The 72,089-nt window shown below is 36.4% G+C and overlaps 1 pseudogene; it reads right to left on the reverse strand.

The window, feature by feature from the left end:
• Positions 1-11,880: 11,880 nt before the first annotated feature.
• On the reverse strand, positions 11,881-51,666 carry Hdac1-ps7 (Histone deacetylase 1, pseudogene 7; annotated as a pseudogene).
• Positions 51,667-72,089: the final 20,423 nt, after the last annotated feature.

Consider the following 72,089-nt stretch of genomic DNA (forward strand, 5'->3'; position numbering starts at 1 on the left):
ATCGACGCAAAAATACTCAATAAAATTCTGGCAAACCGAATTCAAGAGCACATCAAAACAATCATCCACCATGATCAAGTAGGCTTCATCCTAGGCATGCAGGGATGGTTTAATATACGGAAAACCATCAACGTGATCCATTATATAAACAAACTGAAAGAACAGAACCACATGATCATTTCATTAGATGCTGAGAAAGCATTTGACAAAATTCAACACCCCTTCATGATAAAAGTCCTGGAAAGAATAGTAATTCAAGGCCCATACCTAAACATAGTAAAAGCCATATACAGCAAACCAGTTGCTAACATTAAACTAAATGGAGAGAAACTTGAAGCAATCCCACTAAAATCAGGGACTAGACAAGGCTGCCCACTCTCTCCCTACTTATTCAATATAGTTCTTGAAGTTCTAGCCAGAGCAATCAGACAACAAAAGGAGATCAAAGGGATACAGATCGGAAAAGAAGAGGTCAAAATATCACTATTTGCAGATGACATGATAGTATATTTAAGTGATCCCAAAAGTTCCACCAGAGAACTACTAAAGCTGATAAACAACTTAGGCAAAGTGGCTGGGTATAAAATTAACTCAAATAAATCAGTTGCCTTCCTCTATACAAAAGAGAAACAAGCCGAGAAAGAAATTAGGGAAACGACACCCTTCATAATAGACCCAAATAATGTAAAGTACCTTGGCGTGACTTTAACCAAGCAAGTAAAAGATCTGCACAATAAGAACTTCAAGACACTGAGGAAAGAAATTGAAGAAGACCTCAGAAGATGGAAAGATCTCCCATGCTCATGGATTGGCAGGATTAATATAGTAAAAATGGCCATTTTACCAAAAGCAATCTACAGATTCAATGCAATCCCCATCAAAATACCAATCCAATTCTTCAAAGAGTTAGACAGAACAATTTGCAAATTCATCTGGAATAACAAAAAACCCAGGATAGCTAAAGCTATCCTCAACAATAAAAGGACTTCAGGGGGAATCAGTATCCCTGAACTCAAGCAGTACTACAGAGCAATAGTGACAAAAACTGCATGGTATTGGTACAGAGACAGACAGATAGACCAATGGAATAGAATTGAAGACCCAGAAATGAACCCACACACCTATGGTCACTTGATTTTTGACAAAGGAGCCAAAACCATCCAATGGAAAAAAGATAGCATTTTCAGCAAATGGTGCTGGTTAAACTGGAGGGCAACATGTAGAAGAATGCAGATCGATCCATGCTTATCACCCTGTACAAAGCTTGAGTCCAAGTGGATCAAGGACCTCCACATCAAACCAGACACACTCAAACTAATAGAAGAAAAACTAGGGAAGCATCTGGAACACATGGGCACTGGAAAAAATTTCCTGAACAAAACACCAATGGCTTATGCTCTAAGATCAAGAATCGACAAATGGGATCTCATAAAACTGCAAAGCTTCTGTAAGGCAAAGGACACTGTGGTTAGGACAAAACGGCAACCAACAGATTGGGAAAAGATCTTTACCAATTCTACAACAGATAGAGGCCTTATATCCAAAATATACAAAGAACTCAAGAAGTTAGACCGCAGGGAAACAAATAACCCTATTAAAAAATGGGGTTCAGAGCTAAACAAAGAATTCACAGCTGAGGAATGCCGAATGGCTGAGAAACACCTAAAGAAATGTTCAACATCTTTAGTCATAAGGGAAATGCAAATCAAAACAACCCTGAGATTTCACCTCACACCAGTGCGATTGGCTAAGATCAAAAACTCAGATGACAGCAGATGGTGGCGAGGATGTGGAGAAAGAGGAACACTCCTCCATTGTTGGTGGGATTGCAGACTGGTAAAACCATTCTGGAAATCAGTCTGGAGGTTCCTCAGAAAATTGGACATTGAACTGCCTGAGGATCCAGCTATACCTCTCTTGGGCATATACCCAAAAGATGCCTCAACATATAAAAGAGACACGTGCTCCACTATGTTCATAGCAGCCTTATTTATAATAGCCAGAAAATGGAAAGAACCCAGATGCCCTTCAACAGAGGAATGGATACAGAAAATGTGGTACATCTACACAATGGAATATTACTCAGCTATCAATAACAACGAGTTTATGAAATTCGTAGGCAAATGGTTGGAACTGGAAAATATCATCCTGAGTGAGCTAACCCAATCACAGAAAGACATACATGGTATGCACTCATTGATAAGTGGCTATTAGCCCAAATGCTTGAATTACCCTAGATCCCTAGAACAAACGAAACTCAAGACGGATGATCAAAATGTGAATGCTTCACTCCTTCTTTAAATGAGGAAAAAGAATACCCTTGGCAGGGAAGGGAGAGGCAAAGATTAAAACAGAGACTGAAGGAACACCCATTCAGAGCCTGCCCCACATGTGGCCCATACATATACAGCCACCCAATTAGACAAGATGGATGAAGCAAAGAAGTGCAGACCGACAGGAGCCGGATGTAGATCGCTCCTGAGAGACACAGCCAGAATACAGCAAATACAGAGGCGAGTGCCAGCAGCAAACCACTGAACTGAGAATAGGTCCCCTATTGAAGGAATCAGAGAAAGAACTGAAAGAGCTTGAAGGGGCTCGAGACCCCAAAAGTACAACAATGCCAAGCAACCAGAGCTTCCAGGGACTAAGCCACTACCTAAAGACTATACATGGACTGACCCTGGACTCTGACCCCATAGGTAGCAATGAATATCCTAGTGAGAGCACCAGTGGAAGGGGAAGCCCTGGGTCCTGCTAAGACTGAACCCCCAGTGAACTAGTCTATGGGGGGAGGGCGGCAATGGGGGGAGGGTTGGGAGGGGAACACCCATAAGGAAGGGGAGGGGGAGGGGGATGTTTGCCCGGAAACCGGGAAAGGGAATAACACTCGAAATGTATATAAGAAATACTCAAGTTAATAAAAAAAAATAAATAAATAAGTAAATAGAAAATGCTTAACAAGTCTAAGTTTTAGTGTTGTTTGCAATAACTATATAATTTTATAGGGAAATGAATTGTTTATTACATGCTTATAGTATTACCACACCAAATTTAAACCAAATATTAATTAATATCTATTATTTTTTTAGAAATAAAATGTTTTTCAACTTTCTATTATTTATAACTAAAGCACAAACTAAATGTATTTATGCAAGTTTTCAAATATTTGAAGATAATCACTCACTTATCATAGCATGAAATTATGATTAAACTGTCTTAACTGCATTTTATGAATCAATTTCAATGATGTTTAAACATTCATGAAAAGTTTATCTTAGATTTTCCGTTTCAATTTTAATTATACATACAGAGTACTAGTAACAATTATAATCCTTTGATTATTACAACCTGTTACTGATCGGTTACTGTTAATTTTATTTTTTATTTGCTGCTTATGTATATGTGGGGGCATATATTGGGGGCATATATGCACCCAAATGAATTTTATTTGCTTTAATTTTTGTATACACACACACACACACACACGCGTGCGCGCGCGCGCATGTGTGTGTGTGTGTGTGTGTGTGTGTGTGTGTGTATACTTGTTAAAAGGTCATAGGACTGTTTAAAATCTTTTGCCTTTGATGTCCTTAGTATGTGCTCCATCCAGTTGTTTTGTTCAAGGAAACTTCTATGATTGTAGACTTATAACCTAATATGAGTTATTGACGTCTTCTGTGGCTACCTTCCCCTTCCCACAACCCCCCAAAAATCAGGACAATAAGAAAGAGACCAAGAAAAAGGGAACAAAGAAAAAAAGAGACAATGAGACAAAGAAAAAAGAAAAGATTCCAGGCAAGAAATTATTGATAAATGTCTTTAAAAAGAATAAAAAAGAAACAGACAAACAAAGAAAATGCAAAAAAATATCTGTTTCACCCAGTGCCAATGAGTGTATGAGCCATACATGTTAACCTTGATTTTTTGATTTGTTTTATTTTGTTTTTGTTTGTTTAGTTTTGTTTGGAGTGGGGCAAGGTTAGGATGCTGAACCTAGAAGGAATGCAAAATGAGTGTGTTCAAGATGCTCTTTGTGATGTTCCCAAATAACTTATAGGAATACTATGTAGGGAATAATAATCCTCTGCCTTGAATAGACAATATGCTTTGCTCTATTTGAGGCCTAGAGGATGTTAGACAATTACTAAAGACCTTGTAACAATTCACTGACAGACCTCAAGTAGAATTTTGCAACTTAATTTTTATTTCTTCTATTTTTCATCTAAAAGTAATAATTGAGAAATATTTCTCCTGTTTCCTAGAACATGCTGTACAGATTTGTTTCAGATCATCCATTTGAATCTCTTGCTCCATTTATTACATTGTAATATTAGCTCCTAACATATGGACTATGTCCTCAAATTCTACTAGACATTGTTTTTTTTTCCTATGCCAAAAGTTGTTTATGATACATTTTTTTTTATAAAGAAAAACATTTAATGGGATCTGGCTTACAGTCTCCGAGACTAAATCCGTTAACATCACTGCAGGAAACATGGCCTTGTTGGAAGCTGACATAAAGCATTCTTACTCCTGTGTGGACATGCCTGGTTTTGCATTTGTAATGATTGTGGCAGGGACTCACTATATAGACCTGACAGACCCACAGCATACAATGAGTACCATTCTTAGGGAACTTTGAGGGTTTTTTTCCACCTTCATTAACTTGGGTATTTCTTATTTACATTTCGATTGTTACTCCCTTTCCCAGTTTTCGGGCCAAAATCCCCCTAACCCCTCCCCTTCTATATTGGTGTTTCCCTCCCCATCCTCCCCCCATTACAGCCCTCTGCCCAACAATCACGTTCACTGGGGTTCAGTCCTGGCAGGACCAAGGGCTTCCCTTTCCACTGATGCTCTTACTAGGCTATTCATTGCTACCTATGCAGTTGGAGCCCAGGGTCAGTCCAAAGATCCAACCTTTGCCTTCAGACTTCTAGAATTAATGGTCGATGCATACCATCATGCCCTGCTTTAAATGCCTATCTCTGTGCATCTCTAAAATCTTGAATGTCAACATTGCAAGTCTTAAATTTTTGTCATTTTTATTCAGTTTGTGTCGTTATAAATTAAGTGAGACTTTATATTTGAATCATGTTTATTTAAAATGCTTGCACTGTTAACAACTGAGGGTTTATCCTATTTTTACATCAGTTTTGTGAGATACGTCTTTGGATCCAAATGTTTAAATAAGTGATGTTTGTTTATACCCTGAGATGTAGGGGAAACTGGTATGTGTCTCATAGGCACATTCATGTGCCTTTTCTGTAAACTCTCAGAAAAGTCTGGTGGTACAAGTTCCTCTCACTTCTTTCTACTTTCTAATCAATGTCTGATCCTTTGCTCCATAGCAGATGATTTGTGAATCTATCCTTCACTTTTATTGCACTCACTTCATATCCTCCGGAGCTAGGTCTTTCATTATGGCACACACTAGTGTCTTGTTATGATTGGGAGAATAGATGGAGATATTTATTGGTCTGTTCGCACTGCCATTACTGAATACTTCAGAAGGGTGTCTTCAATGACACATATTTATTTCATCCGAGTTCTAGAATTTGAAAAAGTATTGGTGAAAAGATTTACAATGAGGACTCCTTTGACATTGGGTTCTACTTGTCTTATCATGGGATCACATGAACTTTATTTGTGTTACATAGGGGTGACAATTAAGGCTACATTGTTATGACCTTTCTAAACTATTCCTCCTGAAGTGCATCCTTTCTTCACAACAGTCACATTGGTAACTTGCACTGCAACATATGCATTTAAAGGGACTTAATTCAATGAATGGCAAGTGTTTTTATGACAGTCAAATGCTATCTATCGATTGCAGTAATTACTGTGTTTTACAGTGACTTTAATATTATACTTTAATAATTAACACTAATATTACTTCCTGAGCTCTCATAGTTTTAGTATTTTGTTATATACCTTCATAATGGACTCATGTTTTGAAGCCTTAACCTAGCTAGAAGTGTGTATGGCTGTATGTATGCTTAGTACTTCTGAGGATATAACTAGATATAAATAGTGACATCAATGTGAAAAAAAATTGCAAAATCCTGGCTTCATCTTTGGTGATGTCTTGGTTTTTAAATAAGAGCATTTCAAAACCTTGAGGCAACAGAATACAGAAACAAAAAGGCAGTCCTAAGATCAATCAGAAGAACTTGAACAACTAAAAACGGGATAAACTACTTAGAGTTCAAATTGATCCCGAGTGAACATGCTACAGTTATCTGTGGGGAGTGATGCCTGGAGCTGCCACTAGAAGCAGAGATAGATGTCCTGGGATGAGTAAGAAAGGAATAGAAACCTTCAGAACTCTAGTTTCTGTGAACTGATTCTCCCTAGGGCTCACCACTTACTTGTGCTTTTTGTGCTTATACTGTTGCTTTAATAAATCTTGCATACTGTATCATTGTTTAGGTGTGTGTATCTTATTGAAAGTCTTCTGACACTCAAGAACCAAGAGAGACTCATGACAGTACCAAAGAACTGATGTAGGAAGAGGTATTCCCATGTATTTCCAAGAGACCAAGTTATCAGAACTGTGAACTTAAATATGTAGTTCCAAAACTATGTAGAAGAAATTTCTATTGTTTAAGATATTAGTCTATGGTATATTGTCACAGCACCCTGAGCCAGCAGATAAACATGAACATTTAGTGCTTTTTATAAAGAATATATCTAATGCTCTTTTTAGTATCTGTCCTATAGAAATCTATTTTTATGACTTTTGTAGCAGTTCTTAAATAGTTTACCATCCTTATCTGTGTCTATCTTCCTTTACATTGTATATAGCTGAATATAATTTTAATTTTTTCCTCTGCTTACATTTAAAAACAAATATGAACTTTTTTTTAACTTCCAAACTAGAAATAATTAAAAAACCTAATCACAATAATGAAAATATTATATTTACCTGTATTTATAGGTAGTGTTTTCTTTCTATATTATGAAATATCCCCCATATGTGTGTGTATATGTGTGTGTGTGTGTGTGTGTGTGTGTGTGTGTGTGTGTGTTTATATACACGGGTGAACACAGCTTTAAGGAGCATTAAGTGGACCCAATACCTTAAGGCAAAAAACAAAAGACTGAAAGGACAACAAACAAACAAACAGAAACAAAAAAAAGTAATTAAAAGTCTAATAAGAACAAAAATGGCAAAACACAAATGCACAAGGAGATAGAGATCAGAGGCGAACCTCAGGTGTTGGTCTTTTTCCTCTATCTTTCTTGGGTGGAGTCTTTTGCTGTTGCTGCATAATCCAAGATGGCTACCAGAATTCTAAAGATTATCCTGCTACCTCAAAGTAAGAGTATTTGGACTGAAGACATATTACATATCATTAGTCTACCTCATGAGATATCTACATACCTACATGGTACATGTATATGTACATGGGTTCTGATAGTTCAATTCAAGGCCCAACATTTGTATAGCACTGCTTCTTTCTCTGTGTGAGACAGGGTCTGGCTAGCTATTTCCTTTTTGTCTCATTTTGCTTTGTTTTGGCATTTGGATTATTATTAAATTTTTACTTAGTTTTTGCTTGTTTGTTTGTTGCCCTTCAGTCTTTTGTTTTTTCCTTTAGAGACTGTGCCCAGTTAATGCTGTCTGCATATTCATGGGAGTAGAATAATCTACTGGATCTTAAGTAGCCTCTCAGGAGCTCCATGTTAAACAAAACTATAGTTCCTTTATCCAGCAGCCATTGACCACTAATTCCTTCTCAACCAGTGTTGGAAAATTCACTAGCTCTACTATATCCAAGAATTATGGGGACCCGTGATTGTCTTGTGCCTGTCAATAAAGCCATGGAACTTTCTGCCTAAATCTGCCCTCTCAGGTAGAGCAAATAATGATTTGCGACAAGGTCCTCTGTTCCTGCAGTTTGCTTCTTCTTCTTCTTCTGAAACTATTCCTAAGACTTAGAGAAAGGGATTATGAATACTTGAAGTTGTTAGGAAAAGTGGTGGTGGGTTAAAGAAAAAATGGAACAGACCAAATTGATGGAGCAGAACATTAAGATTATATGAAATTTCACTAAAAAGAACAAAACAATAATTTTTATTTTAGTAGCAATCATCTGTGATTTAATAATACTATTTCAGTTCTCTTTTCTCTTCTCATGTCCATGAGCTTTTCTGTATCACTTATGCCCAAAGCACTTGAGACCCTGTTACAGTGTTGCTGCTGCTGTTTATTGTCTTCTTCCATATACATGGATACAATATTACTTCAATTTCAAGTTTACCATATTTTAGTCTGCTCTACTGCTCAATTTACTATTCATCATCATTCTCATAAAATACATTCTATAGTTATGTCATTTGCATTACCTATAAAACAATCTCATCCACTAATAACTATATTTGCTCTACTTGTCAAGTGTCAAACATAGCTGTAATAGCTTTTACTGTTTCTATGATGGAAATTTTAAAATCATTTGTCTCTCACTTATAACTTGAAGTTTTTTCAATTAGTTTGATGTCTTAGAGATTCTTGGAATGACGGCCACATTTTTATTAAAATGTTGATTTTTTTTCTTCCTTTTTTTTTATTAACTTGAGTATTTCTTATATACATTTCGAGTGTTATTCCCTTTCCCGGTTTCCGGACAAACATCCCCCTCCCCCCTCCCCTTCCTTATGGGTGTTCCCCTCCCAACCCTCCCCCCATTGCCACCCTCCCCCCACCAGTCTAGTTCACTGGGGGTTCAGTCTTAGCAGGACCCAGGGCTTCCCCTTCCACTGGTGATGTTACTAAGATGTTCATTGCTACCTGTGAGGTCAGAGTCCAGGGTCAGTCCATGTATAGTCTTTAGGTAGTGGCTTAGTCCCTGGAAGCTCTGGTTGCTTGGCGTTGTTGTACATAAGGGGTCTCGAGCCCCTTCAAGCTCTTCCAGTTCTTTCTCTGATTCCTTCAACGGGGGTCCTATTCTCAGTTCAGTGGTTTGCTGCTGGCATACGCCTCTGTATTTGCTGTATTCTGGCTGTGTCTCTCAGGAGCAATCTACATCCGGCTCCTGTCGGCCTGCACTTCTTTGCTTCATACATCTTGTCTAATTGTCTAATTGGGTGGCTGTATATGTATGGGCCACATGTGGGGCAGGCTCTGAATGGGTGTTCCTTCAGTCTCTGTTTTAATCTTTGCCTCTCTCTTCCCTGCCAAGGGTATTCTTGTTCCCCTTTTAAAGAAGGAGTGAAGCATTCACATTTTGATCATCCGTCTTGAGTTTCATTTGTTCTAGGCATCTAGGGTAATTCAAGCATTTGGGCTAATAGCCACTTATCAATGAGTGCATACCATGTATGTCTTTCTGTGATTGGGTTAGCTCACTCAGGATGATATTTTCCAGTTCCAACCATTTGCCTACGAATTTCATAAAGCCGTTGTTTTTGATAGCTGAGTAATATTCCATTGTGTAGATGTACCACATTTTCTGTATCCATTTCTCTGTTGAAGGGCATCTGGATTCTTTCCAGCTTCTGGCTATTATAAATAAGGCTGCTATGAACATAGTGGAGCACGTGTCTTTTTTATATGTTGGGGCATCTTTTGGGTATATGCCCAAGAGAGGTATAGCTGGATCCTCAGGCAGTTCAATGTCCAATTTTCTGAGGAACCTCCAGACTGATTTCCAGAATGGTTGTACCAGTCTGGAATCCCACCAACAATGGAGTAGTGTTCTTCTTTCTCCGCATCCTCGCCAGCATCTGCTGTCACCTGAGTTTTTGATCTTAGCCAATCGCACTGGTGTGAGGTGAAATCTCAGGGTTGTTTTGATTTGCATTTCCCTTATGACTAAAGATATTGAACACTTCTTTAGGTGTTTCTCAGCCATTCGGCATTCCTCAGCTGTGAATTGTTTGTTTAGCTCAGAACCCCATTTTTTAATAGGGTTATTTGTCTCCCTGCGGTCTAACTTCTTGAGTTCTTTGTATATTTTGGATATAAGGCCTCTATCTGTTGTAGGATTGGTAAAGATCTTTTCCCAATCTGTTGGTTGCCGTTTTGTCCTAACCACAGTGTCCTTTGCCTTACAGAAGCTTTGCAGTTTTATGAGATCCCATTTGTCGATTCTTGATCTTAGAGCATAAGCCATTGGTGTTTTGTTCAGGAAATTTTTTTCCAGTGCCCATGTGTTCCAGATGCTTCCCTAGTTTTTCTTCTATTAGTTTGAGTGTGTCTGGTTTGATGTGGAGGTCCTTGATCCACTTGGACTTAAGCTTTGTACAGGGTAATAAGCATGGATCGATCTGCATTCTTCTACATGTTGACCTCCAGTTGAACCAGCACCATTTGCTGAAAATGCTATCTTTTTTCCATTGGATGGTTTTGGCTCCTTTGTCAAAAATCAAGTGAGCATAGGTGTGTGGGTTCATTTCTGGGTCTTCAATTCTATTCCATTGGTCTATCTGTCTGTCTCTGTACCAATACCATGCAGTTTTTATCACTATTGCTCTGTAATACTGCTTGAGTTCAGGGATAGCGATTCCCCCTGAAGTCCTTTTATTGTTCAGGATAGTTTTAGCTATCCTGGGTTTTTGTTATTCCAGATGAATTTGCAAATTGTTCTGTCTAACTCTTTGAAGAATTGGATTGGTATTGTGATGGGGATTGCATTGAATCTGTAGATCGCTTTTGGTAAAATGGCCATTTTTACTATATTAATCCTGCCAATCCATGAGCATGGGAGATCTTTCCATGTTCTGAGGTCTTCTTCAATTTCTTTCTTCAGTGTCTTGAAGTTCTTATTGTACAGATCTTTTACTTGCTTGGTTAAAGTCACACCGAGGTACTTTATATTATTTGGGTCTATTATGAAGGGTGTCGTTTCCCTAATTTCTTTCTCGGCTTGTTTCTCTTTTGTGTAGAGGAAGGCTACTGATTTATTTGAGTTAATTTTATACCCAGCCACTTCGCTGAAGTTGTTTATCAGCTTTAGTAGTTCTCTGGTTGAACTTTTGGGATCACTTAAATATACTATCATAACATCTGCAAATAGTGATATTTTGACTTCTTCTTTTCCGATCTGTATCCCCTTGACCTCCTTTTGTTGTCTGATTGCTCTGGCTAGAACTTCAAGAACTATATTGAATAAGTAGGGAGAGAGTGGGCAGCCTTGTCTAGTCCCTGATTTTAGTGGGATTGCTTCAAGTTTCTCTCCATTTAGTTTAATGTTAGCAACTGGTTTGATGTTTTAAGTATTTACTCTGAGGCTTCAGAGCCTGTGTAGGCCTTCTGTGTTTCTTTCTGGCAGGATATCATCCTAGAGAGTTGTGTGCCTTGCATGTGACATGTCTTAAATTATGCGGGAGAACATGATAGTTGGAGTTATTTCCCAAGCATTTCTTGTCATATCTCATTGACATTGCTCACGTGTCTGTTCCATTGACTACCTTAATAGCTATTCTAGAAAATCTATGTGGGATGTTTCCATTGGCCTCTTTCATCAGCTCCAAATCTGTGAGATAGAAGAAAAACAATGAAAAATGGGAAGTGTGCAATCATACTTTTACAACCTGAACTCCCTGTAGTACCTGCCTTTTTTTTTTTTCATTTTCAAACCTTCTTATGAAAGTTTAATAGGTTATGTCTATGATACTCATTTCTACTTATCAAATGTGCAGCAAAATAAGCATGTCTCTCTGCAGAGTGGAGCTGCTTTAACATCCATTTGACCAACAGTCCCACCATCATCTATCCTTACGTTGCCATGAATCTCTGCCATAGTGAATAAAGAAAGATCTTGAACCCTCTCTGTAATTTTTTTCAGCACCTGTGCATTATTTCCAGTAGCTCATAATAATATATGAATGTTGATAACCATATATGCATACCTCTTTTTCTCTTAATATCAACTATAAGTTTAATGCTTTGAAAAACTGAATGAAATTATTCCTAACTTTTTTTGAGGGGGATATAGAAGCTGCACTAGGCTGGAACATCTTCCTTATTTTGAACATGACTGGATTGAAGATGGCTTCATAGGACTCATCATCAATCTCGCAGTGGGTAGTTAAAGGGGTAGTACTTGTTTTTGACTGCCCCAATATCCTGTAGGTCCCCAGTACCTGTGAAGTACTCTCCGCATTTTTGGAAGGACACAGTTATGACCCAGTACAGAAGGCCTCTTCCTTGCCATCTCCATGGTAGATATCAATTTCAATATATGGCACTTTTAATGGCCAATATGGTACGTATCATTGACATAGCAAAATCCAGATGCTTCAGACTTCTTCGCATAGTACAGGTCATAGCCCAGATCACAGCATTGTACATCATATGCTGCCTATTAAGTTTCATAGCACTTGTGACAGAACCACCTGTGGACAACTGATAGAACTCAAACAAGGCATCAAGTACTGGACAGTCCTCATCACTGTTGAATCTCTGTTTCTGCTTGCTGTCTTCAGACATATTATCTGGGTGAATAGAATGCAAGGATTTAATGTAGTCATCGCTGTGGTACTTGGTCATCTCCTCAACATTGGCTTTATGAGGATGATAGATTTCCATTTTACAGAAGAGACCATAGTTGAGCAGCAAACTGTGAATCATGCAGATTTGGTGAGGTTTCATTGGATACCCTTGTCCATAATAGGAGTTTCCACAATCCGCATTGTAGTAGTAACAGGTTTTCTTCTTAGAGACCTGTCGGCATCATCTTGTTGTACTCCTGGTCCTCCTGTCAGTTTATCTGCCAGCGCTCCAGGGGCTCCTCACGGTGTCCCACCCAGAGATTTATATTACTTTGAAACAATGAATGACCAAACTAATAACTGAGTTATCATATGCAATATTTACCACACTTATCTCATACCAACCACTTTTCAGCTGCTTTTGAAATTATTTTCTAATAAGCATATTTTATCTGAATTTCAAATTTGAAAGCAAAAACTCAAATGTCAGAAACAAGTAAACAAGTCATATTAATCCTTCAAAAGTTTATATATCTATTTTACTGAGTAATAGAGATTGATACTCACATATTCAAAATGCATTTTAAGACTATGCTGTGTTTTCCATAAGTGCTACCATAGGAAGAAAAGTTATGAAGTATTCCTAAGACTGCATATGTGATTTTAACCTAGTTTTCACTATATCCTTCTTTAACAGTCTTCTGTTTACATAATAAATTCATAAATTTGAAAAATTAAGAAACAGACATTTCATTCCTGAAAACATAAATGTTAATATAGTAATTCTATAATAAACCTGGTCTCAACTTGAAGAACTATTGAAGAGCTATTGAAATGCATGGATTTCCCCCAAAACAGAAGGGCTCTCCAAATGTCAAAGGTGAGCATTTTAACACCATTTTTCACCTCAGGGAGATGAACAGTTTTCACATAATTACACTACATTGAACCTGTTGAACTGTGTAGAGGAATTTGAATCTAGCAACATGGCTGCTCTCTCAAGGGGAAACACCTACAGACCTTTCAGGTCTATGTGATCTGACTTGAATGCAGACATGCCTTTAATGAACAGCTTTAATCCCAAACAGTGGCATCTAATTGAGGGTCAAGGTAACAAATGAGAGATAGAATATAGCCAACTCTCAGGAGAAGCTATTAAAGAGAAGTGCAGGGGGAGAGAGTAACTTGGGAGTCAAGTCACTTGGGAGTCAGTTCAATTTAGTGGAGTTAATTTCAATGCAGTTGAGTGCATGTCAGCAAAGTTAGTTGAAGCCAGAGAATGAGAAGAAACCAGAAGATTAAAACAAGTTGACAGAGTTAGTCTGGTGCCAAGCAGAGCAATTCAGTGAGAAACAGAATGAATCAGAAAGCTTTGGGAGGAGTTTGATCCAAAAGAGTTGAGTTGAACCAGCCAGCCAGAGTTCACAAAGAGATAGAAGGGGTAAGACTGTACAGCAGTAAGTGTCCAAGATTACAATTACTTCTGGTGAATGAAAGTTAAATTTATATCTGGTGACCTAAGTCTCAGAGGTTGAAAAATTATAAACCTAGGTTAGCAGAAGGAGGTTGGAAGCTGAGTCCTTCAAGATCTAGGATTACGAAATATTAGATTGCATAGAGGCTAGACACTTCAGGACATAGGCCTAGGGATAATTACATAGAAATGCTCTGGGCTTAGCCCAAATGTTGTATTCATAAAACTTGAGTATGACTCATCCTGTCCTCTGAGAAAATAAGAATGATGCTTACAAATATATCTTATATTTCAGCCCAGTGTTGTGTCATATCAAACTGCAACCTCTTGATTACCTCATATTATTTTATCACTGTATAACAGCTTTTACTGTTATCATGGTGCACAGATATATGTTTATAGAAAAAGTCACATGATGTATGATATAGTGTCCAAAAGTTTAGAAATTTTATAAAACTTTAATCAATATCCTTTTGATATAATTTCTTCAAGATTGTCCTGATATTTCTTCAGAAAAGTTAAATACAAATTATATACTCTTTGCTATAGACATCATATTTAGAACTATTTTAAGCCTCTACTGGTGGCAAACTGCATTTAGGAGGGTTAATGTCCTCCTGTGAGAATATAACATTCTAACAAAGAAAACATTTGCACTGAAGGCCATAAATTTGTAGTAGAGATCAGCCTGGGGAGAGACTTTAGGCAGATCAGCCAAAATCACCCTGAAAAGTGGCTTTAAATTTACTGCTCTGTTGATTTGAGAATTGAGCTCACAATGTGCTATTTCATCTAGAATGGCTGACTTGGTTTTACCTTAAGCATTTCTGAAGTAAGGTATAAACTGATTCTTGTCTAAATCAGCACAGAAATCTTAATAAACTCTGCAGATAGTTCTAAGAGATAAAGGCCATTCATGACATGGCACTTCTGAAGTGGCCAAAAACTTATGAGAAGTCATTGCTATTATTCTGTTAAACAAATATAGCAATAAAATGATTCCTAAAAGTGTTTTTCAACACTCAGCAGGGAAGGTTCTCTTTACAGTAGTTGGGAATTAACCGAGACCTTCAAGTGGACTATGTACAAAGAAATAGAGAACTGTGCATTCACTCTTAATGAGAATATCTTTTTGTGAGCACTCTTTGCAGTGTTCAAGGTTGTATATGGAAGAGGAGGCAGAAAATTGAAAGAAACAGAAGTGGCAGATAACTCCAAGCAAGCAACATCTTCAAGATATTGCAGGGCTAATACAAAATAGGAACAGACAAAGACAGAACGCATATGCACACAGTATGCACAAGTTCTTCACAAGTTTAGAGCAGATAAAATCCAAACACCTGGAAAGGAATGTTGGCAGAAAGTCCATTGGTAAGAAGGAGCTATTTGTAAAGGAGTATGAAAATATATTTTTTTCCTCCCATAGGGTGTTGCAGGATATATCAACAACATTCCAAGATTTTTGTTTTCTTTTTGCTTATTTTGATATTTTTGTCTATTTATTATACCATTTCAGTTGACCCTTTATTGAAATTTGTACATTATATTCTGATTATGCTTTCTCCCTCCCATATCTCATCCTACATTCTCTTTACCTTCTGTCCCTTCAAAATCTATTTCATTTTTTTCTTCCATGAATGCTAACCACTCATGGCTAATTTTCAACTTTTTGATGAGTATAGAGGTGAGAATGATCTGGAATGAGCTGAGGAGAGCAAAGGCTATAACAAAAATATATTATATATTTTTTACAAAACTATAATTACAAAAGGAGAATATAACTTCACAGAAGTTCAGGATTATTTAAAATGTATACAGACACTTCTATTTCTAAAATATCAACATCTATTTGATTTTTTAAGATGTGTAATCAGAATGCAAATTTAGTTAGGGAGATATAGTTAATACTAAAATAATTTTGTATGTACACCCATAAATATACATGCAATTTCCTAGTATAGTATTGTACAGATAAGTCAGATAGAACCAAGGAATTATTTTCATGCTATATCAGTACTCAAATATTAAGTTATATTCCTATCCTGAAATATACTTATATCCAAAATCTCTACACACCCCTATTTTTCCTGTTTTTTGTTTTTTTTTTTTTTGACAAGATCTCTCTATTTCGGGATCACTTGAATTTCATGATCCTCTAGTCTTCTGTGTACTAAGATATGTGATTTCTATGACCCATGATTTTTATACTATGTTGGAGGCAATATTTGTGGATATAAGAAATCTAAATATAGTTTATATATACATATCAAACAATCCTTTAATGTTATTAGTAAAAACTAACATGGTTTCCACACACTCACCATTAATAAATACTTATTTAGCAAATAATAAGTCAAATGTCAATACTACATATTTGAAGTTTCAAGACATTTAGTATAACATATATTTTTAAAAAATTAAAGGATTTTATATAAATATGCATATATGTTCATAAATACATAAATACTACTGGCTCAATACAATGTTGGGCCATGTTGGGATTCAGAAATTATCACACAAACCAAACAGACTCTGGTCTCAGTTGAACAGGTCTTATTTTAAACTCAACTTATTGATTGTGCTTATACCCTAGACTTGGGAGGGAAGGGTGAACCTCAAACATTTCTCAGGCCCACATATAAAACAACAACAACAACAACAACAACAACAACAACAATAACAAAGCAGCTCATAATGAGTCCATATTCAACTGTGGCAGGATAGTTGGTCCTGACTCAAGGTATTATGCCTAGATAACAAAAACCACGGGATAGCTAAAACTATTTTCAAAACTAAAAGAACTTCTGGAGGAATCATTATCCCTGACCTCAAGATGTATTATAGAGCAATAGTGATAAAAACAGTATTGCTACAGAGACACACAGGTAGATCAATGGAATAGAATTGAAGACCCAGAAATGAACACACACACCTGTGGTCACTTGATCTTTTCAAAGGAACTAAAATCATCCAGTAGAAAAAGACAGCATTTTCAACAAATGGTGCTAATTCAACTGGAGGTCATCATGTAGAAGAATGCAAATCGATCCATTCTTATTACCTTGTACAAAGGTCAAATCCAAGCTGATCAAGGACTTCCACAGAAAACCAGATACATTCAAGGTATTAGAAGAAAAGTTGGGGAAGAGCCTGGAAAACATGGGCACTTGGGAAAATTTCCTGAACAAAACACCAATGGCTTATGCTCTAAGATCAAGAATCAACAAATGGGACCTCATAAAACTGCAAAGCTTATATACTGCAAAGGACACTGACCTTAGGACAAATGGCAACCAACAAATTAAGGAAAGATCCTATATCTAATGGAGGCCTAATATGCAATATATACAAAGAACTCAAGAAAGTAGACTCCAGAGAGTGAAATAACCATATTAAAAATGGTGTACACATGAAACTCAAAAAGGATGACCCAAATGAGGATGCTTTACTCCTTCTTTATACATGGACTGACCCTGGACTCTGACCCCATAGGTAGCAATGAATATCCTAGTAAGAGCACCAGTGGAAGGGGAAGCCCTGGGTCCTGCTAAGACTGAACCCCCAGTGAACTAGTCTATGGGGGGAGGGCGGCAATAGGGGGAGGGTTGGGAGGGGAACACCCATAAGGAAGGGGAGGGGGGAGGGGGATGTTTGCCCGGAAACCGGGAAAGGGAATAACACTCGAAATGTATATAAGAAATACTCAAGTTAATAATAAAAAAGGGGGGGGGGAACAAGAATACTCATAGGAGGGGATAGGGAGGCAAAGTTTAGAACAGAGACTGAAGGAACGGCCATTCAGAACCTGCCCCACATGTGGCCCATACATATACAGCCACCAAACTAGATAAGATGAATGAAGCTAAGAAATGCAGGCTGACAGGAACCGGATGTAGATCTCTCCTGAGAGACACAGCCAGAATACGGCAAATACATAGGCGAATGCCAGCAGCAAACCACTGAACTGAGAATGGAACCCCCATTGTAGGAATCAGAGAAAGGACTGAAAGAGCTGAAGGGGCTTGAGACCCCACATAAAAAACAATGCCAATCAACCAGAACTTCCTGGGACTAAGCCACTACCCAAAGACTATATACATGGAAAGACCCTGGGCTCCAAATTCATAGGTAGCAATGAATAGCCTAGTAGGGGCACCAGTGGAAGGGGAAGCCCTTGGTCCTGCCAAGGCTGGACCCCCCAGTGAACCTAATTGTAGGGAGAGGGTGGTAATGGGGTGGAGGAAGGGGAGGGGAACACCCATATAGAAGGGGAGAAGGAGGGGTTGGGGGATGTTGGCATGGAAACTGGGAAAGGGAATAACAATTGAAATGTAAATAAGAAATACCCAAGTTAATAAAGATGGAGAAAAAAAGAAATCAGCCTTTCTACTCTCTGGAACAAATTCAGTTTAAACAAAGCCACCACTTGAAAGTGGAAGTATGATCCTCCTACAGGGTTACCCTACTTTTCAGCTCCTTCCAATTTTTCCCTAATTCAACCAGAGGGGTCAGCAGCTTCTGTACATTGGTTGGGTGTAAATATCTACATCTGACTCTTTCAGCTCCTTGTTGGGTCTTTCGGAGAGCAGTCATATTAGGCTCCATTTTGTGAGCACATTGTAATCTCAGTAATAGTGTCAGTTCTTGAGGCCGGCAGTTTTGACTATCCTGGACCCCCAAGAAAATAGTATACAGAGCTAAATAAAGAATTCTCAACTGAGGAATATAGAATAACTGAGAAGGACCTAAAGAAATATTCAATATCCTTAGTCATCAGGGAAATACAAATCAAAACAACCCTGAGATTCCAACTCAAACCTGTCACAATGGCTACGATCAAAAACTCAGGAGACAACAGATGCTGGCTAGGATGTGGAGAAAGAGGAACACTCCTCCTGCTGGTGGGATTGCAAACTGGTACATCACTCTGGAAATCATTCTGGAAGTTCCTTAGAATATTGAGGACCCAGCTATACCTCTCCTGGGAATATACCCAAAAGATGCCCCAACATACAACAAAGACACTTCTTGCTCCACTGTGTTCATCGCAGCCTTATCTACAATAGCCAGAAGCTGGAAATAAACGAGGTGCCCTTCAACAGAGGAATGGATACAGAAAACGCAGTACATCTACACAATGGAGTACTACTCAGCTAACCAAAACATTGACTTCATTAAATTCATAGGCAAATGTATGGAACTAGAAAATATCATTTTGAGTGAAGTAACCCAATCACAAAAAACACATGCTTGGTATGCAATCACTGATAAGTAGATATTAGCCCCAAAGCTTGAATTAACCAAGATATAATCCACGACCACATGAAGCTCATGAAGAAGGATGACCAAAATGCAGAAACTTCAGTCTTTCTTAAAAGGAGAAGATATGGAGACTAAGTTTATATCAGAACCCGAAGGAAAGGCCATTCAGAGCCTACCTCATGTGAGGATCCAGCCTGTGTGTGTGTGTGTGTGTGTGTGTGTGTGTGTGTGTGTGTGTGTGTTTGTGTGTGTGTGTGTGTATACAGCCACCAAAACTAGACAATAGTGATGAAGACAAAAAGTGCATGCTGATAGGAACCTAATATAGCTGCCTCCTGACAGACTCATCCAGAGAATGACAAATGCAAAGGTGAATCCTAGCAGCAAAACATTGACCTGAGACTGAGATCCTCATTGGTGGAATTAGAGAAAGGATTCAAGGAGCTAAAGTAGCTAGCAACCCCATAAGAACAACAATACCAACCATCCAGAGCTCCCAGGGACTAAAGTACTACCCACTGAGTACACATGGACAGACTTATGGCTCCAGCTGTAAACGTAGCAGAAGATAGCCTTGTTGGGCACCAATGGGAGGAGAAGCCTTTGGTCCTGCCAAGGCTGGACCCTGCAGTGTAAGGGAATATCAGGGTGGGGAGGCAGGAAGAGGAGGTGGTTGGGGAGGGGGATAACACTTATAGAAGAAGGTTAGGATAATGGGATAGGGGGCTTATGGACAGAAAATTGGGAAAAAGAATATCATTTAAAATTTAAATAAAAATATCCAATTTAAAAAAGTGTTCCAAATGACCTTTATTCTGATTGGTCCTAAGTCAAGCTTATGGTTGTGAAATTTCTTATATTAACCAACCTCAGAATATCCAGAAAATAACAGGGTATATGGTCAGCATGACATTGTTCTGAGTCAAGCTATTTTCTGTATCATTAGGCAAAAATTTTATGTTAACAATATTAAATAGCTGTCAGGCATATTTAAACAATACGAAATGACTGTTAGGCATGGAAGAAAGGAGTTATAGTTATGCTAGAGTGGCATAGCTCTACAGGCAATAAGTTTGAGTAGAGAAAGAAAGGGTGTATAGTAGGTTTTTGGAGGGAAACTAAATCTTAAAATAGAAAAAATAGTTTAAAAAAATTTGAAATGTGGAGAACCTCACAATTTTTGTTTATTTAACACAGAAACAAATAGACTGCCATGTATATAATTATCTTGAATCATCTGAATTATCTTGATCATCTGTTTTTGAGAGAAAATAAAGAAGTAAAATTTGAGTTGCCAACAACACCAAAGCTGAGGCTTAAAAGTTAAAAGAAACCCCTAGATCCCAAACTAAAGGAAGCATTTTTCTTGGTTACAAATATAATTTGTTTTCAGAAAATATATTTTGATTACAGTTTATCCTCCCTCCAACCCCTTTAAATTTCTCCCCTCCTACCTATTGTATACATGCATTTTTGGGGCCAGTGCTGGAGTTAGGGTTCTCCAAGGAAGGCCTTCTCATAGGATTTTAGATTTGTAGTTCTTTTAGATGATAGTCAATGAAAAAGCTCTCTTGGGTGATCTTCAGTGAAACAGTTAGTGCAGTTTATGCAGGTTGACCATGGTTGATATATCAACTCTAAAGAGTAGGAACGAGTCTTTAGGATAAATATAAAATTATTGGCGGAAGCTTAATGTACTGTGAATCCTTCATCTGTGTGAAGAAGCATTCTAGGAATTCCAGATTCTTGATTGGCAGGTCCTTATCAGCAAGAGGAGGCAGCACTTGTAGTTTTGCCAAAGACTAAATGACCTTCCCCAGACAAATTCATAAAAGGGGAGGCCCTGTTGGAAAGGGGATTACTCCATTTTAGTAGGAAATTAGAGGATCTGTCTGGACATGGTAGACTGTGACCTCAAGTAGCTGAGTTTACTAATACTTACCCTCCCATACAGACTCATTCCTTTCTCTTTCTCATTAAAAGAAAGGAAAAAGAAAAGAAAGGAAGGAAGAAAGGAAGGAAGGAAAGAAGAAAGAGAGGAAGAAAACAAGTTCATAATTCATAATATATTAAAAATAAAGTGAAATACAATAACATGAACAGCAAACAAAACCTCATCAGAATAACATTAAAGAAACCAGGAAAAAAGAGAGAGACTCTAGAAAATACAAAAGAAATAGACCATTATACAGAGACATACTGGTCTGCACATTCAAGAAAACATTAAAAACACCAAAGTAAAAGCATGCACCAAGTAATATATATATATATATATATATATATATATATATATATTCATTCTACCTATGAAATTAAATATAATTAATTCAAATTTAAAATGACTATTTCTTTCTTTAAAAAAATCCTTATGACATTATGAGACAGAAATCTCCCAAAGATTATAATGAATTTTTGAGTTCATTTTGGAAAGGCTATCTACTTCAGGTGATACAGCCTATCCTCCAGAGGGGCTTTTTTCTCTTATGAGACATCCTTGAGGAAAACTAAATTTTAATTTGCAAGTGAATATCAATTGGGGATTGTCTCTGGCTTAGAAGAAGAAATGTGTTTCTACTATTCTTTCAAATCTAGAACCCTCTGTGGTATAAACCACATATGCTCTCTTGGAATTTCTGAGTTCAAATACATGCTGATTCTGTTGTAGATAGAAAGTTTGTTTATTTGGCTCCCTTAATATTCTCTCTCTCTTTTTCTCTGTACTAATCTCTTATCTTATTTTTAAGTGTCAGAATTTTATAGATATATCTTAATTATGAATGAATATTCCAAATCTATCATTGTTTATAAATGTGAGATGTGAGTCTCTGTCACTTTATTTTTTAAGAAGCAAGCTTCTCTGATGATGCCTGAGCAAGGTAATAATCTATTAGTAAGTCAGAGTGTGATAAGGACTCATTTTCTGGCTATATACTCTTAATTATAACAATAGAATTTGGTTTTCTCTTGGGTTATTAGGTTATTTAGTCTTGAGATAGGTCTTAAACTATTAACATCAGATTTGGGCTCCATCTCCTGGAGTTGTTTTGCCCAAATCTTGGGTGCTTAATTCCATAAGTTTTGTGTATTGTTAGTGTGTCTTTTAGGAAAAATAGGACTGTAGGTCAAAAGATTTGGGGCTGTGTTTTTTACATTTATTATCCGGTAGCATGCATAATACCTTCCTTACAACATTACTGACCCATACTGTGTGTAGTCTGTGTGTAGGCACTAGCTTAACTTCTCCATGATCAATGAGCTGTGTATACATGTTGTTTTCAACAATAGAACTTTGTTTGCTGTCAATATGTGGAGAGGAATTTGTAACCTTTTCAATAGAATAAATTATATACTATACAATGGGGACCTTTAGGTCATAACTCAATTAAAGTAATCCATTTTCAGTATAAAAATATTTGTTTAGTAACAAGAGATGACCTGTGTAGCCTTTATATTCCCTATTTTGAATGTTTAAATAAAATAGTCTTTATAAGTATATATTATAGGAAGATTCTACTGTATTAGGTTCCATACTAGTCCTCAGTGTCCTCAGTTGAGCTTTAAGCTCATCTGTTGCCTCCATGTTTCCTCCACTGGCCCTGTCTGCCTCCCATGGCAATCTTATCCTCCTGTTCTTCTACAGGTCACTCTTTGAGATCTTTGAGTCTCCTCTCCTCTCCTTTGGTCCTCTGAGTTTCTATGTTTAAGTTTGCTTGTAGTTGATTTAACAGATAATATCCCACATAAGTGAATACATACCATGCTTATCTTTCGGGATCTAGGCTACATCATTCAGAATTTTTTTTTGGTTTGTTTGTTTCCTAAGTTTATTTGTGAATTTCATGATTCATATTTTTAACAACCAAGTCATGCCTGATTATGTAAATTTGCCACATTTTCTTTCTTCATTTTGTAGATAAACATTTAATCTGTTTCTAATTTCTGGAAATCCACAGACCACATGAAGCTCAATAATGACAACCAAAGTGTGGATGCTTATTTCTTCTTAGAAGCGGGAACAAAATTGTTCATAGGAGGAAATATGGAAACAAAGTTTGGAGCAGAGACTGAAGGAAGGCCATCCAGAAACTTTCCAACCTACAAACCCAGCCCATATACATGCCAACCCCAGACAATATTGCTGATCCCAAGAAGTGCATGCTCACAGGAGCCTGACATAGCTGTCTCCTGAGAGGCTCTGCCAAAGTATGATACATACAGATATAGATACTCACAGCCAAGCATTGGACTGAGAATGGGATCCCCATTGGAAGAGTTAGAGAATGGATTGAAGGAGCTGAAGGGGTTATCAACCCCTTAAGAACAACAATACCAACAACCAGATCTCCCAGGGACTAAACTACCATCCAAAGTGCACATGGGCAGACTCATGGCTCCATCTGCATATGGAGGATGCCTTGTTGGGCACCAATGGGAGGAGAAGCCCTTGGTCCTGCCAAGGCTCAACCCCCATTGTAAGGGAATATTAACATTTTCTTTTACCGATATCTATATTTTCTATCATTTCTTCATTGCCTGAGGATGTGTCTACAATCCCTTGTATTCTGTTTGTGATACTTGCCTTTGAGGGTTCTCTGAATTTTGTGGTAGTTTGAGTATGTTTGGCCTAGGGAATGATACTATTAGGAGGTGCGGGCCTTTTGGAGGAAGTATGTCACTGTGAGTATGGGCTTTAAGTCCCTTGTCCTAGCTATCTAGAAGCCAGTCTTCTGTTTGCCTTTGGAACAAGTTATAGAACTCACAGCTCCTTCATGCCATGTCTGTCTGACTGGACACTGCCAACCTTCCTGCTATGATTATAATGGACTGAACCTCTGAACCTGGATGCTAGGCCCAATTAAATATTGTTCTTTGTAAGAGTTGCTTTGGTCATGGTAGCAATTTACTGCAATGAAAACCTTAAGACAAGTTTTTAATTTTTTTTTTCAGATTTCCTTCAGTTTGGATTTTCTTTATTGATTCTATTTTCATTTTCAGGTCTTGAACAATTTTTTCTTACATTGTTTCTTTTCATTGATTTTTTTTAAAAAAGGATTTATTGATTTCCTCTTTTAAAATCTCTATTATTTTCATAAAGGCCGTTGTAATGTCCTTGTCTTATACTTCAGCTGTGCCACATTTTTCAGGGCCTACTGTAATTGTTGCTGGGCTCTAGTGGATATATATTATCCTGTTTTTGTTTATTTATTTGTTGTTTTCATTTTTACTTTTCTCTTGTTTAGGCATGTGGATTTAGGGTATCTGCTCATGTCTTTGTAAGTTGCTTTGTTGGTTTCTATTTTGTTTTGGCTTTGGGTTTGTTTGTTTGTTTTAACTTTGTATCTGTTGTCCCATGGAGTCCTTTGGGGAGTGTAGTTGCTGTATGCCTAAGTATGATGTACTTATAGGTGTTGGGAACTGACACTTTGGGATGGCAAGATTGGCCTAGGTTTAGTGAGTTCAGAGGGCATAAGCTCAGGGAGCTCACAAAGGGATTACTTCAGGATCTGGGTAGACCTGTGGAAATAGGGGAAGAGTGAGGACAGCCCACAGAAGGCACTTGGCTACAGAGCTGGCAATGAGAATAGCAAATTGGAATGGAGGAGACTGGGGAGAGTGACGGTCTGAAGCTTGATTACCTACCTGGCTGACCTATTTGCTTCTCTTGCAAGCTTAGCCAGTGGGTTTTCTGGGTGAGCCTGATGGAGTTTGGTCCTAAGATAAAGGCATGAGTCCATAGAAGCATGGTGGGAGGAGAAAATATGTATGATTCAGGGACATGAATTAAGAGACAGGAGAAAGGTTGTAGCAGGCAGTCTATTACAAATCTGGCAATGAGGCTGAGGGATTGGATTTAGAGGAGAGTTTTTGAGGTAAAAATATGAAGTTAGTCTACCTGATTTTGGGGCTGGAGTGATGATTATGTTCCAAGGTAATCTTAACATGATGATATTAAGATTCTGTTGAATTTGATCATCCACAAATTATGTATTATTGAATATAATCCTTGGGAATCTGAACATTTTTCAGCCCAGCTCTTTCATTCTCTTTCTGCTTTTAGTCCCATGATAAATTTCTTTATTGGACTCAGTGACATTGAGGAATCTATTTAGGGCCATATGATTTGTACTCATTGACCTTTGTTTGAAGAGAATAAGATCTTAATTGGTTCAGTTATATCTAAATATGTAAATCCAAAACAAGTAAAATACACCAAAACAGTTAGGTATTCTAACAAAGTGTTGGGACATCTTTTTATTTTTTTATTTAAGTTTTGCTAATTTTATACAATATAGTTTCTTCATATTACTCCATCTTGTAACTCCTTGATGTTCCCAGATCTTGGTTAGTTAGAGGTTAGTTTATTCCCATTTCTTATCCATTTTCAGACATTGCTGTATGATCAGTTATACATCTGTGCACTCCTGTGATCTCTGTCTATATATTAGAAGAAGCATGCCTATTACTTTATCATATATTGGATTAAAACTTGTATCATCATATGTACTACATTTTTATTTTACACTTTTGTTTAGCACCTCAAAAATATAGAACTAGTGCTAGTTCAAATGTTAATGAAATGACTATTTAGAAGAAAGAAAGTCCAATTAGAATGATCTTCATAAAACTTAGATTTTTGTGCAGCTTATTTCAAAAAAGTTTTTACAAGACATGACAGCTTTCATAGTATAAATTCACTTTTAGATTTATGATTTGTAAAGAATCCAGACGTATTAGAATTTGTTTTCCTTATATGTTAGTGACAAATATTTAATATATATTTTAATAGCATACCAATTTGAAGAAATGAAAAATGACTATTGATGGGGTATAAAACATTACCTCCTTTGAGTATTCTATATCAACCATATTTTATAATAAGCCTCCACATAAGACAGTTTTGGAGCAGCTATTGAAATAGAATATAAATGGTATAAATTGTAATCCAAAATTAATAATAATTCTGTCAGAGCTAAGCTAATATATACTATTAATTTAAGTGTTGACAATAATCTTTTCAAAATATTATGATTATGAATGATATATGAATGAATCCCCTCTTTAAGATTTATTAAATCCATTGTAATAAATCAATCATGAAAAGGGTCTGTAATTATTATTTTCCATAACTGCTGATATCACAAAAACAACGACAACCCAAAGCATTTACCCTCTGAAGGAATTTTACTTGTGAATTAAAGTGGCTCTAAGAGAATTTGCAAAAATATTTAGATACCAGATTCCCAATTTTTATTGAACAATGTATTTGCTGCCTAAACCAATTTCAAGGAAGATAAAGAAGAAATTTATAAACACTAAGTGTATGTGTGTACATTTCCAATTATACTATGTATAACCACTATGAATTTGTATTCATATGTATGGACACAATTAAAATAAAAGTTTATAAATAATGTGAAAATATTAACTATAATCTTGTATTTTATTATATTAAATATTTTTAAATGTTTGCCAGAGGTACATCATTAGACACAAAAATGTTATGAAGTAAAAATTTAAAGTTACATAAATAGGTTTAAAATTCAACATGTAGAAAGATACAGTATCAATGATAGGTAAGACATAGATAATACTTCCGTTGACATGCTAGTGATTACTGAAGTTGTAGGATTACTATAGAAGGCAACCCATAAGAATTTTATTCATTTGACTTCTTTCATAATAAAACTTTCTTATTTTCCCTTTATAAACAATTTGTCATAAAAGTACTGCCAATGGTTTTTATCTCGTTTTAAAGAGTACATGGATTGACATTTATTATTCAAAACATATTAATTTTTGTTATAACTTTTCATAGGCATTTTAATGCTCTTTTTATGTTTTCTGACTTCCTCGATAAGCTAAATCTGTGTTAGAAGTGATTATATTCTATTACTCCAATCTCTGGTAGTATCAGTATTGGCCTTCTGATATGAGTGTTAAGAACTAAATGGATAAAAGAATAATTTATGCAATTGGACCTCAATTTTGCATGTTAATAATAATTATTTGTATTTATATTTGAATTAAAATGCACACTGTGATTTATTTCCATAACATGGAAATGTGAAGGTATTGAATGTGTATGAAATTGTCAACCCTAAGGATGTTCAAGAAGGTAATATCTGTGAAAACTGTAAGTGAAAATGCTGCAGATTTTCACGTAGATAGGAGAGCAGAGAAAGTAACTATGAGTAAAAGTGAAAATGCAACATTTAAGAAAATAAGATCAATTTTATTGATCTGAATTTGCATCTTAAAATTCTATGGTATGGACTCCAGAAAAAATGCATCCCATTATTTACATAAGTATATAAGCCAGCTGCATTATGTGTACTTATCCTGGAACAAGTTAAACACATCTACAAGCAATATCATGCATATATTTGAATGGTCATACCAGCTTTGTTCAAAGTGAAAGCCCTCATTTGAAATAATGTAAGCAATATACTTCTAATAAAATAAGGAAAAGGAAAAATCTAGAGAAAATGAGACATAATAAATTTAAATTGTACATATCATAAATGTTTTCAAGAATAGTGTGGAAAACTGAGAATGGAATGTATTAAATAATAAGACTTAGAAACAAATATGCCCTAAACACAAAAGTTTGAAAATTGTATATTAGTGACAAATGCCATAAGCACATATAAAATACTGTGACATCATTGAGATGATATTAAGAGTAATCATTGATTTACGGCCATAAGCCTCAGAAAGAGAGAAAGGAAGGCTTTTAAATATTATTTTCATTTAATAATTCAATAAAAATCTCATTATGTAGCTAATATGATCCATGATAGATAGATTATTATAGAAGATGTTTAATCTATCAGCTTGGCTGCTCTGGTAAGGGATCACATCCAAAGATATAGTCTGGTTTGAAAATACACCGTTAATCCCTCTGGCTGGAATATAGACACACTTTTAGTACATTCTTTTAATCCATCTGGCTGGAATAAAGACAGACAGTACATACCTTTAATAAAAAGACATCTAGTTGATAAAACATTTGACAACATTCGTCAAATATAGGACATTCCCAACTCTCACCAGAACAGACAGGAAGTAAGACTACTTAAAGAGAGTGACACATTGAGAGGGGATTTAGTTCAGTTTATTTCAGAGAAGTTCAGTTGAATGAAGTTGTGCTCGCCTCAGTTTTTGGGTAGAGCAGTTGAGTACAGAACAGTTCAGTTTGTAGAGGTCACAGGCAGTCCTTCCAAGCAGAGCAGTCCAGTCAGAAGCTGAGAGAATCCAGTCATCTTGGAAAGGAGACAGATGAGTTTAACCCACGAGCCAGAGTTCAGATAGAGTTAGAGACTTATTCAGCAATAGGTCTGAAACATTCAGCTGGGAGCTGAAGCCTCCAAAGTCCAGCTTTTCAGAAAATTACATTGTACAGAGGCAGAAGCCTCAAGGTCTAGGCTTAGAGATAGTTAGACACTCTCTGGACTTGGCTCAAGCCAAATCTTTGTAAATCATTTGTAAAGCTTGTGTGTGGCTCTCAACTCATCTCTTCATTGTAGAAAATGAAAAGGGATAGTTATGTTTAAAGATAATTAAACAAATAATAATACAATTACAGAAATTGAAGCCCTTCTAATGCTTTCATTATTCAAACGTATTGAAGGCTAGGGGGCCCACAAAATTATAGCTATAAAATCAGATGTATCCAAACATAGAAATGATTCCTAATACCAAGTCAAAGAGATGAGTCACCATCTGGTCACCACAGGCACCAAGCATAATTCAAACTCTCATACACATAAAATAAATAAATCCTTTAAAAAATTTTATTACAATTGTATTAACTTGTTTATAAAGTACTCGGAGTAACTCAACCAAAATCATACAAAGGCCAGACCTAGACCTCCCAGCACATATGTAGCAGATGTGCACCTTGACCTTCATGTGGGTCCCAAACAATTTGAACAGGGCTATCCCAAAAGCTGTTGCCTGTAATGGTATATGCTCTTCTAGTTGGCCTGACTTGTCTGGTCTCAGTGGGACAGGAAGTGCCTAGACTTGCAGAGATTTGAAGAGCCAGGGTGGAGGGATACCCAGAAGAACCCTAACCTTTCTGAGGAGAATTGGAAGAGGAAAAGGGAAGGAACCTAGGAGGAGGTGAAAGAGAGGGTAGCAGTGAGTGGGATATAAAATGAACTTAAAAAAAGACAATTTCCATCTACTGCCATGAATGTTTGTCTACAAATAGAATTATTATATGAATAGTACTATTACTCAGTAATTAACTTGATAATTTAATCTAATAATTTAGGTAAAATAAACATTTTGTTGATTTATTAGTAGTATTCATTGTACACGGAGATAAGATCAATATGCCGTGACTACAAAACTTCTCCTTTTCATCATACTCAGAGATTCCAAATGCAGCAAAAGGCCCATTATATTAATTGAAATTACTTGATGGGCACTTGTAGCTTGGACAGTGCTCTCTGTGTCATGTAAATCCTACACTAATGTATTGATGCTTTCCCTGATGAATCACCTTCAGTGTTAAACCAATTTAATAAAACAAAAACGAATTAGAAATTAAAGAATAAGCTTCAGAAGCCATGTTGACTCATGAGGTTATATCATTAACATTACCTTTATTGAGTTGAAAGAAAATAATCAAATACTGACATGCACAGGTAGCTTGCTTGTGCTGTTATGTTCTTATGTAATTTGGTATCTTTTAAGCCAGAGAAATTTTCCCAGAAAAACATTGCAATTGGGTATCTTTTAAGTCAAAGAAATTAATCCAGGAAAACTTAATCTACCAGTCAATGGCAGAGGCACAGAGTTGAAAAAACCTGTTTGTATTTATACACTCAAACGTTTAGTAGTAAGTGCAGTTTTATAATAACCAGTCAGAAGAGAAGTTGGCAAAAGAAGGATCAATATAATGATGTAATTTTTATGAGGTCTTCACTGCTCTCTGGTCACCAACTAGGCATCATTAGAGGACATTACTTTTATATCTCCAGGATACTGTTTAGTACTAATAAGAATGACTTAATTACAGTGCTAACTACACACCAGGGGTGTGGATGTCATTAATATCAAAGAACCACCAGATACCTACACTATTTCAAACTTCTTAACTCTCACATATATAAATACTAACTTTTAATTGAATCCTGGTGAACTGAAAGAGTTAATAAAACACCAGGCTGCCACCTAAATTTACAATTTTAAAGCAAAATAGAAAAAAAGAATTGATTCTACATAGAAATATTTATGTTAAAATAACAAACAAAAAAAAAATCAAATACTTCTGTGGTTTTCACCAAGAATTTTCCAAGGTAGCTGATATGTTTGGCTGGAGCTTTAAAATTGTTTTATTTATGAACTTTATTGGAAATACCTTTTTCTACGATATATTCTGGTCATGGTTTTTCCTCCTCTCAACTCCTTCCTAAGGTTCTAAGTATTGAGGGAGATAAGAGATGATAAAACAGCCAGTAGCAATCATATGAAATAGACTATAATTAATATGCCTGCAGGAGATTAGCCGAGCAGGAGGATACTTGGAGTCAATGGCAGAAAAGTCACTCAATGATTATTTCTAGTTTGATCCCAGGAGGAGGCGCATAAATCATTTTAATAAAAATTATTACCGGATAAAATGGAAGATTCAAGTACGCTACGGAAAAAATAGACAGCACACTGCTAGATGTGAGATTGCTGAAGCATATGAAAAAGTAGCTTGGGTCTTTCTCTTTGCATGATAGATTGTTCATAGCCCCCACACAAAGCAGCTTGCAGAACAATGGGAAGAAACACCTGCTCCCAGCTTGCTGGTAACTACAGAAATGAGATCAGAAATGGGAAATTAATTAATGTAAAGAGCCAGGCTTCAATACCTTGAGAAGGTGTCTGGCACATGTAAAGTCATTAAAGAAACCAAGGTGGCCTAAATCCCCAGGGAGAGAAGACATCTTCCAGAGAGTCTGGCAGGCAGTACATCTTGGCCAGAGGCCAAGATGCTGAACAAAAACTGCAGCCGGTTTAATACTGATTTGCTTTTGGAAAAGGTTAGACAAAACAATCTAGGAAACCATAGAAGTCTGCAGGAAAGTAGGTATGAGACTGAGGAAACATGTCACCTGAGAAATAGAAATCTCTCGGAGCTCACTAGTCAGGTAGCTCACAGAGAAATTTTTATTTTGCAATTCTCACAGTACTTGAACAAATCATATCATTTTTTTTCCTAGCATACATTGAAGGTGAGGTCTACAGCATTTGCTCTCATGAGAGCTGTATTTTCAGTTGCTGTGGCTTTAACATCCTGTGCATCCCCCTCTAACCCTGTTCTTTCTTCATCAAAGAGATACTCCTGATCTCCATGTGTTTTGAGTACTTTTGTCACACAAAAGCATTTGAGGATTCTTCTACCCTCCTCTTACTAGTGCCATTGTTACACCTTGGGGCATTTTCTTCTAACTTCTCCAATACACTTAATGCTTATCTTTATTTTTCCCTAGAAAAGTATCTAAAAACAGACAGCATTTCTCCAATCATACTATGGATTATTTCTAAAATTCCATTCCTCCCAAGATAAACCCCTCCATACTCAATTCAGGACTTAACCCCACACTCAACATTCTTTCTCCTCTCCTGAAAAAGTTAAATCCTATTCTAGCAATCTACCAGCTCTGTTTTGTGTTACTGGGACTTCACCCCCAATGATATTTCTGGGGATACTTTTATCCCAGTTTTCTATTTAGCTTTGTATAGTGTGTGAGGACTCAATGTTTTTCTGTTCCTCACAGTTCTGGAAGTCACCAGAGATCCAACTTCTTACAACCTTAGGCTTTAGCCAAATTTATTATACATTTCTCGGCTACATTTGGGAGTGAAGTGTACAGGTTGTTTGTTTCTTGTTTTCATTTTGCTTTTGTTTTCACCTTTGAGAGTTATTCTCATTTTTTTTTACTGTTTCAGATCCCTGATATCTGTTTCATTTTAAAGGGGGGATGTATTGAGTAGTCCTAACCTCAATTATATGATGTGTATTAAGATTTGCAATTCTGTAAAAAGAGAGACATGATGCTGCATAATTCATCTCAATGAAAATCTGTAATATGTGTCTAGACATAATAAAACTTCGTGCTGTTTTAACTAATGAATACATAAGCAGAGTGCGTAATTTAAAAGGAGTATTTCACAAGGAAGGAAATGAAGAGTCAGCAATGCCAGCCACCTTTTGGTAAGTGTAAATACTTTGCAGAGAATGCGTCAAAGATGGGGTGTCTGTCAGGCATTATGCAAAAATACTCAATAAAATTCTTGTAAACTGAATCCAAGAACACATCAAAGACATCATACAATCTCTATTTTAAAACACCATGCACTCACAAAGACAAATGTCCAAATCACAGAACCCCACAGTCCAATGACCCTTTTCTCTTCTTTGGAAATGATTGATATCACCATACAATAGACTATGATTTTCTATTAAACATTAAGCTGTTGAAGTTGGATAAATCATCTTAAATGTTTCGTTTAAGACAGACTTGGTGTTATCAAATTAAATCAGCTCTATTGAACATCAAGTGATACTGAGGAGACCTAATTGTTTTTATTAAAATTTTACTGAAAAAATTTCAGATCTTTAGAAGTTGTGTGGTCTCTTCCATGAGATCAATTGTCATTAATCCTTGGATTTGATTTTCATTTAAAATTGGACAAAACTTCAGCAAGTCACCAAAAGGAAATTTTGAAATAGTTAATGTTATATTAAGTGCTTCTTCTACTCAGCATAATTATGTTTTTATTAATAAGAGTTAATGTGTTCAGTAGAGATCTCATTACAGATCTGACATATGCTTGATAAGTATGGATATGCATATTAAATCAGTAAAGATTTTTAAGGGACCTTTTCTTGATGCTATATGGAGTCCATGTTTGCATTATTTCAATAATATTTACTATCAAACATTCAATATGAATTAAGTTTGTTTTGAATTCTACCTCAAAGATGAAAAATAGCAGAAATTCCTAGTGAATGACTATGAAGTATGTAGTAATACAAAAGAAAATAAAAGAAAAACTATGAAAAGTGAGGATACATATAATAGATATTTTATTGTATGTTAGAGTAAAAGTATATATGGGCATTGACTATTCATTTTTATATATGATGCTGTAAATAGCATGTACAATATAACAATAAGTAATTTTCTTCAATATTTAAGCAGTGTACAGCTTTGTAAAATGATTGTAGCTTTTTACTCTTTAATATATATTTTATTAAATACTTGAATTATGATTTATTGGTTTCTCAGAAAACTGCATCTCCTAGCATAACTGATTCTTCAGAGACCTCGAGTAGACTTCAAATCAAATTTGCACAGGTAACCTTTAATAGTTCTGAAGGTTAATTTTTAATGTCATTTATATATGAAAGGTGCTCAAAATATTATACTATTAAATATTTAAAAACATCATTACACAAAAAATTTAAGTAATTCAAGCTTAAACCCCAGAGGCATAGATATCACTACTTCTGGCTCCTGAAACACTAAACAAGTCCACTGAGATTTATATATTTTTTCATAATTTAATAATGTGGTTTAAGTTGTTGCTAGCAATGCAAAAATATAGTGAAAAGGCACAGATGTGATTGCTCATTAAGAACTCTCTTGTGAGAGCAAAAGGGTTTCTGGGTGATGTTTTGAACAAGCTCATGTCATTTAGAAAAAATTCTGAATACACAAAACCATGAACTTATAAGCATCATGTGCCTAGGAAAATGTATTTTCTTCTGTCCCTAAACATTTTACCTAGGGAAAAAGAAGGAAAATTTTACATAAGCACAAGTGCTTTCCTATTCTCCTTAAATAATCCATATGTCTACCAACATAAAATATTATGTTTATTTTAAACAATACAACTTTGTGATTTTAAAAATAATCTACTGGTAATCATAATGATGATAAGTACATGTATATTTTCATATAAATTTACAACTCAGTAAAACTGAAAATAGCAGAAAATTATCAAAATAAATATTTATTCATAACTTATATAATTTTATAAGAATTTAAATAAAAGAATTTAGTGTGTCTTCTTCATTATTACAAAACTATGAAGACTCAAAAATTATTTTACCAAGTGTTGGTTAACATGAAAACGTTTTGTTTCTGATTTATCATATTTTCCTCAGAGCATTAAATTTCATCAGATATTTTATTTAAACAAATAAACATTATTTTAATAAGTAAAACAAAAAATAAGACCATTTGTTCATAAGAAATTTAATATCTACTAAAGCAACAAAAACTGTAATTTTTCATTTAATCCAGATTATTTCCAACAACTAATATTTTCAAAGAGACAAGTAGAATAATGAGCTAATTGGTCCATACTCACTGATGAGTGGATATTAGCCCCAAAGCTCAGAATACTCACGATACAACTCAACAACCATTTTAAGACTAACAAGAAGGAAGGCTAAAGTATGGTGGCTTCAAACTCGCTTAGAAGGGGGAAGAAAATAATCATGGGAGGCAGAGGGAGGGAGGGCTCTGGGTAGGAGAAAGGAGCATGAGAAAAACAGGAAGGAGGTAGGCTCATGTACAGGAAGAGAAAAGAGGCCGAGAAAATGAACCGAAATAAGTAGTAGTAGTGGGAGGTGCGAAACTTGGGGAAGGACTAGAAAGTCTCAGATGTCAGGGATGTGAGAAACTCCCAGGACCCAATAGGGATGACATTGGCTGAAATACCCAACAGAGTGGAGGTAGAACCCGAAAAGAACACCCCCAGTGGGATGGTGCCACCCACCCATCTCAAAATATTTAACCCAGAATTGAGCCTGTTGAAAGGAAATTCAGGGGCAAAAACGGATCAGAGGCTAAAGGAAAGTTCATCCAGAGGGCCGCTTCACCCAGGGATCAGTCCCATTTGCAGACACCAAAGCCTGTTGCTTTGCAGACACAAAAAGGCACTATTGCTGATGCCAGGATGTGCTTGCAGACAGGAGCCTGGTCTGGCTGTGCTCTGAGAGGGTCTGCCAGCACCGTACTAAGACAAATGCAGATTCTCACAGCCAACCATTGGACAGAGCCAGGGGACCCCAATGAAAGTGTTAGGGGAATGGCTGAAGGAGAATGCAACCCCATAGGAAGAACAACAGTACCAAATAACAACCCATCAGAGCTCCCAGCGACTAAATCAACTAAAGAGTACACATGGGCCAGTCCCTGGCTCCAGCTGCATATGTAGCAGAGGATGGCCTTATCTGGCATCAGTGGGAGGGGAGATGCTTTGCCCTGTGGAGGCTTTTGCCCGAGAGAATGGGGATGTTAGAGTGGTGAGGCAAATTGAGTGAGTAAGTGTGGGAGAACCATCTTAGAGGCAAAGTGGGGGGGTGTTGTAGGTTCACTGAGGGGAGACCGACCGTGAAGGGGGATAACATTTGAAACGTAAACAAGTAAAATGATTAACAAGTAAATTAATATAAATTGAATTAGTCTATTCTCTAAGCTACATGCTGTCATAATCAAGGACACTTACAGAGAGCCAAGCATATACTAACTCATGTTACATTTCATATTTGTGAACAAGTGTGTATGATTTCACCAAATAAGAATAGATTAACTATCTTTTTTTTGCTTTCATCCTAGATGTGTGTCAAAATATTAAAAAACACTGAAAGAAATTCTTCCTGATTCCTGTGTGAATATGTTGTTTTCTTTACTATTTAACATTTTCATACATTTTTCATTTTGTTTTTTTCCTTAAGTGTATCAAAGCCCATGCAACATTTTATTAGATTCATTCATTTTTATTAAATATGCTTATTGTTTATATTTTTGTTTAAAATAGATTTTCCATTCATACAATACAAATCGACTGTATTTTCCTCTCCCTCCAACCCTCCCAGCTTCCTACTACCTGCTATTTTTTCTAAGATCCACTCCCCCTCCATCCTCTATCCAGAAAAGAATAGGCCTGCAAAAGACAAAAGGCAAAAAGCAGAAAACAAGATATAATAAGGCAAAGCGAAAGCCTTCATATGTGAGGGTTGAAAAGTAGGAGAAAAAGTACTCCCTAAAGAGCCAAAATCGTCAGATATATATCCTCTCCCAATCTTAGCAGCGCCCCAAATCGCCAAGCTAACAGCACAATACTTACACGTAGAGTGCCTGGTGTAGCCCTGCACTTCAGCCATGAGCCCATGTGAGCTAGCTGGTTGATTCAGCAACAACATTCTTCTGGTATCTTCCATCCCCTCTAACTCCTCCAATTTCCACCTGCTTCCTCGGGGTGTCCCAATCTCCGAAGAAAGGAACCAGATGGTAACGTCCGACTTACACAGTGTTGTCGTAACGTCTATCTGTGGGTCTTTCCACCTGTGCCCATTTGCTCCCAGAAAAAAAAGTATCTCTGACGACAATTGGGCTAGGCACAAATCTAAAAGTATAGCGGAATATCATTTGGGATCATTTCACTGTTCTTTTCAAAAACTATTTATTTATTTATTTATTTATTTATTTATTTATTTATTTATTTATTTATTTATTTTTGGTTTCATCCTAGGCCTCTGGGTTATCCAGCCTCTAGTTCCAGGCCATCTAAACTATGCCAGGCATGGGTTTGCTCTGGCGACTTGGGTCTTAAGTTGGAACAGTCGCTGGTCACTCCCACAAGTTCTATACCACCATTACTCCAGTATACCTTGTTGGCATGGCAGATTGCGGGTGGAGGGTTTTGTGGCTGGGTTGGTTTCAATGTCTTTCTTTCCTTAGCCTGCAGAGTAATCTCCTCAGGCCAAACATATTAGAATAGGTTTGGTGGCTCTGTGCTTACAACAGTGCAACATCCCTGTGACCTGTGTGGATGTTGTCCTCAGCAACGTGGCCCTACTGTCAGTTTTCAGTAATCGGACTTTGGTTCTCATGTCACCCTGAGTTGTTTAGGGATCTCCCAAGAACCCCTTTGGCCAACACACCAACCAAATACACACAGTTAAATCACGAAATTGCATATAATCCAGAGGAAGCCAACAAGCAACATTTATTTGATTTCTGCTTCCAGTTCTTAACTTACTCTTTATCCTAATTTTCCTGAATGATTGAAATGTAAACCAAACAATTATTTGCAATCTCAGTTGCTTTTTGGCAGAGTGCTTTACCACAGCCACAGAAAACAAAGTAGAAGAGTGACTGGCAACACGAGAGTCAGGCGTTACTGTTATAGATCTAATCGTATGGCTTTTATGCTTTCAACTCTTGTTGAAGAGTTGAATTTAAAATTAAAATTTCGTTGAATTTTACAATGGATAATCTGTTAGTACTTTAAGGTTAATGGCAAGTCATTATGGTACCTTGTTAGATAATCTTGAGAGAAGTGAAGACGGTATAGAGGGATGACTGGAAAGTTTTCAGATTGATCAAGGACTTAATTAGGAATTGGACTTGGGGCTACTAAGATTTATGTGTGCTGGTGATACCGAGTTTAAAAAAGAAGTCAGTTGTGATTTACAAACAAATACAACCATTAACAGGAAACCAATTCTTCACTAGGGCAACAGTTAGTGGTCAGCTGTGATTAATAAGATATCAGCATCATTGAAATAGAATCTTCTAGAAAATAGTAAGCACATAGAAACTGTGATCCAATGGGTCCGATGCTAATTCTCAAAGCTGGCAGCTAAATTTTGTAACTTTACAAAAGTTGCATATATTGTATTAATTTGGTAGACATAAGAGATATGACATATTGAGAGCATCATAGAGAGCTGCTGAGATTTAGCATTTCTGAAAGGGTCAGAATTGAGAAGAGACATTTCCAGAGGCTTCTAGTAAGGACAGTTTCAGTTGCAATGGAGAGTTAGGACATTGGATATGCCAGCCAGTGGGATGAATGTCAATGATATCATCATTGTGGGATGAAGCCCACACGAATCTACAAGAAACCTTTGTTTGCTGTGGATGACATTACTGAACAATTATTATTTCCCAAGGCTTTTGGGTCCAGGAGGCTTCAGAACAAATGAACCAATCCAAGATACTGAACTTTGAGTCAAGAAACTGTGGTTAATATTGTTAGTTAAATTGTGATTTTGTTTAAGTCTACTTGTCAGTGAGTTCTGGCTTTCATTTTCTATTAAGAAAGCATGTAACTTGTCTTTAAATTTAACATAAATATAATTAAAATTTAGATTCAAAATGTTGACTTTAGTTAGAATTAAAGTATAATTACATCATTCCCCTCACTATTTCTCCATCTCACACTCTTCTTGTTTTCTCTCAGTCTCATTATTGTCTTCTCTCTCAACGTAGAATAAATAGTCACATGCCCTACTCATGTCATTTACTGTTCCTCCTCAGAAAGTGTTTTAGGGCTGACGACTGGAATCATATAACCAGTTAAGGCTGCCACCCATCTCCCTCTTCCAGTCGTCTTTAACTGGCTGCAGCACTTCATCTGTGTATGGGGTTCGTGCTGCGTTCAGCAATTTACATTTTCATCCCAAGTGAGCTCTCATAATTCAAGGTTTCTTTTGGTAGTAATGTTTTATTAGTTTTCATAGTTTGAGTTTCATTTTCAGACCTAGAGGACTGTCAGACTATCATAATAGACTTCCCGGATTTATGGCTTCAATAGTCTTGTCACACTTCTGTGTCCCGTGGCCCTTAGGTATAGGTTTCATACTGGACATATATCAACTGCACGGTCATTTGTTCTCTGTATGTTGACCAGCTGTTATTTTCTTTGATAGCCTATGCTTTGATGAGGAGTATGAATCACATTTACCTGTGGGTGTAAAAATAATATTTTGTGTACAATTAAAGTCCTAATTAGGGTTTCCATTGCTATGATGTGACACCATGACCATCTCAAGTATTCTAAAGGAAAACATTTAATTGGGCCTTTCTTAAAGTTTCAGAGTTTTAGTTAATCATCGTTGTGGTGGGAATCATGGCAGCATGAAGAAACATATGGTACTACAGTGATAGCAGATTTCTACATCGGGAACTGTAGGCATCAGAAGTGAATAAATCAGATATTTGACAATGCCATACCTACTTCAACAAAGCTGTACTTCCTAAAACCCTTATGCATCTGTGGGGTCAATCTTACTCAGCCCACTATATATAATGATTATGGGGATTTAGGAACATGGGAGTAGAATACTCTCCTCTAAGGTACATGACATTGTTAGTCACAAGTAGTTGGCCAGGTTTACCTAGCCTAGCACAATCTAAAGGGAAACGTCCATTGAGAAAGAGAATGGGTCAGATGGGCCTGTGCCAAATCTACGGGAGATTGACCCATCTACCATGGGCATGGGCAGCACATCACTATGCAGGATGAGTAAAAAGCTACCTAAGCATGATCCTGTGATCAAGCCATGGAGTGGTCCAGCATGCGTTTTGTCTTAGTTTTGCTTCAGGTATGCCTTGAGGGCCTTCATTTCCCTGACTGGTGGAACTTGATTTAGAAATAAAAAACAAATAGATCTTCTCTTCAAGTTGTTTTTTTTTTGGTAGACTTATATAAAATCCAGCAAGAGAAAGAAAACTGGAACATGTAGTTGCACACTTTGTGTGGAATTCTTTTGCACAGATTACATATGCTTTCTCCTACATTTTAGCATTTGGTGCTTTGTGGCACTATTCAATAATAATTTTTTTAAAAAGTACCTTTTGGAGAACACCTTATGATGACATTCTTCTCAAAATATGGCAGGGAAATATGTTAAAATTTACTTAAGTTGGGTATAAGTGAAATACCTGTAATACCAGCACTTGGTAGGTATGTCAGGTCTGTTAGTTAGAGGCCAGCCTGATCTATATAGTAAGTTACCAGACATATAGCCCTACATAGCGAGACTGTGCCTCAGAACACAAACCATAAAAAGAACAAGAGAAAGTGTTCATTTATAGTGCAAAACTCTGACAACAGATTTCAGCCAGATGTTCATTCTCTCTATCAACATTGGCAAGTCAGGCTATATCTCAGCATCCTTCACATGATGTGATGAAAATATGTTTATCCTTTGACTCTATCCAAAACATAAACAGTGAACATGCTTCAAAATAAGTTTGTAACGTGTCATATGAGTAATTTTCGACTCAGGAGAGCATAATAGCAAGAAAAGTCTCTGAGAATTCACTCAGGACTATGCTAAAGTGATACCACTATATAATAAAAGAGAATCATCAAACAGAGAATTTAAGAAAAAATTTACAGGTCTAGATCTATAATAATATATTAATATTGTTTGACCCATCAGTACATATTCCATTCTAATCAAGAGAACTAAGTGTGAGTTATCTCAGCACTAAATAACCTATATACACTACACATTTTATACTGCAAAATCCCTAATAATAAAGCCTATCTTTGTTGAAACTGTGTGACTATGCACACCAATTATACAGCCTAGAATTTATTTCTACCCGGGTTTTTGTACCCAAGAAAGGTTGAACCAATTAGGAATGTGTAACAGCTTAACTCTTCCACCTTGTTTAGAAACCAGGAACTTAATGAGATGGCTGTCTGGGTTGGTAGGTAATAATAGTTTGATAAGTGAAAGACTCGGCATTTTTTTGACCAAAAATATCTCAAATCCACTAATTCCGCCTGACACTTCTTGGGTTAAGAATGAGGAAGGCACTGGGAACCCCATATGTTTTTATTTTATCCCAATCTCCCTGAACTTTATGTTTCAAACTGAAAAATCAGTGCTGTATTCCTAAGTGTCTGGACGCTGTCACCTGAGCAAGTAACCTGAGATATTAAATCCATTCCCATTGTCATCCAGTTACAAATGCATTCATGAACAATGAAATAAGGAATTCTCACTAGTAAGAAATCAATAAGTCATGAACTCAGAATTTAAAATTTAGAATTCTAAGAGCTCAGAATATAGATATGTGTCTTCCCCTTCACCATATTTTTTAAACCTCTGTTGCAATAAATTTAGTGAAAATAACATAACTGCTTGGAAGCCTATTTACTTGACCAGAATAAACAGTATTGTCAATTATTTTTACATTTAAACTTTTAAAAATTTAATTTAAAACATTCACATTCATGTAAATGAATATTATACACTTTTTCTCAAATATTTTAAGGTAGTAAAGGTATTTCTGATCGCAAGTCTGCAGCAAATGTCTGAATACTCAAGTGCAGAATTTTGGTACTTTTGTTGTGTCCCCCTTATTTCTCTTTCTCTTTTATTAATGTCTGATAGCTATTTGCACTCATTGGATCAGCACTATGTTATAAAAAGAACGGTTACTATTGAATCATAAACCAGAACCATTTGCAACATTCTCTCTTGTTCATTCTTTTGAGGTAAAATCATAAAAAAAAACAACTAGATGTGTTTTCAGAAGCAGGTTTTTAATAACCTTACTGAGTGTAGTTTTGGTGCATCCTTTCAAGTAGCCTTGTAGTCACTTCATCTATAAGAAAACAAAAGAAATGGAAATAAGCAGAATTATTCATGTAATTTTGTTTAGAAGTGTTAAAAGCTTTTGAAAAGAATGCACAAAATTGACTTTTCAGAGTATATTTGTTGGCAAGTTGTTTTAACATTGTAAGAGTAAATACTACATTTTGAAGACTGCATTTTGAGAATTGAATACAAATCATTTCTCTGGTTCCCCCGATTAGACACGTAAAAGTCAATCTAGGTTTAGAAGTCTGTAGTTAGTAATATTCATGGACTTTCGCTTATGTCAATAAAAAGTAATTAATATTTTGTGACTTGCAGGTATAAAAATAAGATATGCCAAAGGTACATCTGAAATTTAAATATCTGTATTGATTTTATATTGCTCTATAATACATGGTCATAACAAAAGTGGTTTATGAAATTGTCATAAAATGTTGGCCTGAAGTAATATTTGTTTAAAAACATTTATGCAGGTGAGAATACAATGTGCAAAGTTATATTCCTGGTCAGAAAAACAGTTTTCTAGATTGGTTTCATTTATCAGTGCCTCAGAACTAGGAGATGTTCCCAGCTACAGCGAGCTACCACCTACCTTCTGTTGTAACAGCTTTTTCTCATATCACCAAGTCATAAATCTTCAAATTCCTGCACCTACCTTAAACCTTTCTCTAACAAAAAATGGGAAATACGTCTCTAGTTTTCACAGAATTGATGGGACTACCTTAGATCCACTCTATAAATCAAATAATTGCATTTCAGCACATAATATCATAACAGCAAAGATAATTCATCACATTCATAATTTTAGGGTTGTAACACCTTGTAGTAATCTGTTTATTATGGAACTATTTGAAGATAATGAGATTGAAATTATGAAAAAAAGAAACATGACAAAAGGAAATATCCATCTTTTTTATGGCACCCTTTAACTCAAAATCTTATTCTGTCCAGATCACTAAAATTGCAGGAATATACTCTGTGTTCATCTACAACTTAATAGTTACCCAAAATGACTAGTAACACAAATACACTTTTACAATTTCCATTTTCTCTTATAAGTCATATTATAAATAAACTTAGGAGGAAACTTAGACAAAAGTTTTTTTTTCAATTAGATTTATGTTTTCCAGAAGTCAATTGTTGGTATTAATTTTTAAATTTCATTTTCTTTTTTTATTGGATATTTTATTATTTACATTTCAAATGTTATACTCTTCCCCAGTTTCCCCTCCACAAACCTTTTACCCATTCCACCTCCCCCTGCTTTTGTGAGGGTGTTCGTCCACCCACCCACCCACCCACTCCCACCTCACTGCCTTGGCATTCCCCTACACTGGGGTATCTAGGAGGACCAATGGCCTCTCCTCCCACTGATGCCAGACAAGGCCATCCTCTGTTACAGATGCAGCTGGAAACATAGGTCTCTCCATGTGTGCTCTTTAGTTGGTTTAGTCTCTGGGAGCTCTGGGGAATCTGGTTAGTTTCTATTTTTGTTCTTCCTATGGTATTGCAAATGCCTTCAGCTCCTTCAGTCCTTTATCTACATTAGGGTTCCCATGCTCAGTCCAATGGTTGACTGTGAGCATCGGCATCTGTGTTTGTTTACAGAAATGTAAAGGGGGATAACGAGAGACAGTGAGGAGAGCCAAAGAATATTTAGGTTGTTCAAAAGCCTGTTCTCCAAAAAAGGTGAAAATCAAAACAAAATGGATGATTTTCTTGATAGATATCAATTTCCAAAGTTAAATCAAGAATACATAAATCATTTAAATTGCATGAGCAGCAATTAGTTCCTGTTGATACTGGTGGTGGTGGTGGTGGTGGTGGTGTGTGTGTGTGTGTGTGTGTGTGTGTGTGTGTGTGTGTGTTTCCTTCTTACGAAACAGATGTAGTCATTAAAAGTCTCCCAAACATAAAAAGGCCAAAGCCACATGGTTTTAGCACAGAAGAGTTAATATAGATACTATTCAAAATATCCCACAAAATAGAAACAGAAGGGACATTGCCAAAGGCATTCTATGAGGCCCCAGTCACCCTGATACATGAACCACACAAACACTCAAAAAACTAAGAGAATTTTAGACCAAATTACTATTAAAATCATCAATGTAAAACTGCTCAATAAAATACTCACAAACTGAATCTAAGAACACATCAAAACCATCACTCACTATAATCAAGTAGGATTCATCCAGGGATGCATGGACAGTTCAATATACAAAAATCCATCAATGTAGTCCACCATATAATAATACTGAAAGGAAAAAGTCACACGATCATCTCATTAGATGCCAAAAAATTCTTTGACAAATCCAACAACCCCTAATATTAAAGTCTTGGAAAATTCAGTGATAAAAGGCACACATGTAATCATAATAAAAGCAATTTACAGTAAGCCAGGAGCCAACATCAAATTAAATGGAGAGAAACTGGTATAACCACCCTGGAAATCAACCTGGCAGTTCCTCAGAAAATTAAAATTAGTTCTCCTTGAAGACCAAGCTATATGATTCCTGAGCATATACTCAAAAAATACTCCACAAGATCACAAGGACATATGCTATACCACATTCATAGCAACCTTATTTGTAATAATCAGAAACTAGCAGCAATCTAGATGCATCCCAGCTGAAGAATGGATACAGAAAATGTGATTCAATTACACAATGGAGGAGGGTTGCCTTAGGGAGTGTGGTATCCTCTTAGAGACAAAGGGGAGGGTGGCTGGGAGAAGAACTCTGAGAGGGGGAACCAGGAAGGACATCATTCAAGATGTAAATAAATATAGCTAGTGAATTAATAATAATAAAATTAAAACTAAATCGTCTGAAATTTTGCAATTCCTGCTTTTGTTCCTTTAGAGTTCTTAAAGTAGAAAAAATAGGTACTATTTTTCTTTCTGTGGAGCTCGGTTAATACAAAGTGCCTGCACAGCATGATTTGTATTAACATCTATTTGGTACAGGAAAGCAGGAAACTAGTTTTGATGCCCTGATCTCTGATCATTCTTTCTACATCCTCCTTGTTATTCTTCAGCACTTTCAATAACTACAGTTTATAAAGATGTGTCTCGAATTTCCTTGACCAATATTCCTACTAACACTTTTTTTAATTCCTTATCTAAAATTCACATATTTGAAATATTTCACATATTTCATAATCTTGAAGATATAATACTAGGACAATGGAAATATCACACATATAAACATATTCATTATTTTGCAGTGTTTTATTAAGAATTATTATAAGTTGTTTTATTATAGGGTAAAGGAAACCGTTGCAAATGTTCCTTTGACTTTACTTAGTACTTTGTTTTGTAAAATATGCTTAATCAACAACCTAATACATTTTAATATTTCTAATTTTTCTTCTAACTGTATTTCATTCTTTCCTATTTATCAATTTCCTTTCTTTTAACTTATTTTTATTTTAGAGAACATTTTTCAGAAGTCAATTTATCAGGCATATTGTTTCCAAACAATAAACTGGGTAACTAATGCTCATGCATTTAAGCATATAAAGCACATCACATAATTAATTTATGTCTGTATCTCTCTTACCAAATGGTTCTAAAGTGACATCTCAGGGCTGTTAATGAGATTGTCTCATGTAACAGAATCTGGTAATAGGGTCAAACCAAATTTGATTATTCAAAGACAATGTCAATAGAAATCTAATTAATTAATGCTCAATTTACCCTTCACCATGAAAAAATACACAAGTTAGCCAGAAAGGCAGATTAATACTTGTGATGAAATATCATATTTTAAGATCAAAGATTAGGATTTGAAAGGGCCAGAGTTGACAGAACAAAAGTACGGGTGTTTGAAAAAGACATTTGAAAGGAAGTGATTTTCAAGCCCATCAACAATTGAGTCTCTTTGATCTTCTGAGGATACATTAGGCAGATCATTCTTATCAGTAGACATTGCATGTTCAGTCTTCTTGTGTGAAGGGCTCTTGTTCTATTTCTAAATTGTTTCTCCTTCAAATCTACGAGAATGTCACACCACATGTGAAGCTTTCTCAGCACAACTTTCCATTGTTCTTAGTGTAGTCATCAATCTCCATATATAACCACACTCTTACAGATGTAATTACGCTTGTTTATCACAATTGCTGTGCTTTAGGTAATGGATATTTCTGTCTCACTGGTATTCAGTGACTTTTCTCAGAGAAATATTTTTGTAAAAGCACCATAAATAAGAGACTTTATTATTTCTGAGTATTAAGCCTCTCTCTGTCTCTCTGTTTTTGTCTGTCTGTCTGTCTGTCTGTCTGTCTGTCTCTGTGTGTGTGCATTTGTGTGTGACTTTTTCTGTCTTTGTCTCTGCCTCTCTCTCTCTGTCTCTGTCTCTGTCTCTGTCTCTGTCTCTGTCTCTCTCTCTCTCTCTCTCTCTCTCTCTCTCTCTCTGTATGTATGTATAATATTTACCTACCTGGCTATCCATTTCTGTTTTATTTAAATATGAACAAATAAAATACAAGTAAAACATTACCGTCCTCAAATCACATAAAAATCATGTTAATAATTTGAAGTTCTATGCATTAATTCTAGAATTTCGTATTAGAAACCAGAATATACCAGACACATATCTTCATGTAAGAAGAATAGACACAGAGAAATCACAGACAAAAATGCCTTCCTTCCAAAGGCTTTTTGTTCTTCTACTTTTATGCAGTAATACAGCAGTGTGTGTGTGTGTGTGTGTGTGTGTGTGTGTGTGTGTGTGTGTGTGTGTGTGTTAGAGAGAACATACTGTGGTAGATGTCAATCTTTTGAAACAATAATGTCATGCAAAAGAGAGCTAAAAATGATAGGAAATACGTGTTTCAAAATAATGACCTGAATTAGTTCAGAAAAAGACCATGGAACAACAGGAAAGGTTCACCCATTGTCCATTTCCCTGCACCCCACCACCACCAATGTTATTGCTTCTAAATTTAAGCAGAAAGCATACAAATATTTACTGTTTTTTAGACTTTCAGATGTGAGGTGAAATGAGAAGTTGTGGTCTGTGAATAGAAGATACAATATCAGTTCATACAACTTAAATAAGGACTTTTAGGCTTCTTGAATTGTGACAGTTTAGGAATATCTCAATTTTATGATGGGTGTGATGGTCATGTCCATTTAGTGGAGATCATTGTACCAATTCTATGTTTTTCACTTTTCCTAGGGTTATCAATATACATTGGGATACTCTCAATTGATGCTTGGCACTCCTGGTCAGTTGAAGGTATGTTTTATAGAAGTGGCTCCCAATTAGAATCATGGGGTGAAGGACCAGTGTCCTATCTTTCTAAACAATGGTTTTTCTTGAGTGAACTGTATTGAATACATTATGACATTCAAACTATGAAAATATTGTGAGTGGAGGAACATCTGCATTATCTGTTTACTTCTTCAGACAACTGTGAAACTATTTATGATTCTGACAGGCATCTATTTAGATGCAGCCATACACATACAAACACACACACACACACACACACACACACACACACACACACACACATACATATAGTGTGAATGACTGGGTAATTTTGTACCATTGATTCTAGACGTTGACCTGACCATCTATGTACTATACCTTTCAAAATCCCATGGGCAAGCACCAATACCTGACACTATTAGTGATGCTATGTTGTGCTTGCAGACAGGAGACTAGCATAGTCATCCTCTTAGAGCCTCTACTCAGCAGCTAGCTGAGACAGATGTAGACAATCATAGACAAACATTGGACAGAGATCAGGGACTCTTATGGAAGAGTTAAAAGAAGAAGTGAAGGAACTAAAGGTTATGTAAACCCCACAAGAAGATCAAGAGTGCCAACTAACCTGGACCACAGGATGCTACGAGACTGCACTACAAAACAAAGAGCATACAGGGGCTGGTCCTAGGTCTCTGGCACGTATGTAGCAGAGGACTGCTGCCTTAGCTGCCCTTAGTGGGAGATGTGACTAATCCTTCAAAGGCTTGATGCACCAGGTTGGGGGTATACTTGGGAGGCCAGCCTCTCAAAGGTAAAGGAGAGGGGATATCATAGAAGGAATCCGTGAGGGGGAACTATAAAAGGGCAGCATTTGGGACATAAATATGTAATTCTTTAATTGGACAAAAAAGAGAATAGCATTATATGAAAAAGGGAAGCATTTATTAGAAAATCAATGTGCTTATACTGACTTAATCTAATTTTTCTAAAATGGGAAAACCTGAATTCTTATACATAAAATTGATTCTAATGAGAGTCATGCATACAAAAGTAATGCAGTTATTTCACATGCTTAAATTAATATAAAGTATAAATTAATAGAGAATCCATAATAATTTAGATGTACTACTCCATATCATTTTGGAAACATTAATATTTAACTATTCATTCAAAGTAACTAAGTATTTTTGGTACCTCTAACATTTTATTGCATAGTAGGAATATAATGATTATGGGATATTGTCTATAATGATTTAAAGCCCTAAGATTATCATGCAAATGGCAGGTTATCTGAAATTTTATTGTGTTACTTGTATGTTGCATGGATATATTTTTAAAGAAAATAGAATTATTTCAATTTTAATCATGTGTCTCTAAGATAAACACAACTTAATATAAGTACTGAAGGTGCCGGCTACTTCAGGACATTTGAATTGATTTCTAGATACAGACATGGTCAAAAGGTGTGTGGTAGAAGTGAGTTTCCTTCACTGGCTTTTTCAGACATATGTTCAAATGTAAAAGGATAAAATAGAGGGCAATAAGATTTTAATTGAATTTGTTTATCATTTAATTGAATTTTGTTTGAAAGGCATGCTTATGCAATAGTCACTATGTGGACAAATTAGGAAATGTGTGGAAATCTGATTTTTCTTCCCATCTTGTTTCTGGAACTGAACTGAGCTCATTTTATTTGACAATAAAGTATGCTTACAAACTGAACCTTTCTCAAAAGCCTAGGCTTAAATTTTTTTTCTCAAGACCAAGGTCTTAAGCATTTATTTATACAATATCTAAAGAAGTTATACTAAAGTACTCTGTACCTAGTCATTTAAATATATTTCCAGTTAGAAAATGTCAAGTCATGGAAAAAATATTTTGAATGTCTTTATCAGCAAATGAACTTTTTTTTTTTTTTGGTTCTTTTTTTCGGAGCTGGGGACCGAACCCAGGGCCTTGCGCTTCCTAGGCAAGCGCTCTACCACTGAGCTAAATCCCCAACCCTGCAAATGAACTTTTAACAATTCCTATCAACATAAGTATTATTACACAATTCATATAACATGTATTTATTTTATGGTATGTTTCTAGTTCAATAAAAATGATACATTTTCACTAGATATTACATTTTTTCTAAGAATGTAATTTTTATAATTACAATTGCATTGAAGCTTGTATTTATATTTTTTCAGGTAAATTTAGAAAGTTAGATTTGAATTTAACCTCACTTTAAATGTGCAAAAGACACTCTACTAGAGTGTTTTTATAGAAAATAAAACCTTTTCTTGATATATCAATAATGATTAATCAGGTAACAGTTTTGATAAGAGGTTTGAAATATTGATAGGAAAATTCCACCATAGTATTAAGTTCTAATCTTATCCTTAAATCTTTCTGATTTATAAAATGGGAAGCAATTTGCCAAAAGGTACTGCCTACTTGAGGAATAGAGTCATCAAAATTAAAATCCAAAGTATTAAAAGAAATAGTTGACATCAAAATGTTCTTTAGAAATATAAATACTAAGAGCTGACAGAGCAGATGTATGGTTTATGCAAAAACCTGGCTGCTTTACAGATTCTGAAAAGATAGCTGTTTTTAATTGAATAATCAAGCTAAATTTTACCATTCATTCACATTTCTTGACATTGCAAAAGATTAAGTGAATTAAGGAACTTAGGTCCAGAAAAATTGCTCAGTGGGTAACAGACTTGTGGCCCAGCCTGAGCAGTACCTGCTAGAAGGATACAGTTTCATGGGGTTCATATGTATCCCACCATATAAATACACACACACACACACACACACACACACACGCACATGCACACGCACAAACACACACACACACACACATACACACATGCACACATATGCACACATACACACACTTGACAAGTTAGCCAGAGTTAGGTGAAGGACAGTGAAAATAACCACAATGTATTAAAAAGAAGTAGAAAATTGTAAAAACAAACAAACAAACAAACAAACAAAAAAACCATAAATTGAGAAAAAAAGGTCTAGAGGGTGGTAGGGAGGAATATAGAATAGAAGAAAAGGGAGGGTAGACAGGAACTACAGGTATGCATGCATTCAGGATTCTTCTTAATGGAACTCCAATGTTCAGACGTGATTAGAAAGTGAGAGAGGATATAAATGATGAACTCACTGAACAAATCAAGTCCGTTTTAATTTAATTGTGTTTTGATAAACATATAGATATGAACATAGCCAAATTCATTTTAATATCTGAAATAATGAACTCCATCCATTACCAACAAATACAACTAGATATGAGCAACAAAAACTGTGAAAGTTGTGCTGGAAATTGGACTATATTTTCTATAGGAATACATTTTAATGTTTATATTATGCCCCAATTTAAAATTATTATGTCAAAAACTATCACACTGCATTCTTATTTCAAAATAGTTGAGAAGTCAAAACCTCATACAATTGAGATTATCAGTTCAGTATTTCACTACAATTGTGAATACATAAATGTTCACATAAAATAAAATTATTCTCTACAGTGAGTATATGATGTACACTCATTATTCTAATCATTGAGAGGATGAGAGAGAATTGCAAATTTTAGGTTAGGCTAGCTCGTGTGCACCATATTAACTTTAAATTAAAATTGTGTAGTAGGGCCTATGTATAAGACCAGCACTTAAGAGGCTGAGGTAGGAAGATTGCTCTGAGATTGAAGCCAGTTTTACCTATATGGTGAGTTATACGCCAGGCAGAGTTATATTGAGTTAAATAAGTAAATAAATTACAATCTACTCTATACATACATAAAAAGTGATTTTAACTTAGAACTTCTTAGAAACAAGGACAATATTACAATGAAGACTCTATATGATGACTAATTAGAATGTTGTAAATTGTGAAAGTTGGAATGCCCCAAGAGACATTTTAGTTTGAGTTCTATTTATTTGCCACGGTACCCACTGATTAGTCAGCCCTGGGTCTGATCTAATGCTGTTTTGGCTCATAGGTAAAACATGTGCAGTAAACGGTAAGCAGAGATACTCCTACCAACATCATCACGTTGGTCTCAGTGGTAAAACTGAGGTCATCAGGCCTTTCAACAAAAGTTGAAAACTATCAGAAAAAGAAAAAACTAGAATATCTATAAAATTGATGTTTATATTTTATGTATGGGTGTTTTATATGCATGTATGGATATGAAACACTCCTGTTCATTGCCCACAGAGAGCAGAAAAGGCTATAGGATCCTATGAAACCAACTTAAAGAACATTTTATGCCACCATATGGATTGTATAAATTGAATCTGGGCCTGTGGAAAGGGCAACTAGTAACCTTAACCACTGAACCATCAATGTAAACTCTCAAATAGAACATTTTAGAGTTTTTTTTTTCAGAAATATACACAGATTTTGAGTAATCTAATTTTTTTGCTCTCATCTATCTTTTTATGGTTTGACTTTTATCACTTTTTTGCCTTCCCCTTCTATTCTTATCTCTTGCCATCTAAACAGAACTAATTCCCAATAAAAGGAAATAGTATTATAGGGTTTTTTTTTAATGTAAAGGTTAAAGAGAGAATTGATCTTGACAATCCCAATACAAAATATGGGAACCTGTGCCCAGAGCAGTCCTGGGGAGCTGGTTCTGCACCTACTCCTACAACATCCAGAGAAAACTTGCCACCCAGGTACTCTAACGCGTCCAGGATCACAGGTGGGGCCACAACATCTGCTCCACCACTCAGAGTAACTGTGATTCCCAGGATCCAAAGAAACAAGAAATACCTCACAGCCAGTGGCATGGGATCCTTCCCTTTTGAACCTGAACCTGGAGAAGACCAGGGCACTGGCTCCATACCCACTCCTATGACACCCAGAGGGAGCCAGATTTCCAGGTACAGTGAAAAGCCCAGGATCACAGGTACTCTGACACACCCAGGACACCAGAATCACAGGATCACAAAGACAGCTGGACTTGGAGGAGTTCTGACATAACCAGGGTCACAGGAGGGACAGGCTCCAGTCAGAGACAGAAAGGGCAGTTAGCACTAGAGATAACTGGATGGCAAGAGGCAAGTGCAAGGACATAAGCAACAGAAACCAATGTTACTTGAAAAGATCAGAATCCAGTTCTCCCACCACACAAGCCCTTGATACCCTAACACACCTGAAAAGCAAGTTGAAGACCTGAAATCCTAGCTCATGAATATGATAGAAGGTTTTAAGATGTCATAAATAACATACTTAAAGAAACACAGGAGAACACAGGTTAAAAAAAATAGAAGCCCTATTTAAAGAGGAAACAAATAAATCTCTTAACAAATATAGAGAAAAACAATCAAACAGGTCAAGTAATTGAAGAAAACTCTCCAGGATCTAACGATGGAAGTAGAAACATTAGAGAAAACACAAAGGGAGACAATCCTGGAGATCCAAAACCTAGGAAAGAGATCAGGAGTCACAAATGCAAGCATCACCCACAGAATACAAGAGCAGAAGAGAGAATCTCAGGTGTAGAAAATAGGCTAGAAGACATTGACACAACAGCAATAAAAATACAAAAAGCAAAAAGTTCCTATCTCAAAACATTCAAGAAATCCAGAACACAATGTATAAAATAATGGGTATAAACGAGAGGGTGAAGATTTCCAACTCAAAGGGCTAGCAAACATCTTCAACAAAATTGTAGGAGAAAACTTCTCTAATCTAAGAAAAGAAATGCCCATAAACATACAAGAAGCCTACAGAACACCAAACAGATTGGACCAGAAAAGAAATTCCTCCTGTCACATAATAATCAAAACAACAAATGCACAGAGCAAAGAAAGAATATTGAAAACAATAAGGGGAAAAGTGAAATAACAAATAAAAGTAGAACCATCAAAATTTACACCAGACTTTTCAACAGAGACTATAAAAGTCAGAAGATCTTGGGCAGATGTCATGTACAGACCATAAAAGAATACAAATGCCAGCCCAAGCTATTATATCTAGCAAAAGTCTCAATTACCATGGAGGGAGATACCAAGGTATTCCATGACAAAACCAAATCTAAACAATATCTTTCCACCAATCCAGTCCTACAGATGATATAAGGAAAACTCCAACACCAGGAGGGAAAGTACACCCAATCAAAAGCAAGAAACTAATCTCAGAAATAGAGAACCATACAAGCATAATTCCAACTCTAACAACAATAATAACAGGAAGCAACAATCATTGGTCCTTAATATATTTCCACTCCAATGGACTCAGTTCCCCAATAAAAAGACATAGACTAGCAAGCTAGATACGAAAACAGGACCTGACATTTTGCTGCTTACAGGAAACACATCTCAGTGACAAAGACAGACATTACCTCAAAGTAAAAGACTGGAAAAAAAATTCCTGGCAAATGATCTGAGTATAAAATATGGGATAAAATCCATTGTTATGTTGTTTAGTGTTCCTACAGTCATGTTAGGAGACTGCTACTCATCAAAGATATTCATATCATCCTGTTGACTCACAAAACATATTTTATTTAAACAATATAAATTTTATTTAGGTGACCTAAAGCTAATATAACTGTAGGGAGTGGCATGGCAAAACGAAGATGGCGCTGACAGCCAGCCCCCTCTCAATGTAAACAACTTACCGCGCATGCACAGGATTGTCCCTTCTTCAGGGCAGTTGTATGATCCGGCGCCCTCTTGTGGTGAAAAATAGTACTGCGCATGCGTGGGTTTTGCACTTGGTGTCAGTTGGCTGGTAATATGCTAATGAGGGAGGCGGTAGGTACCATGCTGGTGGGGTGATTCGTTCTCCGCCAATCCCTGTAGGACAAGAAGTGGGGTGATAGTGGGGTGATAGTGGGGTGACTCGTGCCCCACCAATCCCTGAGAGATTATTAGCATACCTTTGTGTATTTAAGGCGAGCGAATTTGCCGCTCGTGGTTCCCGTGTCAACAATGAAGGTGTCCTGCAGTAAAGGCTGTTGAGAAGAATCCAACCGTGTTGCATCTTCCTTGCCGGCCGAGGTGGCGTGACATATAACAATGTGCAATGGGAGACATTGTGATTATGATCTTTGATACAAGCACACTGATTTAGTAGTTTCTAAAACACAACGATTATTTTGTCATATTCAATTGTAAAATTAGCTGCCACTCTGATGATTAGCTTTTCAAGCAGGTTTAAAAAATGGGTTCAGGGCGGCACAGGTCTTCCTGGTTGCTGCTGCTGCAGAGAGCCCCTGGGCAGCACCCCACGAGCGAACCTGAGCCTCGGGACCACAGGTAAGACCAAATTTTCTGCTGCAAGAAAGCTGCCTGGTGAGCTTGGGACACACGGAAGCAGAATTTCTCTAGAACCGGGCACGTTCTGTGTTTACCGGAAGTCCCACACCCGCGGATCCCGGCCCGCAGCAGCTCTCTGCTCCCAGACCCGGTGAGAGAGAGACCCAACCGCCTGGTCAGGTGGGCACTCCTGAGGCTGCAGAGCGGAAGAGACCACCAACACTGCTCACCCCTGCCCACATCCCTGGCCCAAGAGGAAACTGTATAAGGCCTCTGGGCTCCCGTGGGGGAGGGCCCAGGAGCGGCAGGACCCCTGCCACAGACACCGCCGGACCCTGAAGGAAACAGACCGGATAAACAGTTCTCTGCACCCAAATCCCGTGGGAGGGAGAGCTAAACCTTCAGAGAGGCAGACAAGCCTGGGAAACCAGAAGAGACTGCTCCCTGCACACACATCTCGGACGCCAGAGGAAAAAGCCAAAGACCATCTGGAACCCTGGTGCACTGAAGCTCCCGGAAGGGGCGACACAGGTCTTACTGGTTGCTGCCGCTGCAGAGAGCCCCTGGGCAGCACCCCACGAGCAAACCTGAGCCTCGGGACCACAGGTAAGACCAAATTTTCTGCTGCAAGAAAACTGCCTGGTGAACTCAAGACACAGGCCCACAGGAACAGCTGAAGACCGGTAGAGAGGAAAAACTACACACCCGAAAGCAGAACACTCTGTCCCCATAACTGACTGAAAGAGAGGAAAACAGGTCTACAGCACTCCTGACACACAGGCTTATAGGACAGTCTAGCCACTGTCAGAAATAGCAGAACAAAGTAACACTAGAGATAATCTGATGGCGAGAGGCAAGCGCAGGAACCCAAGCAACAGAAACCAAGACTACATGCCATCATCGGAGCCCAATTCTCCCACCAAAACAAACATGGAATATCCAAACACACCAGAAAAGCAAGATCTAGTTTCAAAATCATATTTGATCATGATGCTGGAGGACTTCAGGAAAGACCTGAACACACTTAGGGAAGCACAGGAAAACATTAATAAACAAGTAAAAGCCTACAGAGAGGAATCGCAAAAATCCCTGAAAGAATTCCAGGAAAACACAATCAAACAGTTGAAGGAATTAAAAATGGAAATAGAAGCAATCAAGAAAGAACACATGGAAACAACCCTGGATATAGAAAACCAAAAGAAGAGACAAGGAGCTGTAGATACAAGCTTCACCAACAGAATACAAGAGATGGAAGAGAGAATCTCAGGAGCAGAAGATTCCATAGAAATCATTGACTCAACTGTCAAAGATAATGTAAAGCGGAAAAAGCTACTGGTCCAAAACATACAGGAAATCCAGGACTCAATGAGAAGATCAAACCTAAGGATAATAGGTATAGAAGAGAGTGAAGACTCCCAGCTCAAAGGACCAGTAAATATCTTCAACAAAATCATAGAAGAAAACTTCCCTAACCTAAAAAAAGAGATACCTATAGACATACAAGAAGCCTACAGAACTCCAAATAGATTGGACCAGAAAAGAAACACCTCCCGTCACATAATTGTCAAAACACCAAACGCACAAAATAAAGAAAGAATATTAAAAGCAGTAAGGGAAAAAGGTCAAGTAACATATAAAGGGAGACCTATCAGAATCACACCAGACTTCTCACCAGAAACTATGAAGGCCAGAAGATCCTGGACTGATGTCATACAGACCCTAAGAGAACACAAATGCCAGCCCAGGTTACTGTATCCAGCAAAACTCTCAATTAACATTGATGGAGAAACCAAGATATTCCATGACAAAACCAAATTTACACAATATCTTTCTACAAATCCAGCACTACAAAGGATAATAAATGGTAAAGCCCCACATAAGGAGGCAAGCTATACCCTAGAAGAAGCAAGAAACTAATCGTCTTGGCAACAAAACAAAGAGAATGAAAGCACACAAACATAACCTCACATCCAAATATGAATATAACGGGAAGCAATAATCACTATTCCTTAATATCTCTCAATATCAATGGCCTCAACTCCCCAATAAAAAGACATAGATTAACAAACTGGATACGCAACGAGGACCCTGCATTCTGCTGCCTACAGGAAACACACCTCAGAGACAAAGACAGACACTACCTCAGAGTGAAAGGCTGGAAAACAACTTTCCAAGCAAATGGTCAGAAGAAGCAAGCTGGAGTAGCCATTCTAATATCAAATAAAATCAATTTCCAACTAAGCGTCATCAAAAAAGATAAGGAAGGACACTTCATATTCATCAAAGGAAAAATCAACCAAGATGAACTCTCAATCCTAAATATCTATGCCCCAAATACAAGGGCACCTACATACGTAAAAGAAACCTTACTAAAGCTCAAAACACACATTGCACCTCACACAATAATAGTGGGAGATTTCAACACCCCACTCTCATCAATGGACAGATCATGGAAACAGAAATTAAACAGTGATGTCGACAGACTAAGAGAAGTCATGAGCCAAATGGACTTAACGGATATTTATAGAACATTCTATCCTAAAGCAAAAGGATATACCTCCTTCTCAGCTCCTCATGGTACTTTCTCCAAAATTGACCATATAATTGGTCAAAAAACGGGCCTCAACAGGTACAGAAAGATAGAAATAATCCCATGCGTGCTATCGGACCACCACGTCCTAAAACTGGTCTTCAATAACAATAAGGGAAGAATGCCCACATGTACGTGGAAATTGAACAATGCTCTACTCAATGATAACCTGGTCCAGGAAGAAATAAAGAAAGAAATTAAAAACTTTTTAGAATTTAATGAAAATGAAGATACAACATACTCAAACTTATGGGACACAATGAAAGCTGTGCTAAGAGGAAAACTCATAGCGCTGAGTGCCTGCAGAAAGAAACAGGAAAGAGCATATGTCAGCAGGTTGACAGCATACCTAAAAGCTCTAGAACAAAAAGAAGCAAATACACCCAGGAGGAGTAGAAGGCAGGAAATAATCAAACTCAGAGCTGAAATCAACCAAGTAGAAACAAAAAGGACCATAGAAAGAATCAACAGAACCAAAAGTTGGTTCTTTGAGAAAATCAACAAGATAGATAAACCCTTAGCCAGACTAACGAGAGGACACAGAGAGTGTGTCCAAATTAACAAAATCAGAAATGAAAAGGGAGACATAACTACAGATTCGGAGGAAATTCAAAAAATCATCAGATCTTACTATAAAAACCTATATTCAACAAAATTTGAAAATCTTCAGGAAATGGAAAATTTCCTAGACAGATACCAGGTATCGAAGTTAAATCAGGAACAGATAAACCAGTTAAACAACCCCATAACTCCTAAGGAAATAGAAGCAGTCATTAAAGGTCTCCCAACCAAAAAGAGCCCAGGTCCAGACGGGTTTAGTGCAGAATTCTATCAAACCTTCATAGAAGACCTCATACCAATATTATCCAAACTATTCCACAAAATTGAAACAGATGGAGCCCTACCGAATTCCTTCTACGAAGCCACAATTACTCTTATACCTAAACCACACAAAGACACAACAAAGAAAGAGAACTTCAGACCAATTTCCCTTATGAATATCGACGCAAAAATACTCAATAAAATTCTGGCAAACCGAATTCAAGAGCACATCAAAACAATCATCCACCAGGATCAAGTAGGCTTCATCCCAGGCATGCAGGGATGGTTTAATATACGGAAAACCATCAACGTGATCCATTATATAAACAAACTGAAAGAACAGAACCACATGATCATTTCATTAGATGCTGAGAAAGCATTTGACAAAATTCAACACCCCTTCATGATAAAAGTCCTGGAAAGAATAGGAATTCAAGGCCCATACCTAAACATAGTAAAAGCCATATACAGCAAACCAGTTGCTAACATTAAACTAAATGGAGAGAAACTTGAAGCAATCCCACTAAAATCAGGGACTAGACAAGCCTGCCCACTCTCTCCCTACTTATTCAATATAGTTCTTGAAGTTCTAGCCAGAGCAATGAGACAACAAAAGGAGATCAAAAAGATACAGATCGGAAAAGAAGAGGTCAAAATATCACTATTTGCAGATGACATGATAGTATATTTAAGTGATCCCAAAAGTTCCACCAGAGAACTACTAAAGCTGATAAACAACTTCAGCAAAGTGGCTGGGTATAAAATTAACTCAAATAAATCAGTTGCCTTCCTCTATACAAAAGAGAAACAAGCCGAGAAAGAAATTAGGGAAACGACACCCTTCATAATAGACCCAAATAATATAAAGTACCTCGGTGTGACTTTAACCAAGCAAGTAAAAGATCTGTACAATAAGAACTTCAAGACACTGAGGAAAGAAATTGAAGAAGACCTCAGAAGATGGAAAGATCTCCCATGATCATGGATTGGCAGGATTAATATAGTAAAAATGGCCATTTTACCAAAAGCAATCTACAGATTCAATGCAATCCCCATCAAAATACCAATCCAATTCTTCAAAGAGTTAGACAGAACAATTTGCAAATTCATCTGGAATAACAAAAAACCCAGGATAGCTAAAGCTATCCTCAACAATAAAAGGACTTCAGGGGGAATCACTATCCCTGAACTCAAGCAGTATTACAGAGCAATAGTGATAAAAACTGCATGGTATTGGTACAGAGACAGACAGATAGACCAATGGAATAGAATTGAAGACCCAGAAATGAACCCACACACCTATGGTCACTTGATTTTTGACAAAGGAGCCAAAACCATCCAATGGAAAAAAGATAGCATTTTCAGCAAATGGTGCTGGTTCAACTGGAGGGCAACATGTAGAAGAATGCAGATCGATCCATGCTTATCACCCTGTACAAAGCTTAAGTCCAAGTGGATCAAGGACCTCCACATCAAACCAGACACACTCAAACTAATAAAAGAAAAACTAGGGAAGCATCTGGAACACATGGGCACTGGAAAAAATTTCCTGAACAAAACACCAATGGCTTATGCTCTAAGATCAAGAATCGACAAATGGGATCTCATAAAACTGCAAAGTTTCTGTAAGGCAAAGGACACTGTGGTTAGGACAAAACGGCAACCAACAGATTGGGAAAAGATCTTTACCAATCCTACAACAGATAGAGGCCTTATTTCCAAAATATACAAAGAACTCAAGAAGTTAGACCGCAGGGAAACAAATAACCCTATTAAAAAATGGGGTTCAGAGCTAAACAAAGAATTCACAGCTGAGGAATGCCGAATGGCTGAGAAACACCTAAAGAAATGTTCAACATCTTTAGTCATAAGGGAAATGCAAATCAAAACAACCCTGAGATTTCACCTCACACCAGTGCGATTGGCTAAGATCAAAAACTCAGGTGACAGCAGATGCTGGCGAGGATGTGGAGAAAGAGGAACACTCCTCGATTGTTGGTGGGATTGCAGACTGGTAAAACCATTCTGGTAATCAGTCTGGAGGTTCCTCAGAAAATTGGACATTGAACTGCCTGAGGATCCAGCTATACCTCTCTTGGGCATATACCCAAAAGATGCCTCAACATATAAAAGAGACACGTGCTCCACTATGTTCATCGCAGCCTTATTTATAATAGCCAGAAGCTGGAAAGAACCCAGATGCCCTTTGACAGAGGAATGGATACAGAAAATGTGGTACATCTACACAATCGAATATTACTCAGCTATCAAAAACAACGAGTTTATGAAATTCGTAGGCAAATGGTTGGAACTGGAAAATATCATCCTGAGTGAGCTAACCCAATCACAGAAAGACATACATGGTATGCACTCATTGATAAGTGGCTATTAGCCCAAATGCTTGAATTACCCTAGATCCCTAGAACAAACGAAACTCAAGACGGATGATCAAAATGTGAATGCTTCACTCCTTCTTTAAATGAGGAAAAAGAATAGCCTTGGCATGGAAGAGAGAGGCAAAGATTAAAACAGAGACTGAAGGAACACCCATTCAGAGCCTGCCCCACATGTGGCCCATACATATACAGCCACCCAATTAGACAAGATGGATGAAGCAAAGAAGTGCAGACCGACAGGAGCCGGATGTAGATCGCTCCTGAGAGACACAGCCAGAATACAGCAAATATAGAGGCGAATGCCAGCAGCAAACCACTGAACTGAGAATAGGTCCCCTATTGAAGGAATCAGAGAAAGAACTGGAAGAGCTTGAAGGGGCTCGAGACCCCAAAAGTACAACAATGCCAAGCAACCAGAGCTTCCAGGGACTAAGCCACTACCTAAAGACTATACATGGACTGACCCTGGACTCTGACCCCATAGGTAGCAATGAATATCCTAGTAAGAGCACCAGTGGAAGGGGAAGCCCTGGGTCCTGCTAAGACTGAACCCCCAGTGAACTAGTCTATGGGGGGAGGGCGGCAATGGGGGGAGGGTTGGGAGGGGAACACCCATAAGGAAGGGGAGGGGGGAGGGGGATGTTTGCCCGGAAACCGGGAAAGGGAATAACACTCGAAATGTATATAAGAAATACTCAAGTTAATAAAAAAAAATAAAATAAAATAAAATTAAATAGATATTTTAAAATATTGAGAACCCAACCACTAAAAAATGGGTTCAGAAGTGAGACAAACAGGGAAACAATCTGACTCTCTATGAAAACAAGATATCAGAAACTAAAACCCTAGAATTTGGCATGGATACTGAGTGAGCATGGCAACCTTCCTTCATTTGTAGCCTAGAAAAGTGGAGGCAAAAACATGCTAAAAGTAAGATAGCTAATGCAACTAGAAATATTAGCTAACTCAAGGATGATTGAGAGATCCTCTCTTCAAAAATAATGATCAAGTGTGATGGAGAAAGATTTCCCATAACATATCCAGAACATCATATGCACATATACAAATGTGAACTAAAACCCATACACACAAACACGCACACACACACACACACACACACACACACAGAGAGAGAGAGAGAGAGAAAGAGAGAGAGAGAGAGAGAGAGAGAGAGAAAGAGAGAGAGAGAGAGAGAGAGAGCGAGAGAGAAAGGCAGACAGACAGACAGACAGAGAAAGACAGAGACAGAGACACAGAGAGGAGAGGAGGGGGGGCAGGAAGAGAGATATAGTGGTAAAGAGAAACAGAAAAACAGAGACAAAGACAGACACACAGAGAGAAACAGAGAGACAGAAAGAAACATAATAAGAAAAAGGGGGGTGGTGGGGGAGACCTTGGGAAACACAACTCTAATTTTTCTGAACAAAAAAAGACCTATCTTGGAAATATTCATGATTGAAAAAAGATATAGGTGAAAAATGTTACTTAACTTAAAGAAATCTTGGAACCTAAGGGACAAAATCTGAATAGCACATGTTTCTAATCATCTTCAAGATGTGGCATTGAAGTATTGCAAGTAATTAGATTTTTAAAATGTACTAAAAAATATAACACTCATATTTGCCAATGAGCCTTAGATTGGTAATATTACAAAATAATTTCTATTGTAGGACAACTTACCTTTATTTTTGTCAAATAAAAAGTAAAACTTTATTAGATCTAAATTATTTATCAAAGAATAATTCCACAAACCTGGCCAATCATTTCTATCTCCATTACTAAGAATACTCAGTACATGTGAAAGAAATGTTGTTAAAATGATAGTGCATAATTTTTTTTAGTACGACTGCCTTCTTACTTCTTCTACCAGAACACTGGACTATAGGGAAAAGGGAACACATGAAAACATGAATTTGCAACAGCATTTACAATTATTTTGACATTTAAAGTCTATTTCTAATAAAACTCAAATCTCCACATGAGATCGTAACCATGCAATAACACTGGCCAAAGACAAAAATCAAACCAGTATAAATATTTGAAATATTCTAAAGATCTCAAAAATGTACTGTAACAAATGACCACACATATATTACATACTCTTCTGTTTACAGTGGATAAATACATACAGAAGAGATTTTGCTGCTCTTTGAAAATTAGGCTATAGATATTTCCTAACTTTCCAATATCATAGCCATTAATGACATTTGTAGACTTAAATGGTCACTTATTGTCCATCTTCTATTAGCCTTGCATCTTTTAATCTACCCAGAAAAGATCTGCTCTTAATGGATTATTGGTTTCTCTATCCCATCAGCTAAGCAAGCCATCAAGTAACGTGTAGAATCTAAAGCAGTTTTTCCTCACTGGTGCATTTATTATGCGTTTGTTAAATGCCTTTACTCAGGATTTATTGGGTTTTTTTTGTTGTTGTTGTTAATATAAAATTTCAGGAAACCACTTGCACACTGCAACATGCTATTTGAGACGTTTTGAACCTATGCCCCACGACCATGGCTACTTATATATGTTTCAAAATAAACTCAATTTTATTTGAGGGGATGACTTTGTGTTGGAGAAGAAATAATAACATTTTCTGACAGTATAGTTTATTTATTTATTTGTTTATTTATTTATTTATTTACTTTTACACTCCAGATTTTATTCCCCTCCTGGTATACCTTCTGACTGTTCTACACCTCATACTCCTCAGAGCTTTGACAGTGAGATAGCAACCCCATCCCTCACTTGATGCCCTGTCTTTCTGCTGGAGATGTGTTCAATAATTTTCCTTTCCCCACTGTAGGACATTTCATCTAGGGTCTTCCCCTTTGAGTCCTGACAGTCTCTCAGCTCCCAGGTCTCCGAACCTCCTTCCTTCGGAGGTTGCTTGTTTCCATTCTTTCTGCTGGCCCTCAGTGCTTCATTAGCCCCCCTCCCAATAGCAGATCATGTTCTCCTCCTCGCTGACCCTCATCCTCTTTCTCTACCCTGTCTCTCATCCTTTCCCTCTTCTGGTTTCTTTCTTCTCCCTTCCAAGTGGGACTGAGGCATCCTCACTTGGGCACTTTAGCTTGTTGAACTTTTTGAATTTTGTGGACTGTATTGTGGGTATTCTGTATTTATTTATTTATTTATTTATTTATTTATTTATTTATTTATATTTTTTGCATGTCCTTTTGGGTCTGAGTTACCACGCAGTATGATATTTTCTAGTTGCAACCATTTGCCTACAAATCTTAGGATATCCTCATTCTTAATAGCTGAGTAGTATTCTGTTGTGTAAATGAACCACACTTTCTGTATTCATTGTTCTGTCGTGAGATATCAGGGTTGTTTCCAGCTTCTGGCTATCACAAATAAGGCTTCTATGAACATAGCACTTTGAATAGTGAAACTATATCATGAGTCTGAAAGATAAGAAACAAGCTTGGCCCATTTATTATGCAATTATGATTATAAATTAGAAAAAATTAGTATATTTTATGTTTATATTTTAATAGTTTTACTCCTTTACCTTTAATAGGATTATGTTTTGAGTTTGTATACCTAAATTTATTCTTGTAGAATTGGATCTTTGTGTGTCTTCTAAGTACTGGTCTATTACAGCTCTTCTTGAATGAGCACATTTTACAAGCATTGATAATATTCTGTTTTCTAAATTGTATTTTTCTTATAACCTATCACTACCAACATACATTTTCAGTGTTTCCTCACTTACTAACATTTTTTAAAATTAATCAATGAAATTTAATCAACAGGTGGTTTTCCAGCAGATTAAGTAGATCAGTACTTAAGTCTTTCAGTATGCCCATATGTGTGTTTTTAATTCTAATGTTGTGTGGAGCAAAGAGATGGTGATTCTGTACCCTTTTTTACTGTCTCAAATGAATAAAGCACATGACAACAAAGCCAGATATCCAACATCCTCATCTGGCCTCAGTACTTTTATGCATGTATGAATGTACCTTTACACATATGTACACATATACCACACACCATAAGCACATGTACATACATAAACACAAACACACACACAATTAATTTCTCCAAGAGTCATTATGTTGTTCTGTATTTGGTTTATAATACACAACTCAAGAATATTAGTTAATAAGTGAATACAGACAGGTGTTGTTACACTTTAAGTGTATAATAATACCATCCCGGAATCGAGAAACACAAATAGTACAATACATCACAGCATTAGACAGAACTGATAGAAAAATTACTAAATTAGATGATTCTGAGTTCATTGGCATGTTAAATTAATTTTCAAATTCTTTCTGTTATTCACATTGCTAATGTCTTACAGTGTGAATTGGAATGACTTATTTTCTCACACTTCTACTACATGTTTCCATCATTCTTCTAAGCATTGATGACATTTTAGCCAAGGATTACTCTGGGTTCATGTTTAGCTCAATTTGTTATAACTATTGTTGTTACCAGGCAGTCACATTTTATTGAATTCCTAAACGTGTCACATAACCTTAATATTTTCTTACTCATCGCTTTTCTTTTCATTCGTTCTGTTATTTAAATCTCGACAGAGTATACTGAAAGGAAATGAGGAAAGCTAGTCCCCGATCTTCTGCCTCCACCTCTTACATTGTAAACTTAAACCACCAAACCACATTTACTGGCTACTTGCATTTGAGGGAAGATCTTGGTCATTTGTCAAGCACTAAACCCACTGAGATATATACCCAAGTCAGTTCCCTGGTATCTTGAAAGAAGCTTAGAAATAAAAGTTGGTAAATGTTATGTTCAATTACAATTTGCTCATAATAGAAATAATTTAACATCCCCCCATACTGTGTCTGTGTCCATCTCATAATTTGTAGAATGCCACAAGGCAAAGGCTAATACACCTGTAAATTCAACTGTGATAAACTAATTTTTCCTCGTGTTATCTCTGCCACAGAATATAGTTTTGGGGGATGGAAAATTTCTACTCTTACATTACTGTTAAACATATTAATTCTACAAGTCAACGAAGGTAAAATTCTGATATCATAGCAAATAGTATAAGAGCTCTTCCTGGAATATCTCCTATTTCACAAGGGCTGGAATCTCAATTATACACTGAGATTGTACAGATTAAAACTAGCCACTTAGCTTGTATGGGCATTTGATTCAAATCAGGATTATTTAAAATAACGGGAAATACGTATATGTGTATCAAATAGCCCATATTTGCTAAAGAAAAACTGTTATCAATTGCTAATTAAACAAATATTGAGCATCTATTCTGTGTCAGAGAGGTCACAGGTGAGTGTTCATAGAACAAGAAAAATAGACATGAATATTACTTATGAAGGAAACAGAAATAAGAATATGAGACTTATAGCTAGGAGACTGGAGGTAATTCTCAGAATGAACAAAATGTAGGAAATATTGGCAGATAGAAAACACACTATGAGATAATTTGTTTGATGCATAAAAGCATTTTAACATTTACTTATTCACTTTCTCACTTCCTTCCATTTTACAAACATATGAAATTATGCTATGACAGTCTTTTCATTTATAATGTTGCCTCTAAGCTGATCCTCAAATTTTCTAGAGTAGATTTCTCAAATTAGAAAATATAGTGCACTGAACTTACTTAAAATCTCATCAACTCATCTATCATATTTATATAATGTTTTGTATATTTATATGTACAAACATATGCATATATGGTGTATATATGATGGATAGAATGGCCCAAGTTTGTTTGGTATCTTACAGAAACATGAGATAATTTCAATATTCACCATTAAACATTTGTGCTAAAAATATAATATGTACATGTATGCACACACACACACACACACACTCACACACACACCCATATGTACATACGATGGCAACAGATGTCAGCATCTTGCCTTTCAAAAATATGTGAAGTAGGACTATTATATACTTACTAAAATATTCTGCAATGTTGTGTCTCAAGTAGCTTCAATTATTCATTTCATATCGAGGTATTTTCCTCCACGTATGCTGCTTTATTGTTTTAAACTAGTTGATTTATAAAAGTGTGGTCAGCATAGTGCAAATTAATGATTCTAGCACAGCACATTTGCAATACCTTAGGTATGTGACAGGCAATTAAAAATGTTGTATTGATTTGTCTAAAATGTTAAATGACATAATAGCCATACAGTAAAGTATTGAATAATTTAAGTAAATCAATGTTTTCTGAATTTTGTAGGAGTACAAACTGTCTTGGGTGCTAAGGTGAATCAATATAATAAAATAAAAATGAGGTGGTTTATAATGATGAATGTAGAGGTTGATAATAACCAGAGATAGAATCTCATTTAGCTATTGTAACAAACTACTTCCAGGCATTCTTTGGGCAATATTCCCATCAGAAAACATGGTATTATATAGTCAATTGATTTTAGCACTTAAATAGCTTTTCATTTGCAAGACACCTAGCCTCAGTCTAAACTAAAGCTCTCCCACAGTGTCATCAGTTATGGCTTGATTTAGAATGATAATACATATTTACCACCATTAGAGTTATTTTTTTGTATTGTGTGGTTTGTAAATAATGCAATAATTTATCCTGAAATAAATGTCCATTCTTCAGGATCCTACATGTGTAAGACTTTGAAGTTAGTGTTACTGTATGCTCACTGATAATGTGCTCTCGTTTCCTGCATTAGATTTCTATTTATTCTTCATTTCATCCTTATGAGTCTCATGTATGTTTCCCTCCGTATTTTGTCTAGGAAGCAGATGTGTGGCAAAATGGAAACATTAAGGACCTTGTTTATTAAATAATACATTTTGTGGTTCCTAGTACTTCTAAGAGCTGATGCCATCTGTTGACCCCTTGCATTGAATACACATGCAAATCTAGGCTTAAACACAGTCTTGTACAAAACTTAAAGAGAATCCAATCATTTAAGAATCTATTGAGTAGGAAAGCAGTCAGGAAAGCAGTTCTGAAAATCGCAGTGCTTCAGTGTACTGGCTTAATTTAATATGTTAAAACTGTCTAAGTTAACTGCTACAGTATTTCACCTTTCATGGTTACCTAATATCTAACCAGTGGTTCTCAACCAGTGGGTCGCAATGCCCCCTCCCCAGAGAGAATTTACATGTGAGATATCGCACATATTTATATTACAAATCATAAACCATAGCAAAATTATTGTTCTGAAACAGCGATGAAATCAATTTATGACTGGGGAGTCTGCAAGTTACAGAGAAGATGGGTCTGAAACTCTTTCTAAGTCTTGGTAGTGAAACACAGCAGAATAGGTAAAGGCTTGGTTTCTAGCCTGCCTGAGATTGGATCCCAGTTTTTTTTTACACTTACTGGTATAATTGAATGAATCACTTTGAGAATATCACCATTTCCTTTTTTTTAAATCTCATTTAAATTGTATATTTCTTTACTTACATTTCCTTTCCAGGTTTCCTGTTCATAAGCCCCCTATCCTCTCCTACTCCCCTGCTTCTGTAACGGTGTTCCCCTCCCCATTAACTCTCCCTTACAGCCCCCACACGCCCCTACAATCCTCTACACTGGGGGTTCAACCTTGGCGGGACCAAGTGCTTCTCCTTCCATTGGTGCCCAGCAAGGTCATCCTCTGCTACCTATGCAGTTGGAGAATGTCGTCATTTTAAAAATAAGGTTACTGGAAATTATTTAATATCTGATAGTGAAATAATGTGGTCAAATCAATGAGAGTTCATGTGCCATTGATGAATAGTACCGAATTCCAAAAATAATATTCTTATTTCAACTTACACTTTGGGAGTGGCTTACTTTTAGATGACAAATGAATTATTAAGTGTTTTGTAACTCCTTCACTATTTTAATACATCAGGCAATTAAAAAAACATTTCAATGGATGCAAAAAATACTACATGCAATTGGATACAAAAGGAAAGAGGGTGTTGTGTCAAAGTTACTGGAAAAAATGAAAAGTTCCTATGGCAAGCGCACTCATAGCCATAGCTTTCTTTTTCTGAAATCCTTGTTTATGCAGGACATCTTAACTTTGGATGATCCATATAAATTAGAATAATATCAGGGCTATAACTTGAATATGAACATAAAGCCAAGAGTAAAAATATTCTTCTTAGAGGAAAATTCTATAAATCTAAGAGATCATCTCAGAAACAGAATATTTAAAAACAATAAATCCCACCACATAAAATGGATTATACACATTATGTGATACATAAATAATAAATATACTTGAATGACTTGAGGTGAGAGGGTTGCTATAAACGAGTACATGAAAGTCATTTAAAATTAAAATGCTATTGTGAAAAATAGAGCCAATTTAATAAAAGAAAAGTTATAAATATCCCTTTTAGATACAGGGAAGAAGTCAGGAGTACAAAAGGTTAAGCCAAAGAAAAAGTTAATTCAGAGTTTAATTCACAAAGAGGATAAACATTGAATAAATAAAAGTTGACTAAATGAGACTATTAGTATAAAGACAGCATATTAACAAAACATGCAGAAAAGAATAAAATGTTTATATAATTTAATCTTCAACTTCACAGCTGGCATTAAAACATTCATTTTTTTGATTGGTTCTATTTGAATATCTAATGTACCTTTCAAATATATCACACTGAACACAAATTTGCATGAGGACATATTTATCAACCTTCCTTTGTATCTTTATCATTTCGCATTTTTTCTTATTTCTTCCTCTACATGTCTGAACTCCTTTTTTCATAATAAGAAATCAAATGAAATAAACAACAGCAAAATTTTGTTTGGCAATATTTCTTCTGTGTAACTAGAAACCAAGTTATTCTCCTAGATTCTCAATACCTTTTCTCATTCTCTTCAATTCACTCAAAATTGGCTTTCTACCATTAAGCTACTAGACAACAATTTTCAGAGGTATAGTTAAATCATGCTAAGAATATATTAAGAAGATTCCATGGCATCTTTCCAAAGCCTCTTAACTGATAATTATACAATAAGAAATAGTATAGGGAAGTCTTGCAATTGAAGTAATGTGCCTCATTCATCATACATGTCTAGGACTATAGGGAAGTGAATTATTTGATTTTTTGTCAAATATCAAAAGAAGCAAGACATTTGAATATTTATTTCTCTATTGCACACAGTTCTTCCGAGTCTTTGGAGAAAAAGCTGTACAAATACAAATCAACAAAGTATGATAGGTAATGCGGTTTCCTTGTTAAAATATATCCAAACAGAAGTATGCATGCATAGATTTATCTGCATATACACATAAAGATAGCTGTATGTATTGGTCAATAATGTGTCATTAATGTCAGTTTATTAGAAATATCTGAAAAGCAGAAACTCAAATTAAGACTTTAAACCCATCGAGGAGCATGAGCACGGTCTTCAGTTTTCTGTTGCTCAGTTGCTCTGTGCTCGAAGCTCAGAACATTATTTACATAAAGCTATCAATCACAAGGCCCCAGCATCATTTCAGATTAATGAACATAAATTCAGATATCATTTATTTATATGTGATGCTACTCTGCCTGCCCCAGAGCCACACCCCTCGAAGGCTCTGATATGACTTGTAAGTCCTTTGATCTGTCCTCAACTTTAGCAAATCCTTAGAAATAACTTAACCTAATCAGTATGGATGTCAATTCTCTATATTATAGATATTTGAAAGAAAGAAAAGTAAAACTTGGAAACATTCACAACAAGCTTATTTCAAGCATAACATATACAAAAATGTGCATTATTAAAGTATCCGAATCTTCAGAGTTACCTTGAGAGGTAGATGTTCCTCTAGCAAATATTATCTTACAAAGATTTAGCCATTTCTTATTTCTCTGCCAATATCTGAATTTTTAATTCAGATAGATGTGGAATATGCATTTAAATTTATTTTACCATTAAAATTCAATATTTAGCAAATAGTCAAAAATTGAAAATATTTGTAAAGACACTGATAGTTATGCAGTTCCCAAACAGGATATTTAGCTCCGACGTTTATACACTGTGGCTTAGAACATTTACTAGGCTTTCAGGAGTGATTACACTTTTTCTTGAAAAAAAATACATGGGACTTACTGACCTAGGCATATAAATGTGAATTTCCAATGTCCCGGTGGGGAAAAAATTAGGTTAACTTCAACATTTCATGTAATAAATAATACAATAGTTTTGTATGAATGAAAGAAAGTTAAAAGACCATCCGGCTGACACTGACGATCAGGTCTGCTAGATTCTGTGTTGAATGGCAAATACAATCTTTTAAATTGCCCAGCTATTGTCATTTTCCTGTCATCTAGGAGATCCTGAAGGACAAATCACACTCAGGGAGAAAAAACCCTCACTTCAGAAGGTGAGGGCGCTCACGTTTAATTTCTGTGACCAGATGGGCTCCCTGTCTGGGGTTATTTGCACAAGAAATCGACAAAAAGCAAATAGATTGAAAAGCAGCTTTCTTTTAGTCTGAAAATGTAATTTTAAAGAGACTGCATGTCAGACTCTAGAAGCCTCTGAGTAGTCTCTCTCAGTTTGCACCAGGAAACACTTAGCATCAAATGATCTGCACATCTCCAAAGGAGGACAGGGGATAATAGAAAAGGAAACACCACTTAGAGAGTGAAATCAAGGTCAGTAGACAATGGATGGAGAAGTTCCTCCTGGGGAGCAGAACAAGGCTGACAAATGAGCTTACCCGGGGAAATAACCTTGCCTTTGCTAGAACTCTTCAAAATTCAAGTACAGGAAAAAAGAAAAAAAGGAGGTGAAGGCCGTTTTCATTAGAACTTCTTTGTAGTTGTCTTACTGATTTCATTGTGTTTTTCATCAATCTCTTGTAATTATTTATTCTAACCAAACTGTTCCCTGTTTGGTATGAGGAAATAGTATACAAAGATCTCATCTTTACACTTTTTGTTCATGTTTAAAAATATTGTGTAAATACCCTATCTTTTCTCTTTTGCTTGCATGTAAACAGTTAATTAGAACATAATCAGACCAAATGGAAGGCCATAGAGCAGTAAAGAGACCCCCGTGGCAATGATAAAATGTGACAGTATTCTGTTGCTGCTGAGAGAATATAATGGCAGTTGGGATTTCTTGTAGCTTCTAAAGACAAAACCCTGAAGTACAGACAGTCATGGAAGAGCTCGGAAGGAGACTTTGTCACTGTCTTGCAGGTGGGTCTAGAGCTCTATGTTTTGACCACCACATGGTAACATGTTTGTCTCCTTAACACACAGAAAACCTTCCTTAAGCCACTGTCTTAAATATCTTTTCCTTCTTTTATATAGTAAGTGAAGCCGAAGTGGATGAACTAAAATATGTGAACAAAGCAATATGCTCAGCTTATCACAGCTATAAGAAAGGCTTTCGAAATGCCGAGGCTAATGTGTCATCGAGCACCTCTAAGGAATTATATGATAGGCTTCTCTATCTTAAAATCCAGTACTGGAGCATGGAGCGGCACACACTTATGATTTTTTCAGTCAGGAGGCCAAACAGAACTGCCATTCAGCTGAAGGTTAGTCTGGAATACATACCAAAATTATGTCACAATAAATAAATAAATAAAGAAATAAAGAAAGAAAGAAAGAAAGAAAGTAAGTCTATTTGCTTAACATGAAAAGCTCACGATACATTTCTTGATATAATAGCCAATGTTTACATGATTTCATTGTAAAAGATCATTAACTAGACCCAGAATGTTTTTTACAATATTTTATATTTTTAAGTAGTTATACTGTTACTGTAACATAATTTGATGATTTTTTTCTCCCTGAGCATCTTCATGATAACTCGTGAGTTAGGGAGAAGTTCCTGGTCAGTTGAAAACTGTTTTTTTTTATGTCTGATATCAAGATTGATTGGTTTATTGAGCTACATGATCTTACAATTTAGTTATTGTGAGCAACCAAGAGCCATTCTGGAGGATCTCTCTCTCTCTCTCTCTCTCTCTCTCTCTCTCTCTCTCTCTCTCTCTCTCTCTCTGTGTGTGTGTGTGTGTGTGTGTGTGTGTGTGTGTGTGTGTCTAGTAACCTCTACTGAGCTTCTGAGATAACTTGTGATCGGCATAGAAATTTTTCTAATACTTACTCAGGTATTTCTGGAGAAACAGTGTGCACCCATTCAGGATACTTCTGTTCAACTCTCCTATTTCATGTATTAAATATTTTGATTAGATTATTAACTAGTTGGTTTTCTATGAGAATTTTTCTGTATTTTTTAGTTTGTGTTTATGTAA

The sequence above is a fragment of the Rattus norvegicus genome, chromosome 16, assembly GCF_036323735.1.
Source record: "Rattus norvegicus strain BN/NHsdMcwi chromosome 16, GRCr8, whole genome shotgun sequence".
NCBI classification, from domain to species: Eukaryota; Metazoa; Chordata; class Mammalia; order Rodentia; family Muridae; genus Rattus; species Rattus norvegicus.